Source organism: Notothenia coriiceps, unplaced genomic scaffold (assembly GCF_000735185.1).
Source record: "Notothenia coriiceps isolate Sejong01 unplaced genomic scaffold, NC01 NC01_scaffold00037250, whole genome shotgun sequence".
Taxonomy (NCBI): Eukaryota; Metazoa; Chordata; class Actinopteri; order Perciformes; family Nototheniidae; genus Notothenia; species Notothenia coriiceps.
In genome coordinates, this window is record NW_011369951.1 from 13,483,331 (window position 1) to 13,545,883 (window position 62,553).

The 62,553-nt window shown below is 41.5% G+C and overlaps 4 protein-coding genes, 1 long non-coding RNA gene and 1 other non-coding gene across 6 annotated transcripts in view; 1 reads left to right on the forward strand and 5 right to left on the reverse strand.

Annotated features, from left to right (window-relative positions):
• Nucleotides 1-16,520: 16,520 nt before the first annotated feature.
• On the reverse strand, nucleotides 16,521-27,603 carry abcb10 (ATP-binding cassette, sub-family B (MDR/TAP), member 10). The gene is made up of 12 exons (XM_010796749.1): nucleotides 26,724-27,603; nucleotides 25,623-25,829; nucleotides 24,748-24,950; nucleotides 22,868-23,002; nucleotides 22,299-22,445; nucleotides 21,508-21,643; nucleotides 21,307-21,402; nucleotides 20,520-20,729; nucleotides 20,314-20,393; nucleotides 19,441-19,621; nucleotides 18,641-18,682; nucleotides 16,521-16,630 (listed from the first exon to the last, which is right to left on the reverse strand). Exons 1-12 carry the CDS (start codon nucleotides 27,145-27,147, stop codon nucleotides 16,521-16,523), a joined length of 1,971 nt encoding a protein of 656 aa, XP_010795051.1. The 5' UTR covers nucleotides 27,148-27,603.
• Nucleotides 27,604-28,446: 843 nt separating this feature from the next.
• Nucleotides 28,447-44,305, forward strand: urb2 (URB2 ribosome biogenesis homolog). Its single transcript, XM_010796750.1, has 11 exons — nucleotides 28,447-28,519; nucleotides 29,280-29,435; nucleotides 30,334-30,510; nucleotides 30,713-31,875; nucleotides 32,203-32,341; nucleotides 32,465-34,928; nucleotides 35,875-36,035; nucleotides 36,263-36,373; nucleotides 38,712-38,954; nucleotides 41,264-41,365; nucleotides 44,126-44,305. The coding sequence occupies exons 2-11, from the start codon at nucleotides 29,310-29,312 to the stop codon at nucleotides 44,303-44,305; spliced, it is 4,866 nt and encodes a 1,621-aa protein (XP_010795052.1). The 5' UTR covers nucleotides 28,447-28,519; nucleotides 29,280-29,309.
• Nucleotides 44,306-45,557: 1,252 nt separating this feature from the next.
• LOC104967015 (uncharacterized) lies at nucleotides 45,558-46,220 on the reverse strand. The gene is made up of 2 exons (XR_800717.1): nucleotides 46,061-46,220; nucleotides 45,558-45,808 (listed from the first exon to the last, which is right to left on the reverse strand). It is a non-coding gene; the product is annotated as an uncharacterized lncRNA (long non-coding RNA).
• A 4,308-nt stretch (nucleotides 46,221-50,528) lies between these two features.
• nabp1a (nucleic acid binding protein 1a) lies at nucleotides 50,529-55,842 on the reverse strand. Its single transcript, XM_010796385.1, has 6 exons — nucleotides 54,756-55,842; nucleotides 54,437-54,575; nucleotides 54,176-54,247; nucleotides 53,664-53,748; nucleotides 52,356-52,407; nucleotides 50,529-51,698 (listed from the first exon to the last, which is right to left on the reverse strand). Exons 1-6 carry the CDS (start codon nucleotides 54,847-54,849, stop codon nucleotides 51,502-51,504), a joined length of 639 nt encoding a protein of 212 aa, XP_010794687.1. The 5' UTR covers nucleotides 54,850-55,842; the 3' UTR covers nucleotides 50,529-51,501.
• A 514-nt stretch (nucleotides 55,843-56,356) lies between these two features.
• trnas-cga (transfer RNA serine (anticodon CGA)) lies at nucleotides 56,357-56,438 on the reverse strand. Its single transcript has one exon. It is a non-coding gene; the product is annotated as a tRNA-Ser (tRNA).
• Nucleotides 56,439-59,281: 2,843 nt separating this feature from the next.
• LOC104967342 (serum deprivation-response protein-like) overlaps nucleotides 59,282-62,553 on the reverse strand; it is a 21,017-nt gene continuing 17,745 nt past the window's right edge. Inside the window, exon 2 of the mRNA XM_010796751.1 lies at nucleotides 59,282-61,152. Within this exon, the coding sequence (XP_010795053.1) occupies nucleotides 60,295-61,152 (858 nt within the window). The 3' untranslated portion in view covers nucleotides 59,282-60,294. The remainder of the gene's footprint in view (nucleotides 61,153-62,553) is intronic.

Here is a 62,553-nt window from a genome sequence, read left to right on the forward strand (position 1 = left end):
GGCCCCGTTGTGCAGGAATATCATTCTGGAGGGGAGAACCGATCCGATGAAACCCCCCGGGGTCTAGACCCTGGTGCTGGTGAATGGGTAGTTGGGTTCGGTCTGAAAAGGAGCGGCTTAGCTTGACCCTGGATTCAGAGGGACAGGAGGTGAAAAGGGGTGGAGGAGGGTTGCGTCAAGTCACCTGAAATGACAGCTGTCAGAGGGGGGAGAGCAGATTTGAAAGGTTTAGCAGAGCGCTATGATAGGCTTGTGGGAATAGAGCGAAGTGATTGGTTAAACTGGGGAGTGACGCCCCCGATCACTTATTGAGAGGAGAGAGAGTAGTAACATAGAAATAATAAATCAATGAGTAAAGACGGTCTTTCTGGTTGAACTTGCACTGAGCTTCATAAGTCACAGCCATTAAATAACATTAGCAAATTGTGACCGTTTGTGCAGTCAGTTTTTTGCACGTGATGGTCTAAAAGTCATTCCAGGTGTTGCTGTCCATTCATTTCTATAAAAAAACATTTGCTTCTTGCTGCAATTGACATGGCAATGTTCAATTTGTATTCAACTTTCCAATGTCAACCAGTTTGGGAAAGGGGTGAGATTTACTTCTGTTTCAGGAAATACTGAGTATGGACCACTGCCATTCGCCTGTTTGCCATAATCCCTCCTGAAACCTTTTGCTACAACCTTTCCAAAGACATTTCCTGTCATGTTCAGAAAATGTTATGGGTTGAAATGCAGTGTGACATCTCTTTTGGACTGATTTCTTTCAATGGATCAATCAAGAAATCATGAATCAGCATGCCAGTTTACATAACAAATTACAGATGTGGAAAAGAAACGGACTGTAATATAAAATATATAAAACTCCTAAAAGTCTGGAGACTAAAGAGGCAGAAAACAAGGAGGATGTCAAAGATGATGATGACTATTGGGTGTTGAAATCAACAGAAACAATGCTGCTGCTGCTGCTGCCGATATCACTGACGTTGAGAGGACTGCAATAGATTATGGTGGATGTGAAAATGATGGTATCTATCCGGGTCTAGGTATCAGTTTTCAGAATAAGACAAACATCCATCTTTCCAGCAACATCTTTAAGCTTCCCCTGAGGGTTTCAAAGACATCCCTCGGCCTGATGGGATGTGTAATCCCTCCTGAAACTTTTAGGTCTGCCCTGGGGGCTACTCAGTGCCCTACTCAGTTAAACTCTTCTATTTCTGAGTGAAATATTCTAATACTGTATGATATATAAGATAAAATGAGATTAAATGTCATTTAGCTGACATACACTTCAATGCCGTAAATATTCCAAAAAGAGCAATTTTTGGGATCTTGCCTAAGACACTTCAACATGTTGACTGCAGGGGCTGTGGGTTGGACCACCAACATGTGAAGCAAAAGCCACCCAAATGTCTATGAATATATAATGAAAATGAAATATGTATTGCATTAATTATCCGAAATTGACACTATACTGACACAAGCCAATATATTTGACTGGATTCATCTTTGTCCTCATTTTTATCAACATATTCCTGAGAGTCAGTCTTTGAAAATTGATGACAATGTACATTTCATATTCAACTTTCTTTCATATTCAAATGCAGTGCTTTTAGACGCACTGTGACAATTGCACACTCTCTGGCGGTGTCCCAGCATAAACAAGACAACGTCAACAGATACGACATATTTTAATACTTATATTTGATTTTTGTCTTACCTCATCAACATTTTTGCTCCATTTCCCATCTTTTTCATAATTAATCTGTTTGCATGCCGTCCGACACTAAGACACAAAATAAACTTGTAAATTTAGTTTTTTTTTGTTTTGCATCTGCAGTGCGACTACATCTTAGCGCACCGTCAACACCAGACCCCGCACGAATCTCAATGTGTGTTGTGTGATTTTAAGCTTAGGCAGCGGTTTGTACTGTAAAGAGTGTGAACTAGGAGTGAACTCTTTAGTGCGCGATGAGAGCCCTCCATGCCTATGGGGAAGGGAAGGAGAAAGGCAGAGAGGCTCCTCTGGAGATAAGGTTTGCAGAATTAATCCTCTTGATGAAGCCTCAGCCTTAGCCCCACTCTGTTTATCTGCCATTCAAAGGCTCCAACAGGACCGAATGGGAACATGGAAAATAGATTAGGCTTCTCCTGTCTAGACACAGCGCACATACACACACAAGAATCCACACACCCAAGGTGACAAACGTTGACAAGGCAGATGACAAAGTGCAGTATCATTGAAAATAAGTAATTTAGAGGGAGCAAAGTGTCCCAGAGATTCGCCTCCTGCTGAGGAAGTAGGCTTGTCACACCGCCTTGAATAGACGTCTGGATATTTGAATTGTGGTCACATTGCTCAACATGATAATAATTCCAAAGAAATAGGTGTTTGTCAATGAATTCTAATTTTAGATATTGATGATACTGATTGTCTTTGAATCTGCCGATCAAGGGCGGTTCTAGGGGGGGCCAAGAGGGGCCAGTGCCCCTCTAACACGGAGCTCGGAACCCCCTGTGGGCCCCCTCCAAAAGAATATATCTCCGATAATGCAATTCATATAAATTCTAAGTCACTGTGCTGTAACCTGTGCCAAAATTAACACTGTTTTCTTTTTCAGTAATGGGCCAAAGCAACTAAAACAAAGTTTTAAACAAAGTTATTGACAGAAACTCTGTTACTAAATCAAACACTAATAATGGTAATTCTTTTTTTTTTTTTTTTACTTTATACTAAACTTAAAATGTTAAAATCTCCTTAATCCAGCATTAAATGTGCCCCTTTCATTAATGATGGGACCCATTACGGCCCCCCAATAAAACGTGTCTAGAACCGCCACTGCTGCTGATACTATAGATCAGGGGTACTCAAACTTTTTTGTTAAAGGTCCACTTGTGAATTTTATACAAGGTCAATGGTCCGGATCAATGCCAGTAAAGNCTCATCACACAGTGCTCTACGGAGAGTAATTTGCATATATAGCAATACCAGAGAATGAACATTTTTGATATGTAACACATGGGGTGCCATGTTAGAAGAAATACATTTAAAAAGTGATTTAAGAAAACATCTAAAAATCAAGAAAATACCCTTAGACTCCAGTGGGTTAAGTACCGCACCTTTAAGAACACTCTCTATCCGGCATCATGTTTTTATTTAAATGCAATAAAACACCTTTATTTCCTGACGCTCTGAACCCGCAGGATTTGATGAACGAGTGAATATTAGTTGTTATTGTTTGTGTGAATACGAAGCAGCTTGGTATCCAAAGCTTTATCTCCTTATACATTCAGCAGGTCAATAAAATGAGACGTTTCCACCGGACCATTCAACGGTTGCCAAAACAAACATTTCTCTTTATTTAAATGTAAAAATAATAAATCACAAGTATCTCTGCTTCTTGTATATTTCACCAGAAAACCCCTGAATTATGAATTATCCACGAGATCACGTGTTTTAATGCCAATAGATCTTGCATTTTGACACTCTTATAACACACGTACTGGTTTATATTGATCAGATATAATGTGATTATTATCCTGTGTGAAATAGGAATAAAGCAGAAATATGTCTTCCTTATATTTCTTATATTTCCTGCTGAAAAACAACTATTATTATTTATTATAGTTATTTTAGCGTTTCTTACACTGGTTAAATATTTGGTGAAATTTGAGAGGAGAAACATGGAGATTAAATATAAATAATATTATGAGAATAAAGCTTTATTGGGAGTAATAAATAGATATAATTCAACAGAAAAATGTGAATTAAGTTGTGATTTTCTTATTAATTTAACCTGCTAAGCCCAAGAGACCCCGGTACCGGGGCACTGCCGCAACATCTTGCAGGAAACAGTGTCTGAGGGCATGTTCATTTAATAAACTACGAATGTTTTATATCCAAGTAACGGGAAGAAACTCATCTAACTGATGTGACGACCCCTCCACACCACGTGGGGTGCCGTCTGGATGTGTGTGTGTTTGTGTTTGATTGCAGGTTCCAGCTGCAGCTGTTGATGAGCTACACCTGGCCGGAAGCCTTCAAGAGGAGCCCAGCCGGTTACGTCTGTCTCACTCCTCTGGGCATTCACGCCGGGCCAGCTTCGGGGATCTGTTGCTGGTGCTGCTGGATCATTATGTGACATTTAAAATAAACGGCTTCTTTATTTACAACCCTCGTCTCGCCTCCCTGCTTTTTGTTACAGCCCAGGAGCCGGGTTGTAACAGATGGGGGCTCGTTGCTTTGGACCTGGGAAACAGTCTATGGTGCAAACTGGATGTCCATTGTGGGGACGGATTTCGCGCAGCTGCTGTTGTCATTGAGTGCAGCTGATTGTTTGGGAGTAGCGTTACGGGGGTGAGTGTTTTGCAGTGTTAATGCACAGGGATTGTATGGCAGCGAGTACTAACACAGTATCAGTATTAGTTACCGTGGTATCTGTCCCTGTTAGGTATAGTACGGTCTCCCTTGGAGGTCGTAGGGGGGGCTGTTAGTGCGGTGTGAAAGTGGTTAGAGCTATTAGCTCGGGAGCACGCCGAGGCTGCAGGTGGAGTTGCCGGTTTTCTGGTCGCTTCGCCGACTGCAGGGTTTCTCACGTGAGCATCTGGTCAGTGTTGCTGAACATTTTCATTTGGATGTTGGGGATAAAAGGATGAAGGAAAACATAAGAGGGATTGTTAGAGAAAATCAGTTCGAGCAAGGTGTTTTCAAAGGGGGGAAAGATAGTGTTGATCCTGGCAGAGACAGTGTCAACATGTCTGGCTGCCGTGATAGGGACCTAACTTTTGAGCAGAGAGAGAGACTGTTGGTGTTGCAGCTGGAAATTAAGAGGCTTGAGTTAGAGGAGCGGAGGTTGGGTTTTCCTGTTGGTGGTGCAAGTCAGGCCTCTAATTTCCCTGGTGGAGTTGCTCCTTTTGACGTTGCCGGTAATCTGCGGGTTGTGCCTCAACTCAATGAGCGGGATCCAGATACATTTTTCTCCTTATTTGAGCGGGTGGCTGAGAGCAGAGAATGGTCAGAGGCTAATAGCACCTTATTGCTGCAGTGTGTGCTAACAGGTAAAGCTTATTCTGCTTTAACGGTGGCAGACAGCAAAGTGTATCTGATGGTTAAAACTGCTGTGTTGAAGGCTTACGAGTTGGTCCCTGAGGCTTATCTACAGGGGTTTCGGTCCTGGGAGATGTCTGACAGGCAGACACATGTTGAGTTTGCCAGGGACCTAGTTACCTCTTTCGGTAGGTGGTGTAACTCCTTGAAAGTGGATACTTATGTCGCGTTATGTGAGTTGATGGTGTTGAGACCAATTTAAAAATTCTGTGCCCAGCCACATTTGCTGGTTTACATCAGCGAGCCGTAAGGTGAAAACTGCTGCAGAGGCGCTGCTCTGGCAGATGATCAATGTGCTAAGCGCACAGGGGCGGTCGGCGACTTCAGGCGTCCAAGGATGGAAGCTGATATGTATCTGTGCACAGGGAGATGGGAAGAGAACGCTAATCGCACTGGGGTGAGCGTAGGAGATACGAGGTCAGCCACAGGGTGATTCGGTAATTCTGTCATTTCTGCAGGGAGAGAGGGGCACTCGGAAGGCTGACTGTCCCAAAGCTAAGGCTACGCCGGTCTTAAACATTCCAAAGATGCCTCTGTCTCCGCTTTGTGCTGGGATGAAAGTCACGGCGACGAGTAAACCCGCAAAAGGGAGGATCCCAATATGCGCAGAAGTGGAGGCATTTTCCCTAGTTGTTACTCAGCTTCTGTCCTGAGTCTCGGGTGGTGCGCTGTGTCTGTGCGAAGTCCGCCCGTCGTACCATCACTCCGCCAGCTCTGGGCTAGCTCTGAGGAGCGGGAAAACGGGATGCCTCATCTCCTGGCCCTCTGCCTCGGTCCAGGGCTCAGAGCCATTTAATATCAACGAATCGCACCTTCCCTGGGTCAAAACGCCGTGGTGCAGGTAGATTTAGAAGGAACTCACTGGAACCGGGTGTATCGCGTGATTGTGCGATCTGTCAATCAGATGGTCTGTGCAAGTCCCGGTATCGGAAAATCAGAACCGGGGCGTTGCTGAACAACCTGGTATACCGTAGGATTAGGCCGTCATTATCCAAGTGAGACTCACAATCGCCAATGAGCCTGACCTCCCGACTCGCTGCCGGTCTAACATTGATTTGAGAGACACTGCATCTTATACTCAATACATATCTGAGCTCTTGTGTTACCGAGTTTTCGGACAAATCTGGAAACGGGGATTTTGTCCGGTATGCGAGGTAGTGGGGAATGAATTTTGGCCCCTGCCTGTTCTCCTGCATTCTGTTGTGCTTAAACTCTGGTCTGGTGCGGTGAGGGTCGCCACGTCGGGGTCCGTCCTGTAAATGCCCCGATTGGTGGTGTGGATGTTATCCTTGGTACGGCCTGGCTGGCAGCTTGTGTGGGTCTGAGGGTCCACCGCCTACCATTGAATGTCATACTTCACCTACTGTGATTGTTAGGCAGAGGAGAATACCAAGTGCTCTCCTGCAGGTTTGTGGCTTGTTCTGTGACACAGGCTTGTGCGCCGGTGCACAGGAGGAAATCTGAGCAGGGTGGAAGAGGTCAGTGCGAGAGATTTGTGGTTATCCCTGACTTGTTGCTGTCGGTAATCCCGCATGAGTTGCGATGGAGCGAAAGTGGATGTCTCCCTCAGTCCGTTTTTTGAGGCGGTTTCTCTCAACCGAGGATAGAAATGTGTACCCCCCACCAGGGGTTTGCAGCTGGCATGGGGTTGGCTGGTCAGAAAGTGGTGGTCACTGTGGGAAAGGCTTACATTGGTGGGACGGTGTATCAGATGGTGGTTCCTGTCAGTTTGCGAGGAGGTCCTCAGAAAAGCCGCAATGGGCATCGGGGACATCACTGGGTTCCGTAAACATGTGGCTACCTGTTGCAGTATTTATTTTAGGCCTGGGTTGAGGAGAGATGTGTCTCGGCATGTTGGATCATGTCACTCCGTGTTCGGAACGAGTGGGCCAGCTTCTGCAGCGACCTGGGGGTTCAGTGCCTTGGGTTTGTTGCTGGGAGCCCTGAGTTGCGGTTTTCTGGAGGGACATTCCGGGTTCATTTCAAGGGGCCTTGGTCACGGGACTGACCAGAGTGAGTTTATCTGTCCGCGGCTGGAATCAATCGACGAAGAGGCCCCTAGCCCATGTTGGTTGACCATCTAGCCGGTAGTTCTTAGGGGAAGCGTCGCTATCCCGCTGGAAAGGTTTGTGGTGGGTAACACAAGTCTGATGTTAGTGACGAGAACCCCCCGCCTATCCTACACTGAGACCTCCCTCAGTCATGATAACCGGGGGGTGGCTCCATGGATTCAAATTGAGATTGTTTTGTGTGTTTGCTGTGTGATTGCACGGTCCCCCAGCTGCAAGCTGTGCGATGAGGCGACTACCATGACCTTTTGTAGGTGACATACGTGAAACATGTGCAAGTTTTGGTGGCTTATTGGTCTGGTTGACTTGAGCGCGATGGGCAGCAAGAGAATATAAATAGGACCAGTTTCAAAATAAGTGTGTGAGGCGTACAGAAACACCGCAGTTCAGACAAAATTGGAATTTCAGCATGGTTATGCATGGTCGTGGCACTTTGACCTTGACCATTATACACCCATAATGGGGCCTCAAACTTGGTGGGCAGCATGGGGCAACACATCGATATACACTGATATACGCAGAAATAGATTGTAACAAATAATTGATCGTCAAGCATGTTGGTTACTAATGGTGGAAGAGAGACCTTCACGGAAGTGGCATATCGTTGAGTCCCCATACTTCCTGCTAATCATCAATGGCTTGTGCCACAGTTGCTGGGATCAATATGGTCATGGGCAGTGAACTAATACAATAGGAAAGCCATTACGCTGTCGTGACAATTAAAGCAGTGTTGTATTTTAGAAGAGCCGAATCCGCACGAGGCACAGCTCACGGCAAACATGACTGCGAATTGTGGTGATTCCCAGGTTGAGTTAAAAGCGGGTGTTGATTGTGCTCCTCAAGCCGTAAGGGTTTCCCCATTCCATACGCCTCACAGGTCCCATCTCAGGAGTTAAGACCGTAATTTAGCACAGAGAATCTCACCTTTGAACTCCTGACTCTGACCAACGCAACCAATGACGCTCTTTTTGATGATCACCACCTGCAGCAGCATAGTTGCTACACGCAGAGTTTTAAATGTTTAATAGGGCCAACATAAACGGGAAGGCAGCATAGGATAATTCAAGACGTTGGTACGCGCAAAGAGATTACTCATTGTACAACTATAGTGAAGAGAACCAGAGCACAGCCCTAAGGCACCATGTCGGCAATAATCATGCTTGGGCTGCACCAGGAAGAAAGCAACAGCATCACGCGTTGATAGTCATACCCATTTTAACCAGTGACATGAGGGACTGGGGATGGATTATCTCATTTTTGGTAAAAGAATTTAGTTGGAACACATTGTCAACATGATAGATCAAGGGTCAAAGGGGAGACAGTGCTTCACCATCCCACGATCCGAATCAGCGATTATCTATTAGGGAATTTCTTTCAAAGGATCATTGGCTCGCACAACTCAAGGTTTTAATTGGACACGGATGAGAGAGAATACTGATAGGAGTTCTAGGATTTGAATGATGATAATAGTATATGAAAAATGTTTGGTAGGATGCGGTGTGTGGATCTAGTTTGCGGGAATTCATCTCTACTCTGAGACACTTATAAGCAAACAAAGTCAATAAAGTGTGGGATGGCGATTTGGCATGAGTGACTCTATGATGTAACAGCAGCGTGTATAACCATGCTTGCATAAGAAGAGATCTGATTCTAATATTAATTTGACTTGGAAAGTCATGAGGCCTCTGGCCTCCTAGTTGGTTTGCAAATACGGTCAAGGGTCAATAAGTGTGGTGACAGCCCCTGTTTGCAATAGCTTGTTGTTTAAAATGGTCGCAAGGCCTGGTTTATTAGTGTTTTTGTGTAGACACGTATATGGTTAAGTTAAGTGCGGCTAATAGGCATACATTATAGAGCATGTAGAAATAAGACCGACTGCATATATCACAGGAATTGCTTTGCCCTGTTCGCAGTTTGGAGTGACAGAGCTGNNNCGTTGACATTCGTGGTACAGAGGGCTTCATGGGAACTTTGAGGGGAGCCAGAAGTTGGAGTACCAAACACCGCTGCCAAAATCTCACTCTGAACTCTGTTCAAAACTTGAGAGCCCTGATACTAAGAAAAAATAAACCATAACATCATCTTAGTTGACAACAAAATGCACACAAATTACAGTAAAAATTGTTGCACATCATGTTTCAAAATGCCATACTTTTATTAGGTGCATTGTATAACATAATTTAGCCTGTTAAGCCTGAGAGACCCCGGTACTGCCGCAACATCTTGCAGGAAACAGTGTCTGAGGGCATGTTCATTTAATAAACTATGAATGTTTTATATCCATGTAACGGGAAGAAACTCATCTAACTGATCATTATTTTATTTTTTTCAAAATAAAACCCACAATGCTAACGCTGAGCCTCTGAATTAGCAACGAGCGAAAAATGCTAACAGATGCACCAAAATTCACTCACAAAACCTTATTATTTATCTTTGCTGCACATCCAACACATCGTTTCACATCGTGAGGTGACACAGAATCGAAGGGTACCCTCATTATCACTCAATTATACGAAATTGCGACTTTATAAACAAAAACAGACATCAAAACATGTGGCGCTAGGTAGCTAAAAATGCTAACATGGCTCACCTGTGTCGTAGTCTGGTCAAACGTGGTCTTCAATGGCATTAAAACGATAAAAACGCTGCTGAAGTTAATCAATAGGTTAATCCAATGTGTCTGTGTCCCTTTGAATGATTTCTGATCATCCATGAGCAATAAACCTGCTTTTCGGTTTCCAGATGTCAGAGCTAGAGACAGCTTCACTCTCATGCAAAACTGTGTACGCGAAGCCCACACCTTTTTTTTTTACCATGTGTGTGAGTGGGGAGATTCCCCTTCGATTCTATTGGCTCTAACGGTCGGAAAGAGATGTCAATCACCAAAATCGACCAATGGGTTCCAGAGAAACGTTAAAACCCCCATTTCCACCCAAATCACCTCAGAGGTGGAGTTTTTTTGGCTAAACCTCTCTAAAAAGGTCAAATGTCACTTGTTTTGCATCAATCTTGATACAGGGTACTTATTATATGTTGTACTTTGGATTCCTAAAGCTTTTAGTCTACCTTACCATCATCCAAGGGTAGTTTTCACTATAAGTAAAAAATTATATTTGGACGGACACTATAATTTACAGTTTTTTACTATGTTCAATCTGAATTTTCTTTAAAATAAAAAACATCTATATTGTTCTGACTCCTTTACATCCCACTCACAGGTTTATCATTACTTTGAGGAAAAATATTATTAATTTAACCCTTTTAGAAGGGAAGATATGGTCATTTGTTCTGGGAATGTCATTTTCGAGCCTGAGACCTGAAAAACAGGCTCAGGGCTAAACTGCAGGGACGTGTGGTAATACTCAGATGAAAATGACTATTAACATAAAAAAACAAATATGATATAAGAAATATCAAGTTTTTTTCAACTGACCCGTGTTAAAATGTCATGTTTGTGATATGTGCTATACCAATTTGATGTTTGTAGAACCCTTCATTACATGTGATTTCCTTCCATAGTGTAGTTTATTTCGCATAATGTATAAAAGATATATAGCCTGGCTGGCTCGTCATAAAATCGCAATGAAAGAGGTTCATGGCCTCACTGAGGTGTGTGGTGGGCCCACGTAAATTACCCAAACACCTCCTTCACCTTAGCTAGCACTAGCAAACAAATTCAAGTATCTGCAAAAATGGAAAACATTACATGTATCCCTAAATAAAGTCTCAAAATTGTACTTTCAAACAAATAACGTAAATGTGCAACCTAACATTTGAATGGTGAATTTAAGCTAACTCTATAGGGTATATATGATTTAAATCATGATACTAGCCAGTGCCTCCCCATCCATTATCCTTTCTGCATGTCACTACTGGTCACACCCTAAAACGTACAAGTATCTGTGCATGCGTGACACGCGCCTGGCTGAGGCATTGCTTCGTCCTCCTGCTTTGTTGACAGAAGATAATTTAGTTTTGACAGCAGATGCTGCCTGTCCTCTCCTGTGCCCCTATTAGAGGCAGAGAGGTATCAGGTCTGACAAGCAGTGGAATGTACTAAAGCTCCCTGAACAGAAACCATTCTCCAGCCTCTTCTCTCCATTCACCAGCCCAGCAGGCAGCATCGCGTCTATGGCGGTAAAATGAGTTCGCTCGCTTTGCATTTCAACCTCCTGTTTTTTAAAACTCTGCATGAGAAGTTTTTGTCACAGCAACAAAAGGAAATAGGTAGCGATGCGATAACAAGCCGAGATGTCTCCCATTTGTGCTATCTGCAGCCGTTTAGGAGGCGCCTGTGACAAGATAGCGGGAGGAAGATGCATCATCTCAATCCAGCTGCCCGAGACTCATTCAGTGTGAGCGACTGCACCAAAACAGAACACAGCGGTCACATTTATAGTGTCTGACTGCATATGAAAGCACTGAATGTTCCATAGAGCCACTACAACTGAAATGTTTCCTACTTTTTTATGCGTGTGTGCTTTATTCAACACTTTAGCTAGCTAATCCACTCTCTTACGTACTTACTTTTAACCCTTACCATCACTTTTCCATCTGGTCTGACATTATATAACAGTGTTTGGTTTCTGTCTGGACAAGTGTATTACAAATGCTCACAGACACAAGTAGGCACAAGCATACACGCACACGCACACTATTTCCTAGCCAATCCCCTGAGACAAGCTGTTCCTATATCCTTTTCTGCCTCCTGTTAATATTTCATCCCCTGACTGAAGGCCTCATGTTTTATTGAGTCAGTTACTGCCATCGGAGAGGATGCACTACATTATGCACCATCATTTATAAATGACCGCCAATCAATGTCTACCCATACACATAACACTCACTAAACAGGCTCAGCTTGTCTCTCTGCCAACGCTGATTGCTCTTGGAAATTGATATAAACACCTTCATCGTCCCAAAACAAACTCTTCGTTCCCAACTTAGCTGGAGGAGATGAGTTACATGTGGCTTGATGAAAGTTAAAGTTAGCAGGAGCAGCTCTCACACGCTCATAATTCACACGTAGGGGGAATTCTCTTCCCACTGCTTTACTTTGCTCCTCTTAATGTGAACCTCTGACATAAATATTTTACTTTGTTCTGTTTTTCTACCCTGCTTGGCTTGTGAAAGGCACACACTTGCTTATGCACGCACACACCAAATCACAGACAAACTGAAAATGAAACCCACATGAGGTGTGAACGATGGGCAACACCGCCAGATAGTGAAAACCTACAGAAGCATTTGGACACGTCTTGTTATCGACAGAGCAATTTATCTCTTGGCAATTGTGTTTGCTTCAGTTAATGCGAACTCCTGACAAAAGTCTCTTGCCTCACCCTGCTTCTCCAAACACACACGCACGCACGCACGCACACACGCACACACGCACACACGCACACACACACACACACACACACACACACACACACACACACACTCACAAACGCTTACACTTGGTGATGGCACTTTTAGTCTCCATAACTTGGACCTTGATCACTGTAATCAAACATAGGCAGCATCAGCCTGAAGCTGCCGTAATTATGGGCTGCTGGAGCCCCTGCACGAGGAGCGCACCCGCCTGCACGCCGGTAGACAAACGCACTTTCAAACACACACACACACCCCCACACACACACACACACACACACACACACACACACACACACACACACACACACACACACACACACACACACACACACACACACACACACACAAAGACACACCGGGCTGTGTGTGCGCAGTCAGCACAGACGGAGCCTCGGTAAAGGACACTAATGAGTCCAATGAGATTGAGGGGAAAACAGCTCCCGAAATCTACACCACAGTAAAACACCTCAGAGAGACGGAGTAGAGGGAGGAGGGGGTGAGGGAGGGAGGATGAAGGGTGAGGGAGGGAGGGGCTTTTGAAGTAAACCGCAGAAAAAGAGAGAGAAAAGGAAGAAAAGGGGAGATAAAGATAGAGAGAAGGAGGGAAATAACTGACGTTAGCGATGGTGGTGGTGGGTGGTGTGTTGCCAGGGCCCTAGTGGAGATGTTGCCAGCTGTAACCATGGTAACAGGTTCCCATGGTGCATGTGTGGTGCAGCCGGTGAGTGTCAGCTGGGGGTGTGGGGTGTTAAGTGTGTGGAGGGGGGAGCAGTGTAAGTTTTTTTTTGTTTCTGTTTAGCAAACGTCCCACCTTTATCAGCTGCCCAGCAGAGGAGGGCCTTATGTAAGCTCTGTTTTAACGACGCCGCCTATAAAAATATATGGTCTGGTTACATAAAATATAATATCTTTACTAACATGGGATTGGCAACAGGAGGCGCACTGATTGGAACGCTGTACCAATGAGCTTGCAGTCATTTAGTGGCCTCGATGAATGAAAGCCCGGGGCCAGTGTTGGTCCGGATCTGCAGAGGCCCGCAGCCAATGACTTGATGTTTGCATGTTTCAAGCCAATAGAGAGCCGAGATTATTTCAACTCTCTGAGGTCCTGCAGTGATGTCACCATCTAGTTCAAAGTCAATGAAAAAAAATTGCTAATTAATTATTGTGTTGAATCAGTTACTAAAATGGGTAAACTTTCCATTATTTTAAGATTACAGAAATGCAATGAATGTATTCTATTTTCAGTTTAATTTTCTAATTTCATGAGCAGGCTGTTTCTTGACCTAGTATACACATTCCTTTCTTGGTCACATTTAAATATAAATCCTGGATCCATGTGAACTCTTAGGTTTACCAATTACTAAATTGTAATCCCTAAGTTTTTCATGTTACAACATCTTATTGTCCATATTATGATCAGCAAATAAATATATATTACATTTAATTGTGACTGGTGGAGTGCAGCCACATTGAGCTTGTTTTCTTCTTCTTGTGATGCTGAAGCCATAACCATGGATCTCTTTTTGGTTGTTTTCTTCACCTAGGATTGCAAATATAAAACAATATGTAAGGGAAACTTTGAATTGGTTTCATTTTGGGAGTTCTTTTCAACGTTTTATACATCAAGTCTGCAGTATCAGTCATAATAGTGTTGAGCTAATTTAAGACATTTACATAATATTGTTTTATGTTTCTATATCACAGCTGATTACCAGGTGAGTATAGTGTTATCATACCTAATAGACATGGTGGAAATGGACCCAGATTGAATAAAAATGAAAGAAAATAAGGCGGTTTCTTTTCTGTCCTCCATTAGTGTGGATGTAAGAAGCTGTTATCAACTGTGACCTCCATAGTGTTGATTTCATGATAGTGTCAGTGTTTGCACATGAGTATGTATGACGATATGGCAGTTGGAGTTTGTTTGTTCAGTGGTCATTAAAGCAAAGCCAGGATATGCAGGAGTACTTGCCCACACTCCGCCACATGGAGAACAGCCAGCATGTCTGCTTCCACTTGCATGCATGACTGTTCATGGACCCAGTCCAGTTTGCTCTGTGAAGCATACAAAAAAAGCTGGTGGCACCGACCACCACTGGGGAAGCCAGGGGAGGAAAAACTATTTATTAGCTTCAAAATAGAGTGTCCATCATGAAGGCGTTGGGGGAGCGCTTCCTTTGTGCCAGGCAGTAAGGGATTTGTCAACAAACGAGGGCAAAGGAAAGAAGGTAGAATGTTGCTTTCAATTAATTTTCCATTTAAAATGATGGCTTCAAAAGGGAAGACTTTTGATTGAATGTATTAGAGCAGGAAAAAGAAGCTCCCTGTACCAAAAAACGCTTATTCTCAATGTATTACTTGATATTTAACAGTAAGAAATGAGAGCTGCTGCTATTGAAATAAAGTCATACTGTTGATATTATGGGAGTGGATTGGAGATATGTATTTATTTTCTTTAAATCAAAGACAATGGGTTCAATACAACTTCAACAATATTGCATTTTTAGTATGCTAGATAAATCCAATGACAACATTTCCTTAACATAAACAAATAGTCAACGTTATAAAAAGATATAGCCTACTAGGCTAGTTGTGATTAATGAACTAGCAAATGTACATTTTAATGAATGAAGAGAGCAAATTGCACAACTTTTAGGACATAATGATTTAAATAAGGGCTATTTAAGTGCTCATACTGTTGATCATGTTATTTGCAGATGTCTCTTTCCCACTGTACGTCCATTGGAAAACGTATTTTGTGTCCCCAATGATGTGACTGACACGGAAGTTGCAGTATCACCGTTAATTTGAATATGAAATAAAAAGCCTGGTTTAAATAAAAGCCTGGTTTCAGCCCTTTACCGGCCCATTGTAACATCAGTCTAACCGCGGTCCTTTATGCCTCAACTACCAGCACCTCCTGCAGCCCTGCAGAGCCTCTGATGCAGGGCCTGATCCCTCTAAGTCTGCTGTTTACTGGGGGTCAGAACAATAGGCCGCCAACTGTAGGATAACACACAGGCAAAAGTCAGTGCAGGGGAATAGGAAGGACCCATTATGTCCAAGCTACGGGGCGCACCGCAAACACACACTGAGAACATTACACATATTCAGCCGCAGCACAATTGGAGATGTGAAGAACTAATTATTCCTGCCCATATATGAAATCTGGGATGTATGTGGGCGTTTGCAGCATGCCGCAGGCGTGTTTGGAAGTGTTAAAATGTGTATTTATGAACAGATGAACCACAATGTGAGAAAGAATGAGAAAGAACTGCATTTATGGCATGTAAAGGTACTGAAAAGAGCTTTCTATATTTACAGTAAAATGACATTTATTGAGTTTAATGAAAGATTATGTACACAACAATATATTGCAGGGATTAGCAATACATCCTATACCCTCTCTATAGCATCCAAGGTTTTATTTCTAAGATTTTGTGAGACGACAAAACAAGAAACTCCAATTTGGAACAAATTATAGTAGGAAGCAAATCGGTCCTCACTGTTTTCAATGGCTTAAATACATTTATTTATAAGCTAGCAGTAGAATGAGGCATCACACTTAATTTCACAGTGAAATATTCATGAGGAGCTCCTGCATGTGGCATGTTTAATGTCAGCGGTGTGTCTTCCTACTGTAAAAGAGAGATAAAAGACCATCATACTGTACCGAAGGGAAGGGGGGGTGAAAATGATGTTTCCGTGAAAAAAAAGAAAAAAGAGAGACAATTTGATATTATGCTTTATAATGATGTTTGCCAGGGAAAGTGGATATACTTATTCAAGCTCCTCCATAAACACATTGTTTACTCTATAATGGCTTTAAATGTCTGCATTTCGAACAACACACAGGTGGACAAATGGTGAAAGAGATCTTCAGTTGCTATTGTCCTCGTCGGCAGATGCGCTTTTTGCCAGGATGTCATTTGGGCCGATCCATCAGAGAGCAGTAATGAGGTCTAATGTTAGAGCCCACTGTGTCCTAATGACACCTCGGCTGTCCCATCGCCCAAACCCACTCGTTCCAGCCGCAGACCCTCGCTGGGCTTCGGGCAGCTGGGACTTGACACCTGACCTTTAGAGAGACAGCCCCCTTCATCACACCCCCAACCACAGCAGGGCCGAGCCTGGTGTACGAACTGGAATGTGGCATGCAAGATATCTCAATTTGGTCAATGGTGGAAAAGTGCTTCTGTTATTTAGATAGAGATGTAAAAGGACCATGATCATTGTATATTTCTGAATGAGATGACTACATCAATCATCGTATCCAATACTATGATGGATGGCGCTATTCCCATTGTCTACAGCATCATTAAAGGTATCACAACAACAAGTGAAAATACCTGGCATTTGTTATAGAACACAGCTTTTAATGAGGGTCATTTGGAGGGGACAATATGGCAACAATAAGAAGGGCTCTCTTTCAGAGGCTGTTTTAAAAAATATGTGGCGTTCAAGGCAAGGTTCAAGGCTTTTATTAGTCATACGTACATAGCTAGTGTAGTTATGACGATGAAAATATTAGGTCACAGGCTCCACCAACAGTGCAACACAATACAAACAGAAAAACTGGAAAAATAGTGCAAGTAAATACAAAAAGAAAAATAGTAAAATATTCAGATATAATCCCAAGTGGAATGGATTCATTATTACCCTTTCACAAAGTCTCGTGAAAATCCGGCAAAATATTTTTCTTTGTTCCTGCTGACAACCATCAAATCAAAAACATCAACAACAGAACTACAAATAATGTTGGAATTAATCTTAGGCTGCGTTTATTATGAGGAAAAATCATGTCCTGGTTGTAATGAATATCTAAGAATGTGCATGGATGGACGTTGTTTCTATGCATGATTCTCTCATTGAGGATGAATACTACACAAGGACTCCAGCATTCCAGAATAAAGCGATGGAGAGATGAAAATGATACAAATATAAAACAATGGAAGGAACAGCATTTTCCCCACTGTTTGGGAACACAGACATAAGAAAGGAGAGCGGTGGAAATGTGCCGGTCTGAGGTTTAACCCAAAGAGTCGTTTGGTGAATTTGTGCATTTGAGCCGAGCAAAGCAGCAGCTAGCCGAGACCTGGCACCCTGCTAAATGCAAGGCTGAGCTCATTAGGACTGGCCCAACATCACACACAATCACACCCACGCTCACACACACACACACACACACACACACACACACACACACACACACACACACACACACACACACACACACACACACACACACACACACACACTGGTGTGTGTGTGTGTGTGTGTGTGTGTGTGTGTGTGTGTGTGTGTGTGTGTGTGTGTGTGTGTGTGTGTGTGTGTGTGTGTGTGTGTGTGTGTGAGCGTGGGTNACCTTTGAAAATGCCGTTTAATCTTTTTAATAACCTTCATTTTCGCAATTGGATTTGCAACTGGTAATACTTTTTTAAGACCCCCGCGGCACCCTGGATTGTAACTTTAATCTGAAAATGAAACAATTGAACAGGAGATAGATCTACCTGTCATCAGAGCTCCCAACGGCTCCTGGACCAGGACCCATTCTAGCATCCAAGCACTAAAGAAAGATGGTCGTTTAGGGTTGTCTTCACTATACAACTAAGATGTATTTGTAACAAGTAAAATAAAAAAGCAGTTTCTAAAGGCAGGAACATATCATATAAAAGGTAAACTAATGCAAGGTTAAACGATAGTGGAAAGTATTTTTGGTTTATGGTCTTTCTCCTGGTAGCCTCATCCACAGCAGGACTTAGATCCGTAAAAAGAGAAACAAATGGGAGAGATGGTAGGATGCACACACAACAAGGAAGGTGCGTTCTGGTCCACTTGATATTTTAAAAGGTGACGCCACTCAAATTAACAACACACATTTTCCTTACTCTGCTGCATTCTCATTTAGATAGTTTTAGATCTAAAAATAGACCACGGGTCCTTGTGGATGATTACAGTCCGTGAGCACTGACGGTAACATCAGGCCGGGTTAAAGGTAAGGAAAGTTAAGTGCATGTGATGGTTGATGACGGTAGTAGTGTCTCTTCTTCAGATGTGTTACAGTAAAACAGCCATGTTGTTGTCTCACCTGAGCAGGAGCCCTGCATGGCTATCCTCTGCTTCTGACCACCTGAGAAACAAACACAAGTTACCTTGTAACACACACAAAGGCTGTAGATGTTTATGTGCTCTGTGTCAATTATGCGAAAAAGACTCGACTAACATGTTTCAGTTGAGACAACAACTTTTATGACCAAAAAAATGATTGAGTAGGGTAGGTGAGAATGGAGAACCAGCTCGAGTACGATGACGAAAAAAATCGCCCCTTCCTTCAGACTTCCTTACAGAGCCCCTCCTCCAACACACACGAACGCGCACATGACCAATGAGAGCACGAGATAAGTTTGTGCACAGATGGAAGGCAGATGACATTTTTTAATGTATTTATTGTCAAAGCACTTCAGATATTCATTGCTATCGGGATGTTAAGAGCAGTCCATGGAATATAACAAAAAGTGTATCTGAAGTAAATGACCTACGACACCTTTAACTTGGGGTTAAAAAAACTTGCTAAATACTTTTTAGACTTGGAAACATTAAATGGACCAGTCTTTCTAAAATGTAAAACAACTAAAAATATTGCAAATTAAATTACAGTTAATATAAAGCAGTATTGAATTGAAATAACCCTTTGAAAAAAAGGAATAAAGAACCCTTACCATAACCTGAACATGTACTGATTTGCAATTGTATGTACAATGGCAGCCAGGCCGGGTTGCCTCTTTAGGGAAGGTGGTATGTCATCTTTGGTATCATTAACCCAGCCGCCTGCTTTCAACATCTTCAGTTGTGTAGTTGTTGTGATCACACCTCTGTGTTGTTTCTCACCTGACAGCAGCACCCCCTTCTCCCCCACCACAGTGTTGAAGCCGTTGGGGAAATCCTGGATGAAGTTGAAGGCGTTGGCGGCTCTTGCTGCCCCGTAGATTTCCTCTGTGGTCACAGCTTCTGGATCCACTGCACCGTAAGCTATATTATCTCTTATAGAGTAGGAAAACAGCACGGGCTCCTGGGAGACAAGCAGGGAGACAAACTTCACTCAATATTTGATTGACTTGAAGTTAATAGAAATGCACATTATGCTCAGATTATGCGTGAGCTGTCAGATCTGTTGTATAGGAACTGGCTAGTTAAATGCACAATAAGTGATTTCCTGTTGATAGGGGACTCTTAATCATAACAATAACAAAAGAGGAAGCTCGTAAAGTCATGAAGTAGCGTGGGATCATTTACTGGGAGCTGCTTTCACCTCTCTAAAACATTTGGTGAATAAAACAGGTAAAAAAAAAAAAATAAAGTTATTAAATTGAAAATATCTCAGTTTCTCTCACCCGGTTGGACTCCAGCTAAAGCCTTCTTTTCTGATATTTTAAGATCTAGATAGTTTGATGACTAAAGTATTTGATTAAGTAAACACATAATTAGCTAAATCCCAGATCTAATAACTGTATTGCAAAAATATGACTTAAAACTGGACAAAAAGTCAACGGCCGCTTCTACCAGACAACCACAACGCTGCCATACACAAAAGGGATACAATACGAGCATTACAAAAATTATCTAAGTTTGGAAATTGTTGTAGACATTTAGGATAATGTAAGTTCGCTGCTCTAATAAATATATAACATTTTAGTTTAGTCATTTTTAGACTTTTTAATGAAGAAACGTTACATTTGATACCTTTAAAGTTTAGCTTATTACCTGGCTGACAGTTCCAATGTGACTCCTGAGCCAATAGGGATTCAGGTCTCTGATGTCGTGACCATCGATTGTTATAGTACCTGGAGAAAATGGGTTATTTTATAAAAGTTTAAACATCTATCTGACAGAGGTTTGTACTTTAAGTTTGTCATCAACAGATTTTTCAAGACGTCCGATTACATATTAGACAGACCAATAATTCTCACCAGAGTTGCAGTCGTACAGCCGGAGCAGCAGGGACACCAGGGTGGATTTCCCCGAGCCGCTGGGTCCCACCACGGCCATGACGGTGCCCGCGGGGACCAGCAGGCTGAGGTCCTGGAAGATAGGGGCCTCAGTGCGGGTCGGGTAGGCAAAGGAGACCTCAGAGAACTCCAATCGCCCTTTCAGCTGGTCTGCAGAGAGCATGAGACCCTCTGAGGAGGAGCACAGACACAAAGAGAGAACCAATATGTATCTTACTCCAATGGTTTAATACAGGCATACAACACAAAGGGGGAAATGAGGAGAAAATAAATCAATTCAAACGGGAAGAAAAGTAGATTATTTGATGTTAATATTTAACTAAATGTAGATATTATCGTGATTCAAAGAACAACGGAAATAGACATTAGTTAGATTTATCACACTATATGGATCATAACCTATTTTCTTTTTTATTCTATACATTTATTTTTCTTGAAACTGAATTGCAAAACAATCTTTCTAATTCGTTTTTTCTTTCTAAAAGGTAAAGGATGGTTATTGATGTTAAGGTCCTTTTGCTTCTTACTTCTTCTGCACAATGTTTAAACTACAATTCTAACGCTCGTCATTCATCTACGTGTGCAATGTGGGAACAAACTAAACCAAAACCCTCCAGTCTGTGTGCGTGTGCGTGTGCGTGTGTGTGTGTGTGTGTGTGTGTGTGTGTGTGTGTGTGTGTGTGTGTGTGTGTGTGTGTGTGTGTGTGTGTGTGTGTGTGTGTGTGTGTGTGTGTGTGTGCGCGCTAACCATTAAGAGGAAACTCTGGTTTTCGGTCCAGCAGCTCCCACAGTCTGGATCCTGCTCCGAATCCTTTCATCAGCTCAGAGTAGAAGGAACTCAGACCTGTAGATGAAGCAGAAGAACAAGCCGTCACACACACACATTTCACACAGATGTTAACATTACAGATGAGGATAAACAAGTGCTAATGCTGTATGTGTGTATTACCTGCAATGCTGATGCCCACCCAGAAGGTGTACATGAGGAAGGCTGACAGCTCCCCCACAGTCATGTGCTGGCTGGCCATCAGCAGGCCTCCCTTGTAGAGCACTGACAGGATCATGATGTTCCCACTGAGCCCGGTCTGAAACACACATGCACACGCACACCCTCTGGTTATTTGATTACTCCAACATCTGGCATCACTACTACTTCCTGACACAGCGCTGATTAAACGGATTGCTGCCCATTAGGGAAACTGCTGTTGAACTATAGTTCACTGAGCCTGGAGATTAGTATGTATCTGATAACATCTGAACTAGAGAAACAGGAAATGTAGGTAGAATTATATCATTCACAAAGAGCTTATTTCTTTATCAGATTGAATTGCCAGTTTATTAGAGATGCCTAACTAAACCTTGTCCAATACAAAAGCCAACAATTGGTACCTAGCTTATCATACTGTAGGTTATTGTTCTCAGTGTTTAGATGATTTAGTGATTATTACATTCATTGGACATTTTGATTTGTAGTGGAGTGCGGAGGATGATTTGCACAGCATGAGGAAAGAAGCTGCTCTGTAGTCAGGCGGTGCGACAGCAGACACTCTGACCGTGTACGGAGGATTGGATAATGCTTCTTTGTGGTTTAACATCTGTCATTAACATAAGTGTCAGGTACTGTGGTGTCGTGACGAAACAGGTGCAAAAAAGCAGAAGCCCCTGTGCAATATTTCACATCCTAACTGTGGATTTGGTTTGCTTCACTGACAGGAAACACACAGATGCACACACACTTACCACTCCAAAGAAGCCAGCCCGTAGTACAGCTTCCTTCCTGGCCAGCTTGAGGACCTGGTCTGTCTTCTCTGTGTATGTGTTGACCTCAGACAGCTCTTTGCCAAAAGCCCTGACTGTCCGCATGTTGCTGATACGCTCCTCTGCCAACTACACACACGGGCAAAACATTTATTACAACTTGATCTGTTCGAACTCAGATCAGTTTCAGAGAATCTGCACATTTAATTAAGATGCCCCAGGCAGTGCAACATTAATCAGATGGACATAAAAGTCAAGAATAGAAAAACAGTATAGCTTCACTAACCAATAATATGAAGCCATGTTTACAGAATAGAACTTCACTGAACTTATACAAAAGGTAGATGAACTTGGTTTATTGACACAACAAATTTGCAATCACATTTTGTCACAGCTTCCTTGTTTTTATTTACCACATCCTCAAATAATGTCTTATTTGTTAGCGCTGTAGAACATCTGACAACAACGAACACCAAAAATGTCATTATGAAACTATTAAATACAAAGAAAGAAATAAGAAATGTGCTCTGCTGTGTTTCTGTGCACTGTACCTCTGTGGCTTGTGCGAGTGCGTCCTGTGTGCTTTTGGAGATGGAGCGAAGGTGTCTGCCATAAACCACAGCAAGACCAGCCAGAGGAGGAACAATCAGCAACACGAAACTTGCAAGACTGGGAGAGACATAAAACTATAGGAGGAGAAAGAAGAAAAAACAGAAGTTACTGTAACGGACGGGTAAGGTAAGACAGAAGTGGGAGGGAGGAGGGGAGGAGGGAAGCAGAGGAGGAAGACAGAAGGAAAATGTTGCACCAAACTATCCTAATCAGTAATTACAGCAAATACTTTCATTCATTTCCTTGAACGTTCGTTATACCAGCAAATCATTTTACTTCCTTGTGATTGACTGGTAGTCGTGAGCTTGCATTGTTATATGGTTTTCTGTTCGGGAAAGTACAGATAGAAGGAAGGTAACGGACCTGTTGAACAACAAATCTCACATCACTGTTAAAGAAGAGATAATGAAACTGGTGACAGAACGTCGTCACATGAGCGTCATTTAGATGAAAGCCCAGGAAATATCATCAGTTGAACTTTGTGAGTTTACAGGTAAGTGACCTTTTACACAATGCTTTGTGTCTCTGGGTGTGGCCGTCAGTCAATAGACTGTATCCTTTTCTTTGAAAATAAGTAAATCTGTAAAGATGTTTCCCAACAGCTCAGAACAGAAAGGAAGACATGGAAAAAGAAACCAAAGACATAACTATAACTATTTCTTTGTACTGAACAACATAACTCTACATTCAGACACCTTACTCTGCAGTAGAGTTGAGACTAAGGGTTATTTTGATGATGGATTAGTCTGCCGGTTGTGTTTCAATGAATGGTTATATCTATAAACTGTCAGTGAATAGTGAAAAATGGCCATCACATATTCCAGAAGTCCAGATTTCAGTCAAAACCCCAAAGAAATGCATTTGAAGTCCCTTATGTCCCTGTACTGAAAAACAACTACTGTATATACCATTCACACTAATCAGATAATTTAATTGTGCCCTCCTCAGCAAAACGTATTGTTAAATAAATGTAACCTTTGTTTTATGTTGTTTTTTAATGTAATATTTATGGCATTATAACTGTATTATACTCAACTCAAGGCATATTTGAATTATTCCTAATTGTAGCCATAATTGTGATGTTTCCTTAGGTGTCACCAACTCCTTAAAGGTCTCCTATCATACTGTTTTTCATAAATATAATTGTAGGTCTCCGATATATACAAAACATGTCTCTGAAGTGTTTGGCTCCAAACACCAAACAGATCATTGCAGCATTACCCATAATCCCCTCTGTTTCAGCCCTGTTTCAAAAGGGCTGATTCTCTGTCTGTTACTTTAGATGAAAATAAGGAGCCACTCCCCACGCCCCTCTGAGAGATATCTGGTTAAAAAGAACACAATGGTGCTAGAAGGAGATTCAGGTGATAAGGTGTGTGGGGGGGGGGTTACCTTGGTTGCTGATTGGCTAATGGTTACACAAGCCAAAACATCGTTATGACATCATAAAGTGGCCAAACTCTGATCAGCTCATTTTCAGACAGGTTTTTATATAAATGGATCAGGACAAAAAGTGAGAGAATCTTTTTTCCTGAAACGTTCAGAATCTCTTTACACAGAGAGGACACATGGTTTTTTATAAGAGACATGAAAAAGTGGATTTGGCACAATAGGTGAACTTTAAAACGGCTTGGGCTTCAGAGGGTCAACAGCAAGAAAGACAGTTGGTGCTTGCAACTAAAGTTTTTTAGACCCTCTAGTTACACAATATCTCAAACATTTATTTCAAACGATCAATGTATCATAAAGGAAACATATTCCTTCCTTATTCAAATCTGTCCTGCCCGCCCACAGCAGACCCCCGGAGGGTTACACTCACCATCATACTGACTCCAGCAGCGGCCTGGGCGACGGCTCTCAGCCCGTCGGACAGGTTGTCGGTGATGGAGCGGCCCACCACGGCCGTGTCAGCAGAGAGGCGGTTGATAAGCTCTCCGGTCCTATTCCTGTCAAAAAAAGCCACTTCCTGTCTGAGGATGGAGGAGAAGAGGGAGGCACGGAGATTACGAACTATCTGTTGGCCTGAAAAGAGAAGACAATAGACATTAGTGAGGAAGATAAAGATAGGAGACTGTTGCAAAGAGAAACCTCACTTTCACTTGATTCATTAATACTCCAGGCAGTCATTCAGTCAAAATAATAATTGTGTTGCTCACAGCTTAATACATGTGGATAGTTGCACATATTAAATAACATTTGTGAAAAAATAACAACAGGCTCTTTTAACATGTGAAGTGGCATTTGTCATTGCCAGAACAACTATAGGAACTGGGACATGTTCATAAAAACTGATGACACAAGGACCTGACAAATTGTTTGTGATGTTTTAGACCCTATACTATACTATATAGCCCCTGAAGCAAAATACACATTTATTAGATTCATTCATACCAAATGCAATAGCTGCTACATTTGTAAACAGCATTCACATTGAAACCATGTCCATGTTATTGTCGTCTGTACATGTTGTGTTATTTATTGTATGTGTTCTGATTCACTATGATGTGTTCAACCAACCATTGAAGCAGAAGGCATATTTCCACATTTGAGGACCATAAATATTCTTCTTATTCCTGACATCAGCTCATTGATGCGGACATCAGTGAGTTTTAATTTAGTGCTGGCTGGATGAACCCTGTAGTGATCTTGTGAGTCAACATTTGTCTCTGTAGATTATTTGGCTCTCTTTCTCACCTGATGTCTGCATGAGGTAGACTCTGGCAGCGTTGGCAGCCCCTCCACAGAGGAACACCCCCGTCATCATGATACATAATGATGTGAGGGAGGCGGTCATTGTCTCTGTGTCTGCTCCAGCAGTATAAATGGTGTCAATCACTTTACCCAGGAGGAATGGGGCTGACATGGTAACTCCACTGGATACAGTCAGGAAGCCAAGAGCAGCTGAGGTGGGAACAGGAAAAGACAGTATGACAGATCAATGAAATTAAAAGAAATGATTGTAGAAAGCAAAACCAGGGGCTACAATGTATAATAGGAAGGTTTATCTTCATGTTTTAAAAAGGTTACCATGTAAAACCCGATGAAAGATACTTGAAGGGGTTTTTCCAACCTTGGGAGTACTTTAATAGATGAGACTAGCAGCCTGTGCCAGGTGATGAATACAGTTTGACTCAATGTAGACATTTCTTATCTGGGAAAACCTATTTCTTAAGGTCAGAGCAGGTTTTCTGAAGTGACTGCCATTTTTGTTTTTGTTTAATATTGCTGTACCTCGGGTGTCAAAAAAACAAAGTGTATATTTCTCATATGGTTATACTTTGATCTTGTACTGCTTTGGTTTTTACATTTCCTTAAAAATATGAAAACAACAACAATATTTGTATACAAAACCAGGTGGAACAAGAAGAGATATTTAGTTATTCCTGTGCGGATTAAAAACAAATCTTTCTCCTGCATGGTCAGATAAAATGATGTTTTAAAAAATGTAGCCTTGCACACATTCCCTCCTATATTTAGGCGAGGCACATCCAGATAACAAATACAAGAATGGAAACACTGAAGAGTTTCACTGTGTAAACTCCAAAATCTGTGTTGGACTGACGACAGTGAATAGATTTTTTAGTAAAATACTAAAAGTTTAGTTTTAACCAAATGTGCAGACACTCTCCACTTATTCTTAACCATTGTTAACATTTTAAAACTGTTAACATTAAGTACAGTACTTGAGTAAATGTACTTTATGACATTCCAGCACTGCTTGTAAATGAGTATTTCTACAGTGTGGTAGTGCTAGTTTTACAGGTAAGTATAAGTGGATTCTCAGTGTATACCGACCTGCCAGTTTCCATCTCTCCGGGTGAGCTAGTTTCAAAATCCTTTTCACATCCTCCAGAGGGACCGTGGTGGAGGTCTGTTCGCCCTCTGTGTCCGCCTGGGTCTTCACTTGTCCGGCTGGTGTCGGTGTGGAGGCGGCCGAAGAGCTGGCAAAGGCAACATGTGTGTTTGTGACTGTCCGTGCTTGTGGACTGAGAATGGAGAGGCCTCTGAGGGGACTGCAGGGCAGGACGGACACGAAGAGCCCCGGGGAGCAGAGCGGGAAGGCCGGGTGGGCTGAGGACTTGACCCCGGTAAACTGCCTCTTCCTCCGGGGGGCGGCTGAGAGAGTTAGCCGGTGATCCAGCCACAACATCCTCGGCTGTGTTAGCTTGAATTTGGATACTCCATGAGAGCACCTTGACATGCGGTTTAAAAGCCTCATCGTCCGAGTTTAACTGTTAATACAAGCTCAAAAAAAATAAAGACAAGTATTTTCCTAGTTAGTAAATCAGTGATAAATGGAGGCCAGGTGTCTGTTGTTGAGTAAGTCCACTTGCATGGTTAGTCCCCAAGTCGGTAGGTCAACGAACCGTATCCATAGTGATCAGTTGTAGCGCCTCTCCCCGCTACATCCTCGAGTTTTAACCGTTATTGTGTGTTTTATCTGCGCCTGACAGCCCCGGGTTATCTCTTATTATCACCGAGCAGCTAACAACACCCTGCTGTCACTCTCATATGTCGCTCAATATGTAGCTTGACAGGCGGGCCAAGTGGAAACAGAAGCTACCGAAGAACGACTAGCACCACATCCACTCTGAGAAATACAGCTTGTTTTCATAGAAAGAGTCTAAATGGGTAAGAACCAGAAAGGTGACCCTGGTTTGGTTGTCATGTATTCACAATTCCTCCTCCTCGACCGACGGTTGAATTCAATGGCTGACGATACAAGCAAACTTTCCCAGGCACAACCAAGCGAGCACAGATCACCAATGAATAGTGTTTAGGGAACTTCTCTTTTTTTTTTTCACTTGGTTGAGCAAATTCCACCTACTCACTCATTTTTACAATAGAAAAATACAGCAAAACATGCATTCAATCATGCCAGAGGGAAAACTACAGACACACTTGTTTATAGTAAATATTCGGTGGTTATTTTTCTATAATTTAGAAGCAGTTTAACTCCATGTTGTACGAGTGTGTAAGTAGCTACATTAATATTAATCTAATATAATAAATTAGATTAGATATTGATATTTATAGTTATTGATCCCAATTTGGGAATTTATTTTGTCACAGCACCATGTAGATAAAAATATATCAACAGTAGAAAATAAACAAAACAGAAAATATATAGATATATATAGTGAATTATACTTATAAAGTGTATCTATTGAATACACAATATAAATATACAGAATTAATAATGATATATTGACATTTATGTAGTGAAATTACTATTTTAAACCTTTTTTATATGTCTTTTTCGTTGTTTGGATTACTTTTTCTAAGTTGCTTTAGTTGATCAAACTACACATCTCTCTCGGGCCTTGGGTTACTTTTCTGTAGTTCATCTTCTTCCAGTGTGAAGTAAATGGTACTGTATCTGGAAAACAATAAGAAAGAAAGAAATAAAAGACGTCACTTAATTAATTATAAAAAGAAAAGGGAGTCACATTTAATCTACTTTTCATTCTTAAATAATTACTTTTTAACACTGCCTCTTTAAATCGTCTATCGATTGCTCGTGCCTTCAGGGTGAAAGTTGAAAGTTCGTCTACATCTGAAAACAGGAGACACGTGCGGGTTGAAAAGTCGTAAGTCTGATAAACTCAGTCACCACAAATGCATTTAACTATCCTTAAACAATGTTTAATTAAAGCTCATTGATTGTTTGCGTGCGTGTTGACGAGAAGCAGCTCCAGTAGTTTACTTTGACTTTAGCAGGAAGATGCTAACGTCAGATGTCTTAGCTATAACCACGCATGTCGGTGTTAAAGCTTGTTTTCATTATGCTATCTGATGAAATGACACATATTTGCCTTTGCGTTTAACTTTTAACGATATATTGTTGAAAATGTGTGTCTGTGTATGCTTACCTGGCTGAAGTTAAGTGCCATCAGTTAAAGGTGTTTTTTTATTTTATGTTTAAAACACCGGTTTCCATGGTCTTTTTATTATAGATGTCATACACTCTTCTCTTGTCTCTCACCCAAGTTGTGTATCACTGCTAGAGAGTGGTGGAGGAAGTACTTCGACCTTTTACTTAAATAAAAGTAATTAAAAACGCTGCAATGTTTACTTAAAGAAAAGTACAAACGTATTGACACCCACATATACTTCTTAATAAATACCAAATAAATACATTAAAAGCAGAACTTATACAGAATGGCCCATTTCAGAATTAGGTTTATTATGTTATTGAATTGTAATGATTGATGCATACATTTCACTTAGTTATGCATATTGTAAAGGTAGGGCTCATATTAACTATTTACTTTGTATCCTGGGTAGCTTGTGAATTTCCCCAAAGGAATAACACTTCTAAAACTCGTCTTCTCCCTCCCCTCTCTTCAGACCTGTGCAGCAGTAGCACCATCTGCAGAGATGGCGGCCATCTACTCAGGTATCCATCTGAAACTGAAGAGTCCTCATACTCAATGGGAGGACAAGCTAAAGCTGGCCCGTTTTGCCTGGATCTCCACTCAGTGCCTGCTCCCCAACAAGGAACAGGTAACCACTGTTATGTTACAGGTGTTTGTGTCTTCACAGAATGACAGTGGTTGCTGTTGTTTTTAGATGTTCTGTGTTTACTGTGAGAAGTGCCTACTGTAGTTTATTATCTGACAAAACCCATAATGTACAGTATAATCAATCATAATCAAAGACCGGTACCAATTGTCTACACCAGGCCTATTCAACTGGCGGCCCGCGGGCCAGATGCGGTCCAGAACCAACTCCCGAGTGGCCCAGCCTCCCGTAGCCAAATTCCTACACTAGTACAGACCATGAACGCAACACTCCGCGTTGCATAGAAACCACCAAACCACAACGCAGCACGTTTTTTGAAAGTGCATCTAGTGGTGCTAGTAACGGTGGTCCTATGATAGCAACTCTAAAACATGTCTCTCTCAACTCTGAAGCGTAAACAGAGACAAATGAATGTCTGGCCCAGCTGAATTTTGTAGTTATAAAATCTGGCTCAACTGAATGTGTAATTGAATAGCCCTGGTCTACACTTAAAGAGCAGCAAATCGTTTTGTTAATTATGTTATTTACATTATCTGCAGATTATATGTGTCCTACAGTACACCTTTATTCCAATAAAGCCTTTTTTGAAATGTATTAATTTTAGCAGTGCTGTAGTCTTTTTTTCTTTTGGATTGCTTTTGGAGGTACTTTTAAGACTTTGGCATGAATCTTAGTGCATGTTTTTCGACCAAATGTACCCTTAAGGTAATGTACAGTGCTATATTTTCTATTTCCATTCATTAATTGGACAAGTTTATGATAAATAATCTCTGTGTCATTTCAGATGTACATGAGTAATTCATATTGTCTGTTTTGAATTATTTGAAAGCAGCTTATACATGTCCACCATGTACTCTGTCTCGGCCCTCTTCACATGTAGGTGCTGTTGGACTGGTGCACCCACGCTCTGACGGGCCGGTACAACCAGAAGGTGGAGTTTTCTGAGGATGTTCTTGAAGGACTGTGGTGTTACCTTGACGATCTTCTTCACAGCAAGAAGCTCCACTCTCTTCTGAAGCAGGGCAAGACCGTCAGCCTGAGGCTCAACATGGCACAGGTGTGCTGCAGATACTTTCATAAGAACACCAGCACACATGTACACCCTTTTTGCCTCACCTTAAAAATAAATGACTCTGGTGTGTTTCTCGCACATACGATTAGATGCTTTGGCTGCAGAGCATTCCTACTCTACAAACATGGTGTGTTGAGATTGAAATATGAGGATTTTACTGACAAACCTTTTTTCTTTTTATCTCTAGCTGCTGCTTGACCGTCTCCAGGAATGTGCACGTGTTGGCTCTAAGTCTCCGGTGTGTGTGTCCACCATCCTCAGTGTGTGTCAGGGCCTCTTCTCTTCCCCTGCGCTCTCGTCTGTCTTCACCACAAAGTATGATCTCATAGTTGATCTCCTGGCTAAGCTCTGCTCTCTGGCCTGCTGTGAGCTTCAACAGCCATTGCTCACAGAGCCCTTAGTGACAGAATCTGTCACATGTGGGGATGAAGTGATGACTGAGAGTCATCAAATCGATTTGGACCATTCCCAAATTGATCCGATAACTGAAAATCCTCCAGTTGAGCCTGAGTTAGACGCTAATAAACCCCCTGCCAAGCCAAAGGAAAATGTCCGCTCAGCTAATTTGTTTGATGTCTTGCTTCAAGTGCTGTCATGTTATTTGTCTGTCCAGCGACAACAAGCCAATCCCAACAGAGTCTCTACCATGGTAACCAACCAACTGATCCAACCTTTAGTATTACTTCGACACCTGCTTACCTCTGGGGAATTTGCTGCTGCTCACACACACCTGCGCCTCCGTCAGCAGCTGTCCAGAGACGTCCGCATCAAGATTGACTCCATTCTCCAGTTAGCTCTGTTCCCCTCGGAGCACCTGACCGCCTACAAGGACGAGCTTCTTCCATCTAAAGAAGAGTCTGGGAAACGCGGTCCTGGAGGCGCAAAAGGCCCCTTAAAGCCAGTCAGTGCAATACTCTCCAAACTGAGTGCTCCAGGATACTGTGAGCCGGCCCTCCACTACACTGTGAAGTCCAACACAATGTCTCTGCTGTTTAAGTTCTTTGTGGAAAGCTACGGAAAAGGGAGAGGAGAAAGTGATGAAACACACAGGATGCTGTGTTTTTATTTCCTCACCAGATTGGTCCCAACCTTGGATATGCATCTCGATGAAAACTCCCCTGCCAAAGCAGACCAGCCAGTTCCTGTTACCCCGGGGCAGAAGTCTCCCCCATCCTCCCCCGGTCCCCCAGAGAGCTGGAGCCTGGCTCTGCTGGCGGTGGAGTCCCTGCTGAACCAGACTCTGTCAGCTGATATTTACAATGTAGCAGCAGACCGGATCAGACATGCAGAGGTCCAACTCAAGTTTTACGGAGCTCTGGGACAAATGCTCTTCAACCACGCCCAGCCAAGGTAAACCAAAACTCCTTGATGTATTCAGTTAAAGGTGGAGTCTGTGATTCTGGAGAAAGTCTGTAGCTATTTGAACAACAGTTTGCTCTCCTTTTGGCCGGCAAGCAAATCAAGGCACACTCCTGTATTGGCTGGAGCCTTTAAAAAAACAGCAATTTAACCGCACCATCACTTATATTTAAAAAACCTCATTTATTTACGACATTAAGCCAAGCTTTATTCAAAAAGTCATAAAAAAGCTTTGAGTGTAAAATAAAAAGTGTAAACCTTTGAAGTGTGACCTTTTTCTTTGTTAAATTGTTGTTATCTTTTCCTTTTATCCTTCAGCATCCCGGCATGGTACCGCTGTTTAAAAGCGCTGTTGAGTCTCAACCATCTGATTATTGAACCAGACCTGGACCAGCTGTTATCTTCAGCCTGGGTTGACTCTGAATGCATGGAAGCACGAGTGCAACGGGCCAGACAGGTTTTTACATTTAATCCTAAAGGACCTGTGTATTTCAGAAAAGAAAACTCAACTTGCGAATGCAGGATTACAAATGTGTGAGACATTAGTTTTGACTGAGACCAAATGTTTGTTTCCCAACAGCTCCTGGTGTGCAGTCTCCTCCAGACGTACACTAAGCTCCGTCAGCTGCCTCGCTTCTTCTCCGAGCTCTTGACTGTGATCTGTCAGCCAGCATCAGACAACCTCCGACCTCCTCTGCTCTCTGAGGGCGCCTCCGCCTCGCTCAGGACTTGTCTGCTGGACACTCCTTCTTCCCAGGGGCTGGAGATCTGCTCATTAGTGTTGGAGAGCATCAGGACACATATACTACCTGACATGGTGCAGGAGGAAAGAGAGGCAGAGAAGATGGAGATTGATGGTGAAGTAGATGACAATGGAGCGAAAAAAGATCAGAGTAGAAAAGATGCATCAAAGAAGCTGTTCTCCCTCAGTCAGCTGCTACATGTTGTTTTGTTTAGTCTGAAGACTCTAGACAATGCCTCTCCTCTTCCCATAGTCAGGCAGAGTCAGGCTTTGATTGTGGAGATGCAACAGGTTGTCAAGGAGCTACTGAATCTCTTGTCAACAGAAAAAAAAGCTGTAAAAACAAGTTCAGTTCAAAGTACCCCACGGAAACGCAAAAATCATTTGGAGCAGAAAAAGTCGGAGCAGATGTCGGAGTATAACATGTGGGAACAAAAGACCCTTGATGCCACTCTGCTTCTCCGATACACCTTGGTGGAGGTCGGCACGCTGTTTGATATCCACTGCAGCAAATACACAGCGCTGACAGCCGCTGCAAGCGAGACTGAAGACCGTGCTCCAGTCCTAACACAGATAGAAAGCCTCCTCTCTAGTGAGATTGTTCCGTCACATCTGCAGCCGTCCTGCAGCCCCTTGAGCCGCCTGCTGCTCAAACTCCTCACTTTGCAACAGATGAAAAAAGTTCTCTTAGATACCCCCTTACTCTCTGAACCCAACACAGCAGCTCTTCTAATCAGCGCGGCACAGTTTATTTTAGCTAAATCAGAATTAGAGTTGAGTCTGGATGGAGAGCAGGTATGGGATGGGCAGATAGCGAGTGTGACCTCCAGCTCTTACCTCGCAGCTCACTGGTATCTCATCACATCCAACTTGCCTCTGATTGCTCCTTACCTGACCGGAGAAGATGTGGGCTGTGTGGCTGATATGCTTGTTGGTTCACTCCTCAGCAGACAAACCAACGGAGGAAAAGGCTGTCCCCCCGGCTCTCTCAGCGTGTCTCTTGTATCATCACAACTTGTCCAAAGCCCCATTCTTGCCGAGTTGCCTTCCCTGTTCTCTGCTACCGTTTGTTCCCTTTCAGACAGGATTGTTAGTGTTCTCAAGGCAGCTCATATACCCAAGGTTTGTCCTACACTGTTGAAGATTCAGGAGAAAGGAACTGGAGCTTGTGAGAGACTGCCTCTGTCCACACTTGTGAATAAAGAGACTATAGTTGAGGATATATTGGCATCCTCAAAGGCTGGAGAGGTGTCTGTTTTGCTGACTGACACACAAAGCAAGGAGCTGGTAGACTTACTCCAAATCTTAACCAGTCTAAACCCAGACGGGATGAACTCTGAGGATATCTCCTCTGTTTTTCTCCTGCTCTTCTTCATGCTCACCTCCACCTCCAATCAGAAAGCCGTGGAGCCTCCTGAATCTGGAGGTGAAGCTCTCTTCCTGGTGAAGCTGCTCAGGATTCTCACCTGTTTCCTGGAGGGTAGAAACTTCCAAAGTGTTTTGAAGCTCATCCACGGTGGGACCCTGCTGCAGGCCTCTGTTTCCTCTCTCCTCTGGCGCAGCAACAATGGAGCATTCGGAGTCACAAGCAGCTCCGATTGGTTGGATTTAATCAAAGAAGCGCAGGGCTTCATCAGGGCCTTAGTCCAGTTGATTATAATCAGAAACAGCAGCGTTCGACTCAACCTGGACCAGTTTGTCTCATATCTTACCACTGAGGAGATGTCAAACATGAAAATAGTGGCCCCCAGTTCAACAGCTGTGTCAGGTAAACCAGGAGCGCCCATTTTGTCTGTTCATCTCCTGCTGGCATCGCTGACCTCCTTCTCCCAGGCAATGACCTCTAACTTGGGGAAGAGTAAACAAATGGATCAAACTCTGACTCAGATGCTCACAAGAACGACCGCTTCATTAGGACCGGCTGTTGAGTCCATCCTTAAACCCCAAACTGTCAGCGAGTCACCCATCCAACCGGGCAGCGTCCTCGGCCAGGCCTTTGTAGTAGAAGTCGTGACGGTCATGCTGCACTGCGAGCTGTCCTCACTGTCAGTGGAGGACGAGAACAAGCAGAAACAAATGAGACACATGGCTCTCTATCGGGGCTGCTGCCAGCAGATCCTCAAAGAAATCAGTTGTGCCCACAGGCCGTTGGACTTCCTTGTTTCTTCTCTCCATTTCCTGTCCACTTTCTACAAAGCAGTGGAGAAGACCAGAGGAGAGAGGGAGGAGGAGGAGAAGGAAGGGAAGGAGTTGGACGAGCTGTACATGCAGATACTGCAGAATGTGCACAGACTGCTGACAGGTACGTGAAGCAAACAATATCCTTCACATGTGCAATCAGCCAGTGTTTGTCTTTCATTATCCTCCTCTGCATATTGTACATATTGACACAAGTTTACAACTGATTTAATTTAGATAATTCTATGTATCATGTCTTAAAAAAGCAGCAATTTAACAGCGCCATAAATTACATTTATATAACCTCATGTTCCAGATGTCCATTTTGATACATTTGTAGTTTCTAGGAGACATAATATAAAATTAAAAAAAGCAGGAAAAGGAAAGTCATTGTTATAAAAAGCAATATATCTAAAAATGTGGCATCATTAATCAAAATGCTTAATTATATAGACCAGCGGTTCCCAACCTTTTTTGAACTTAGGGCCCACTTTAGAATCAAAAAACTTTTCGTGGCCCTCATTCAACCATAAACAATACGGAGGCTAAATAAAGTTCTCGGAGCACTTTTGATTTTAATTAGAAAAGGAGCTGGCTATCAGTAATAAACAGACATTTGTATTACACGGTTTATTTGAATACTCGATTCTGATTGGTCAATTCAGAACATGTGACACGTTGTTAATCCAGTAGTACAGACCGCTTTCAAGGACTGTAATAACCGTTGCTAAGGAGGATCAAGAAAGAAAAAGGAAAAGAGGTTAAAATAAAAACAAATCTTAATAATGAAATGTTTCCACACAAATCATGTTTTGCAAATTATTTGGCGGCCCACTTGCAATGCATTTGCGGACCACTAGGGGGCCGCGGCACACAGGTTGGGAACCGCTGATATAGACGGTAAACATTAGAAACACTTATATTGCCGTTTTTAGTGCACCATCACTGCTCATTTCACTCATTGGTAAATTAACTCTGACAGTGTCAATCAAAACTTTATATAACACTTATTTAAGTTTTGTTTTTCAGTAACGCATCAATATCCTGATTGTGACACTTCTGCTATTCAGCTTCTTGGCTCTCTGCGAGTGATGTGTGTGAGCTGGAGCCGGCTGTGCAGGAGCTGCTGCGCCACCTGCTGGAGAAAAGCACAACGGGTCGGTTTAACCTGCTGCTGCTGCTGATCAAAGAGGGGCTGGACACAGGCAAACTGAGGGCAGGAAACTACAGGGTGAGGGTCAACCCTGATCACTTTCATACATTTAGATATCCCTTTAACTGTTTGAATAGAGTCTATTTATTTTTTATGTGCAGTTTTTACAATGTGTCATATGAACAGCTCTCTTAATTGATGGGAGGGAGATTCTGCTTTGTTTTTTCCCCACAATGAATCATATAGGCTGTCGCATTGAATGACAATCAAATGATCAGATTTCTCCCTCTGTCTCTGTTCTCCAGGAGGTGCTATCTGCAGTGATCATCATTAAGCTGCTTTCCTGCTGTCAGTTACCTGAGCCCTGCTCTAAAGCTCTGTGGCTCATTGCACCACAGATTATATCTGCCATGGTGGTGAGAAACACACACACACACACACACACACACACACACACACACACACACACACACACACACACACACACACACACAGTCCCATGCTGCAAACACATCAAATAATTTGTCTCAGTGGGCCTGTTTGTTACTCATAGAAAGAAAACACAGTTTGTGTATTTAGTTGTTAGTATCAGGAGTTGTTTTGGGCTAATCCATTTATTTTTTAATTGGCATTACGCTCGTCGTATCAGCAGGGGAGAGACCAAGTAATTGCTTTGCAAGTTACACAAGTAATTTTCAAATCAAGTCTCAAGTACCAAACTTTGATTTGCAATTATAACAACAGAGTAAAAGTATAATTAAATTATCAATGCATATTCAAATGTGTTTTTGTTTGTTAAAGAAAAAGTGTGTTAAAAATGCGACTAAGCCTAGTTATATAAAAAGTTATGCTGCACTTTCTAAGCATTTAATTAGGTTTCTTAAAAACACAAGTTCTAATCTTTTGGCTTAGTGGACTGGATCAAGTATTTGTAAAGTCAAAGGGCTCAGGTCCAAGTTTAGTCATATGTCATTGGTTTTAATGTCCAAGTTGAAATGTATGTTTTTGGCCATTCGGTTGAGTCTAAAGTCATTAAATGTCTGAACTAAATGTCAGACCTTGTACTGAATAATTAACATTTTGTTAAATGTCGTTGAAAATGACCTTCAGGAGTGGTGAACAGTATTTCAGGATGAAAAGACAATTGTACTTGAGGATTGCAGTTTTCTGAAAGCCTGACATGAGGCCTTAACATTATGTTAACGGTATATAAGTACATGTTTGTGAATCAGAGAAAATGGGTTGAATTGATATCATAGTGCACATGCTGGATAGAGGTATACATTTCTAACATTCGTAGAGGAAAATCATAAAGAAGGAACTCTCAGTGTAACATGCCCAGATACAGAAACACAAGCAGGGCACAGTGACACAGAGCATTTTGCAGTATGTTTTCCTTCGACCTTACATCAGTAATCATTGTAGGGACTGGAAGCACATGTGACAGACGTCGTGAGTGACTCAGCAGCCAAAATGACAATCACAGTCTGCTGGTTTCCGTCAGAGAGCCTGTTATCTGTATTTTCCTCTAAGGCTCTTTTAGGTCAATGTGGTTTCCATCAGAGCTGCTGGGAGGAGCAGACAGACAACACAACAATCTGCTTAAAACATACTGTACACACACAGTTACACACACAGCACTTTCTTAGTATGCTAACCATGCTGCTGTGTCATCTGTCTGATCTATTAGATATTTAATAGCAGTAGAATAGGGGCGGTTTTGGCGCAGTGGTTAGAGCGTTGGTTATCAGATCAAGGGGCGTTGGTGAACTCCAGTTATCCCACCTTGGCCGCCACTGCGTCAGGCCGTTGTGTCCTTGGGCAAGACACTTTGCCCGCATTTGCTCCTGTGGGTAATGTCCACAGTAATGACTCTTACATCTTACATACATATGTGTAATAGTAAAGCGCTTTGAGCACCTGTAAAAAAAAGCGCTCTAATAAAAAATGTAATGCATTATTATTATTATTATTACTATTATTAATAGATATAAAAAGTCCTATTTTTTGGGGAGCAACACACAGATCTTGAACAGCATGCAATTTGGCAAAAAAGAGTAACATCCGAAATAGGTTTTATGGTAACATAATAGGCATTTTTCACGGAGGACATGTTGACTTGTCACAGCAGAAACGGCACAGGTGGAGATAATCAAATAAATGATGGCTGAATTTGAGCTGCTTCGGTTTAAGCTCCCTAAAATGAACAGAGCCATTGTTTGTTATTAATAACACCTGTGCTCTTCCTGCTATGATGAAGCAAGATTTCCTGCTGTCGAAAAGGCCTGCAGCTGTTGCCAGGATCTTGATTTTCATATTGAATTCTCTAACAAATACTTTTAGAGAGCCGTAAAAGGTCATTTAAAACTTGTCCCTGAAATGTATGAGCCTTTGTTCATTTGCAACTAGGGATGGGTTGATATAGAACTTCAATAACTGGATGGTACATTTCCACTAATATGCACTCGAGACTTGACAATTCTTTCTAGTTTACTATCATGGCAGATATGTCAAAAGAGACCCTGATTTAAAATAAAACTGAAAGTGTCATGATTCACGCTGTGTTGCTGTTTTTAAAATGCCATTTTAATCATCCCTTACCATATTTTGAGGACTATATCAATTATATCATGAACTGCAATTTTATTGAACAGGTTAATCTTCACATAAAAGTATTCATGACCTGTTTGCACCTACCTGCTTGCATATTCTTCCTCTAACTCTTCTTCTGTGTGCTTATCCCTGTTGTTACAGTTTTTGGTAAAATCCTCCACGCAGGACGTCTCTCTGACCGTTCCTTTCACGGTTCCCACGGTGACGTCCATGACATCACTGCTGCGTCAGGGCGAGGGGCTCCTCACCAACCCTCATCATGTCCTCCTCATCCTCGGGGCGCTGCAGTCGGTGCCCCTCGACCACCTGACCCCGCCCGTCTACCACTCGGTGTTTCTGGTCGTTCATGAGGCGTTGTTTGCCATCATCCAGCGTCATCCACAGGTAAGAAGAGGGTTCATGGAAGGAGGAAGCTAACTTTAAGATGATTGTATGGAAACACTGTCAAAGGTTTATAGGCGTAGATTTAATAGGGGATTACATTGGAATCTAGGGTTTGACTTTGCCTCTGCAACAAGATGTGATAATATTAAAAATACAGTTATTAATGCATGTGGTCTAACCTTACACACAGCCACCAACAAGTGCAGCAGAAATGTGTGAGTGAGACAAAAACATAAAATATGCCAATAAGTGTATTAGATTTTTCCAGAAGATTTGAATTATGGTTCATATAAACTGAATCGCTGGTTAAATAAATCAATCCTACCAGCTAGAAGGTTATATTGTTGAGTGTTTCTTGAAACGGTTTTACAAATGTGTTGATTTAACTTGATGGTTTTTCTAGGTGGTCCTAGTGTTATATCCTACCCCTTTCCATTTGTATCATTGAAGGTTGGCTCAATCAATCACAGAACATGCAGGATAAGACTTTCCTCTGCTCTTTGTGATGTTAAAAATAAAACATTATTTATCAGGCACTTACCCTATTGTGGCCTTTACAGAAACCAAACCTAACCTTTATGTGATAAGGTCATTACAGCTCAAGGCTGCTGGTATAAGGTATTAAAGAATACCTTATTTAAAGAATATGCGGTGTGTGTGTTTTAAACCCTGCAACCCAGGATGCCCCAGAGGAATGTGTCTTTTTAAAGAAAGGATATTGCAGCTACCAGAGTCATGCTGCAGCCGCACCAAACCACAAACATCCCAATTCCCAGTTTTTACTGGAACTGCTTGCAATGCACCCTAAGAATACAAAAAATACATTTTCCCAAGAGAGAGAAATTTTTACTGCAAATATAAAACATTCAAATGATAGTCCACATTTCAGCCCACGGAAACTGTTTGCATTTTTGTTGTGGTGGTGTTAATGTGATAATTTCTTTGTTGTACACTTCCTGAAATGTTGACTATTTTTTTTGTTGAGAAAAAGTGACATGGTGCAGCTGCTTTGAATAAAACAAGGAAAGAACCAGCTAACTGATATCAGATGTTAGGGTAAAATACAGCGGGGAAGGAGGGGTAGGAGGGAGGTAAAGTGGGGGGGAATAAAACTGAGAGACGAGTGGAGGCAAGAACAAAACAACAGGGTAGAAATGAAATAAGAATGACAGACAGAGAACAAAGGACTTGCGATTTGAATGCGATGCACGAGGGAAGTTTCAGGAAAAAGTATAAAAGAAGGGAGCGAGCTGGAGAAAGGAGGTGTGATAGGGGAGGAAGGGGGGAGGTAGGGGAGCTGGCATGCAGTGGTGGTTGGCATGGAGCAGGTATAAGTTGATGGAAACCATTACTAAGCCCCAATTAGAGCTGCTGACATCATCTGCTCCTCGTTTATATTCTCTCTTTTCATCCCTCCTCGGTCCACTTCAGGCCGTGAAAAGGGAACAAAGAGAGAGGTGTGGACGGGAAATGCAAACGTAGCTTTAATGGAAATCCATTTTACTTCAGTAATTTTTGGAGTGTAGCTTTATAGCTGCTCTGTTACGACTTAATTAGTGAAAACGATGTGATGGACAGATATTGCAGGACAGTTTTCTCAAAGTAAAGAAGATGTTTCTCTGGTAAACTTCTAACATCCTAATTTCCCCCTTTTTAATCTTCCCATAAATCTTCTTAGAATGTACACAAAAAAGAAAGATTTTATCAAACTGGCAATATCACTTGTGTTTGATCTATTCTTCTTTGTTGGGGGGCTTTTTCTAATACATGAAGTGAAAAAATGTTCTTCATTGTTTGTGGATAATTGTTTACATATTTCCGTGTCATCTGGCCTACATATTTGGTGTTCATGTTGAACAACCAAACTCCACTAGAATTTTGAAAGTGTGTCAAGCACTCGGGAGCTACAGTATTTAAAATATGGATTCAAGTTCAAGTCTGTGTCATAAACTGTTAAGTCAGTTGGATAAACATCAAGAATATATGTACCATCCCACCGCATCATTGAAAATGGAGGTTTTCCCAACATAAACAATGGTTAGATTATTTGGGGGGAGGGAGTAGAGGGATACGTCATGAATCACAGGTCCTGAAACTGAACCAAGATGATATGGCATGCACTGTAAACATTCAGCAACCAAAGTGCTTCGGTGGTTTGCTTGTCCTCCACTCTTTGTGGCTGTGGAAAAACCAGCATAGCAGATTTAAACAACACTTTGAGTGTCCACACCTATAATATAGGTTAAGTCTACACAATTCTGCTGCAAAACAAATGACGTTTTATGACTGTGAATGTCTCGTGTGTCCAGGTGATGCTGAACGCCGCTCCGTCCTTCTTGAATATCTTCTATCGTCTGGTGGCATCCATCATGCAGGAGGGACGGCAGCGAGGGGACAGTGACACAGGTAACGTGCAACCACTCTAACCAAAGGACTTGTTATATTACCATACATAATGTGGAGGTAAATACTGGCTTTGGGAAAAAGGACTCCACTTTCTGTGCAAATACCTGTTTCATTTACCTACTTTGAAAAGTATAGGAGTTGAGTTTTCTCTTACGGCCCGTCCACACAGCAGCTTTAAAAAAATCTTGAAAATCTTGGAGCTGGGCGTGCCTGAAAGCTTGGGGATTTTTTGCGAGCAACGCGACCAACAACCAATCACATAAATCTCCCGCCCCGACATACAAAGCAATAGCAATGTTAAAACGAAGTAAACTGGATATAAACTCCGCAAACAGGCGAAAACCTACCAGTTTCACCCACTGTCTCTGCCACCTCCCTCCATGCCTGGTTCCTCCAGTTTGTATCCTGGTAAATAGTTCTGGTCGTAAAGAACCGAGTGATTTGCTACCGTAATTTCTCGTTTGGAATATGAGGAAATGAACTGCGGTCTGGCTCTCCCAGCTTGCACGCGGTTTGATTGGCTACTATGGCTAGCGCTTGTACTGTCAGATTTGCATAAACGGGATTTGATTGGCTGACGCTTCCAGCTCAGCTTCAAAAGTTGAACATTGCTCAACTTTTGAATCCTGAAAATCCTGAAAATCCTGGAAATTTTCGCTTTGCTTCCCCACAATGCAGTTCGGCGAAAAGCGAGGCAAAGTGACATCACCCCTATTCAAAGTCAATGGGCAGAGAAGCGTTGGAAGATTTTTTTAAAGCTGCTGTGTAGACGTACCGTTAGAGAGAGTAATAAGAGAAGTTTATAACAGTCCTGAAACCCTGATGTTCCACACATGCAAAAATAATTGTTAAAGACGACATAATCTGCTCATTTTCAGGTTCATATTTGTATTTTGTGCCTCTATTGTGACATGCTTTAATGTAACATAAGTAAACAAAAGAGTCCAATGGATGTGTTCCAGGCGGGGAGTGTGTGGGAGAGAAACTCCCTCTGTATGGAATTTGGGGATTTTAGCCTTTTCAGACCATTTACATGCATTAAAACCTATGTAACACACTACAGGAAAGGGAAACCCCTCACCCTACTTGCGACCAAAACCATAACTCCTTAGCACAACTGAGACATACTATGATACTGAAGACTCATACCACACACAATCATACGAGCACGCAACGCACGCACGCACGCACGGCACGCACGCAGCACGCCACGCAACGCAAACGGCACGCACGCACGCGCGTCGCGCACACACACACAAACACACACAACACACACACACCATGGAAGACGTCGAGACACTGCATGAACTCGGTGGTACTCCTGGCTGTCACACCACTTCGGAGAGCCGACATCGTCGTTACACTCTCATTGTAGGAGGAGAGATAATTAGACCTCGTGACCTCTATGTGCAGTGCAGACCTTGAATTCTTTTTGTTGTTTCTTAGTTCAAATTTAATATTATTCCCTCAAATGTACCCTCTATTTTTTTTCAGGAGACTCTAGTAGGGTTTCATATGTGACGCGTTATACAAACCTGAATAACGACTCTTCACCCTTTAACCGTGTGAAGATGACATGGAAAACTCGAATTTAACTAGATGGCAATTTGTTACCAACGATTATGTTGACAAAATTTTTGTGTAATTCCTACTTTACAAAACAGTAAAGAATTGTTAACTTAAAGCGTTACAACCAATCTCGTCGTGTCCTTAGTTTGTTGTCTTTTGAGAGAGGATGAACCATTTTCTCGTGTGACTAACCGACCCAGTGGTTAGTAAGTACGTAACCCTCCACCTCTAAATACGTTGTCTACCAGACGTCGAATGTTACGCCTAATATATTTTTCACATAGTTGAAACAGAAAAGACCTCCGATGACTAGCAACTCCACCTTCCCTTTAGTTTTGACGGTTCACAAACCACAGTACTGTTTATGGTCTAGGCATTGCCTTTCTCGATCCTTTCATAATAAAGACAGAAACGAATATTACATAATTTACACCGGGATATNTAAGGCTTTATGAAATCCTTCACAGTAGACATTTGAACATATACAATAGCTGATCACCACTTTCATTGAATTTTGGATGATTTAGTCAACTTTGTAACACCCATGGTGTTCCCGGTCAAAAATGACCGCCATAAAGAAAAGGAATTAGTAATCATCCGGATCAGATAAAACACATACACACACACACACACACACACACACACACACACACACACACACACACACACACACACACACACTAACAATTTGACACATTTCCCGCTCTTATGTGCCCATCACCCCACATGGATCACACCTGGCACACGCAATACATGTTCAGTGTCTGTTCTTTGTATATTTACTGCAGTTCTTCATGGATACCAGTAGTCTGATACATTATTTACAGTTTGAAAGGGTGTTAAATGAAATGTGGTGATGATTAATGGTCTTTGTGTTTCTGTAATAGCAGTTAAAACAGGACCGGTCAAATTTGACCGCGAACACCAAAGTAAGGGGGGGGGAAACGAAGACGATAGGAGGGTTAATACTTGAAACCTATTCAGGATTGTATTGATACAACTGGAAAAACTGAAAATGTGACTGAAAGATATATTGTACTGTATTATCGTTTGAAACAAAAAAAAATAAAGCTCTACAAAAAACAATGCCACAAGAACAAATAAATGCTTGAGTTCAGACACCTAAATACATATATGTATATATTTTATTTATAAAATAATAAAACCTATAATTGGTGTTGTCTCCTCCCCCTCAGCTGCACAGAGTGTTGCTGCCCCCCCCTGGAGACCTCAGCACCCGACAGTCTCTGGCTTTCTTCGTGCAGCCGGACGACGAGGCGCTGATCTGCTGCTGCGACGGATCCAACAAATACCCTCCAGTGACGGGAGGAGGATACATCGCCGAGCGCTTCAAAGCCTCATACGGACAAAACTAAACCTCTGCACATCACTGAAGTCCTACACAAACCTAGGAAGTCTTTTATCATGTTTTATCAGCATACAAATGTTTTTACATTCTGGATATAATTGTATTTTCATTGAAGTAAAGAGACACAAACTCAAAACGTGCAACCTCATTCATTTTATTGTCCACATTCAAACCTTGTACTACAGTTTCATGAATCCTTCACACATGGCGTCGGACAGATTTAACAGCTTTCTGTAAAAGGCATAATAACTCAATTGCTTCATCATAATTACTCTGAGTTGTTATTCTATCGCTGACCTTTACTAAACTCAGTTTTCACCCTGTAACGAGCTCTGTATGCTTTAATATTTCCCATCTATTAGGACAAAATGTAACCTGTAACGAAAGTGTAGAGAATAAATTAAAACATTCTATCAGGAGAAAGATTCACGGACACAACTCAGTGTAAACAGACAGCCACTTTAGAATCCATACAACTCTTAACACCAACAAAAAATAATCTTCAATTAAAAGATTTAAATATATGTAACTTCATCTGTAAACTAAAGACACTTCAATCATCCGGTTCGTAGGATATATGGTATGGTAAAATTAAAACTTTAAGAAGGATTTTTTAGCTTCGTGTGCAACATTTTCACAGGAGGATTGTGGGTAATTGTAGCAGTCTGGAGTCCTCTTACGGCTTATATAAAAAAATAAAAGGTAAATAAGAAAATCAACAGTGATCCGACTAACTGAGAGCCTACGGTTTAAACCAAAGTTCCTATCCATGATCACATTTTGAAGCAGAAAACAAATATGGAAATTAAGGAAAGTATTTAAAGAAATAACGATATTTCCCGATTCCAAAAATGAAAAAAAAAGAGTATAAACTCTTTCGGCAGCAGCGCTACATAAACTTTGAAGTTACGTTTTTGACATTCATTTTTTAAGCATCAATCTGCTCTCTTTTATGGGATAAATAAATCATTTCCCAAATATTTCCTCCAAGAGACAGAATCAGTGACAATGAATTACAGTGTGCACAAAACAAAACATTCACTTTCGGCTCAAGCACCCCGCCCCCTTTCAGCCCAAAGCACTTCCCATGGAGAACAGACTCATGCTGTGATTAAAATGACAAAAACAAGAGGGTGGATTGTCCCCAGGGAAATCTGGACCAGCTCCACACTTCAGATGTATGCAGCTACAGCAGGCAGAGTGGACAGTGGCACCAAATCTGAAGCCTAGAAATCAGATCCTCTTATGTGCGCTTATTATTTAGACATATTTCCGTCAAGTGGTGTAAAAAAAAAAAAAGACAAAAGGAACATTTGAACGAAAATGGGGAATAATAACAAGGCGAACACACACTCACACACTCACACACATACACGCTCACTGGCAGCACACAGAGCCTGCTAAGAGTGTCCTGGCACTGGGACATCGGGGGGAAGAGGGCGAGAGTTTCCTGGAACAACTGGAGCTCCACCTGCAGCACCGGCTCCACCTGCAGCTACAGCGCCCGGATCTGCAACAGAGTCACATAATCACACGTTAATGAACAGCGAGATAATGATGAAACTTAAAAAAGTTAAAAGTTCTCATTTTAGCTGATGACAGTTTTGTTATCACGCAGAGTTGTGATTGATTGATTGATTTTTCTTTATTTTTTGTGTCATGCGCACAAAAGGCCAACCCTCATTTCCTGTGTCTGTCGTGGCATCACAGAATAACAAGATAGCTAACCAATCGGCCCTAATCATTACATTAGGATACTTACGTTTCACATTACCTTTTATCCTTTCCATTTCTTCTACTGCCTGAGAAGAGAAAACCGAGAAAGAGAATGTTAGACAATCACAAAATAGGTAAGGTTTGCTCACTTTAGCAAAGGAACCAATCAGTACAATAACTGCACATTGAGTTACAGTTTGAAGCGTCCTTATATCGCTTGATTTATGATAAGAAATGGGGCGAAGCCTGCGAGCTAGTTCAGGCAGTCAACTCGAGCACCTCGAACACGTGACGCACCTCGTCCCTCTTACAACCAACCAAACACATTCTCCTAAACATGCCGCTCTATTGAAGCTGCCAGGTCTTCCTGCCTCTGCCTCGCTATGCTGCTGCTGCTGCTGTGTTCACTGCTATTGCTACGTTCATGTTCCTGCTGCTGTGTTTCATGTTGCTGCTGCTCGCCTGCCCCACCACCAACAGCAGCAGGAACATGAACGTAGCAATAGCAGTGAACACAGCAGCAGCAGCAGCATAGCGAGGNCCCATTAAAATAATGGTTCCTGGTAATGTATTAGCGACCCCCACAGAGGTATGATTTCACTGCGTCCGTGGAAGCTCAGACCCCTCCTCAGCTCCCGTTGGCTCCCACATAACTCGAACCCTGCATGTCTATAACCCACTGGTTTCCAAACGTTTTCACTGAGGGCAACATACAGAGACATAGGAAGGGCTGGGCCACTCAGTAGAGGTGAGGTATATTGCCTCATAAGTTAAGTGAGCAAAATCAATCAAATGTGGGTAAATCATGCTTGATACTTGAATATGCATTAATAAAGAAAACAGCCTATCACAGCTCTCCATAGGGTTTCATTTATTTTGCTTCAAAAAGTGTTAGCAGCTCATTCCTTAAAACAGAAATATAAAGGGTATATTTCTGGTTTGTTATGCAATTAAGTTATTGGGCTTCTTTTGATCAACTTGTTAGAAAGTGTTTTCAAATGAAATGTCTTACACATTACACCTTTAACATAAACACGATAACATGAATGTATTATTGAACAGATCTGACAGGCTGCATGCAGTAGGCTGAACACACAAAGTCACTGTGAGACAGCAGAGCACAAAGCCAGCGGTGGAAGAAGTACTTTGAGAAATACCACAGTGTACAACTACACTGATAGATGGGAAAGTCCTGTATTTAAATTCCTACTTAAGTAAATGAACTAAAGTAGCATCATTAACATATACATTACCAGAAGTTAAAGTACTCATTATGCAGAGTAGTATTATTTTATTGGATTATTACTATTTATGCATTTAATAATACAGCCACTATGGGTGAAGCTTTTTTTCATGACTTCATATTGGCAGCTTTATCTATACAAATAAAGTATAATGTATGAATTAATTTGATTTCAATGTAACTAATGAGTGGTACAAAGCTGTAAACACTAAAATACTCAAGTAAAGAACACATACCTACATTTTTCACTGAAGTACAGTATTTGAGTAAATGTATTTAGTTACATTTCAACATTGGCAAAGACGATATTAATGTTTAAACATTAGTTTGTTACAGTGTTGTTAACATATCCTGTAACTAGCATGAAACAATATAACTATGTTATAACTATTCTACAGTTTTGAAAGGAATGATAAATCAGTAATTTCTTTAAATCTTTTCAGAATTTCAATCAGGATAATAAATTGTACATTTTTATTTTAAGGATGACTACTCACCACCCATTGTGGAGTGTTCTGTGTAGAGGCTCTGAGTATGTCATAAAGGCACCGGGAACACACACTTTAGCCAGCTTCTTCTCTACACCCCTCCCATCACACACTCTCACACACTTATTTTCCTGTTCACACACACACACACACACACACACACACACACACACACACACACACACACACACACACACACACACACACACACACACAGATTTAGCTAAATATTTCTAAAAGGAAGATATCATTTCACAGGACGAAGATCACAAATTTCAAAATGTAAGTTGAAGTTTGTGTTTAAGGTTTTATATTCTGTAGATTTAGCCCACTCCAAAGGCATTTTATATATTAAAATATTATTTGGTTAAATGAATAAATGTTGTCAAGGCCTAGCTATTGTTTTGTTAGGTGTTTTGCAGTTAAATCTCACAATTTTCAATAATCATAGTTTGGTTATTCCTCCAACACGATACTTCCCCGTAAACAAACCGGAGCTCAGTCATCTGATTCATGTCAGTCATGAGATGTGCTGTCACTGTGTGTGCCAAATCACAAGAGAAACCATACGTTCATGACAGCTTCATGAATTCATTATAAACACTGGCTGTATATATAAAAGATATACAGTATTTTAAAAAGGTATCTTGTTTATTCAAATTGTGCTAGGTTCCCTGCTTTTCCACACCCTGTTTAATCAGTCCAGGTAAACAGGGCTTTATTCTTGTCTAGATTGTAAATAAATGTATTCAAAAAGACACATAGATAAATACTTGCATACATATTGTAAAAAACAAGTTAGTTGTTAGTTAAGATAAAATTACCTTTACTATATTGATCCCAATTTGGGAATTTCTTTTGTAACAACATGTAAACAAAGCATTGTACTTGAGTATAAAATAAAGAAAATAGAAAATAATTTTAACAGTAAAAATATACATATGGACAGTTAATATTTTCATCTAAGTTTACTTTTTGTAAAATGTTATTATTTTTCTCCATCCGTCATATTCTTAACTCATATTTTTCACAAGTCTTATTCTTGTATTGTTCCCTGCCTAGGAGTTGAATGCAGCAACATTTCAATATACCTACTGAAATGTATGTAACGGACAAATTATTAAAACTCTTGGAAGAAAACTCGTAACAGGTTAAATACTTTTCCTCTGTCTATTATCACTAAGTGAAATATGAAAAATACCACATGATGCATCTCTGAGTGACCCTGCTGAGAGGAAGTTCCCCGGTTCATGACATGCATCTGTCGACACATGAGGCAAGCATCACATTTCCTGCCACCACTTCTCATGTGTTTCAACTTCCAGTGTCACAAGTACTGCAATTTAGTCATAAGTGGAATAAACATGTTGAGAACGTATGGGCAGGACAAATGATTGGGTTTCCAAACAATAACACTGTTTCTAGTAACTTCTACTAGATAGAAAGTTCCCTACTTCCCTATCCCATGTGATGGTGACACAGCAGCACACAAGCTAATGCGTATCTCAACAACTCAATACATGTGGTTCAAATGTTCTTTAGTTTGATGTAGTTTAAGTGTTGAGAGATTAGTTTTGGTGTGAGGTATAGGCATACAATTACCTAGATACCCTAAGTTGTTTCATGAAAAGTTTGTCCATCTTATCTTAACGTACAATAAATACGATAGCCTTAATTAGCAAGTGCTTCCTCCATGCTAAGCAGCTAATAGCTTTATCTGAGAAATATGTAAGGAAACCACTATTTAGACAGTGTCAGGGATATATCATTCCGTATTTAAATGGAGATAATCATTTATATGGTTATAGGAAAGCCTTCAAATGTATTTGGGAGACTTTCATTGACTTTATAGTAAATACTGAGATGTGTGAAGCATGACAGGAGGTGGTGAGAGGGAGTGTGAGGGATTGATGGCTGGCTATAAGCAGGTAGAAAAAGTGACTTTTTGCTCAATGTATGTATTTGTTTTAGATATTTTTTGCTCAATATCCTTCCTCACAAGAGTATTACATATAATGTACTGTATTGTAGGTAATGTCTTGTCAGATATTGTTGGTCTTCAACCTGAAAAAAAAACAGTCATAAGAAAAAAGTGAAATGGGGTAACATCGACACCAGGAGTCCTTAACGTTGATGTGCTTGGTGCAACAAAGGATATGAGGAAACAGGGTTTGGTATAGGCAATGACTTGCTTCAAAATGAAACACAAAGGCTTTTGGTTTGCACAAGTACAAATCTTAAACTTAATGTTTGATTAATTGTGTGATTTTTGCCACAACCTGATAAAAAAAAAGAGGCACACATCAGGTACCACTGAGATACACATACATGTTCGTCCATCTCAGATCCCAATTCAAAGTATTGGTCTTCACATATAGAGCTGTCCATGGCCCAGCCCCAGCCTACATTAATGACCTGATCCACCCTCACATCGCAACCCGGGCCCTGAGGTCCTCTGAGCAAGACCTCCTAAGGGTGCCCCGAACCAGGCTAAAGCCCCAGGGTGACCGTGCCTTTGAGGCGGTGGCCCCAAGGCTTTGGAACAAACTCTCCCAGGAAATAAAAGCCTCTGCCTCAATAGATTCTTAAGAGGCAGTTAAAGACCCACCTTTTCCGACAGGCCTTTGGGGCGCCGGAGGAGGTGAGTTAGTAGCTGTCTTTCATTGGTGTTTTATCCTATGTATTACCTGCTGTTATTTTATGCCTTTTATAGTTGTAATGTGAATTGTGTCCTGTACAGCACTTTGTACATCCGTGTTGAGAAGGGAGCTATATAAATAAAGTTTTACTTATAAATGCAGTTTATTTTAATAGGCACTAGATGGTGCCATAGTCAAAACATCACATGGAATTGAATGGTAGGCTTATTTTAAAATGTGTTAGCGATAGCATGGAGGTCTAAAAGATGGTGAGGTGTGTAGAGCTCACTCAGAGGGCTATATACTGTGTGTGTGGGTGGGGCACAAGTTAATACTTGTGGCTAAATGTACCTGCGGATTAAGTTTGAAAAAAAAAAAAAAGATCCCCCCCAAAAATGTACTCTTGCAGTCACAATGTGTTTGTTAGCCATGTTTCATTAGGGGCAGTATAATCAACTCGACATGCATTTCACAGACTACATGTGGTGGCTGAATTATAATAAAATGTATTCCGAAACATATTTAAATGATCCCACTTTGATTACGGTACAATTAAATGGCAAAAAAAAAATGTATCTATGAAAAACTGTTTAATATCGGTCTACCTACTTATCATTAAAAATTCTAAACCAACACCTTTCCTTTGAGAGTCACTTCAGATACAGTTCTGTTGAGAGGGAGGAGACCCTTTTCAAGAAGTTTGCTCGTGCATTCAGTCCATTTTCACCAACTTAAGGCCTTTTCCACCAAAAAGCAGAAATGGGGTTTCCTGATTTAAATGACAGCCAAGTTTGCCCCGACATAAATTAGGAGAAGAAAGTGCATCAAGTGTTCAAGTAGGGTGTGTAGTTTGAAAGAACATAAATGGGTTTTGGACAGTGTATAGGGTGTGGGGGGCACTGGCAAAAAACTGGCAATTTGCAGTGAGATGACAAGTAAAGAAGGCTGAGTACCACTCGACCACTAAGGCTTCACGACATGTCCATAATTCATAGTTTTGCAAGCCAACATGGGCTGTGATGGGAAGGGGCAGAAATGTTTATATATAAAAAAAAAAAAAAGCAGGGGGAAATGGGCATGTCCATATTTTTCCCACATGACCCCCCCGACCGCGATCTCATCTCTTGGCACGCCGTGGGTCCCTGCCGTTGCTAATGGTAACTGAAGACTTTGTGGGGGGTCCTGCTGCAGTGGCTGGAGGTGCTCCGTTGCCAGGTGACCGACCGTTGGGTCGCCCCATGCCCCCGTACGTAGGGTCACGGGGGGGACCGGGTGATGGGTTGTTGTTGTTAAACGACGACAAAGATCCATTACCTGTCGGTAGAGAAACATAGGTAAGTACTCACAGAAAAATCCTTAATGGGTCTTTGGAGATCTCACAGTAAGACACGCACAGGTGTGATCAATGAAAAGCTGCATTTCATTGGCTGCTTTGGATTCATGGTCCAGTTATTGTTAAAGCTGACTCACTGTCAAACTATCATGGCTTACTGGGACACTTAAAATGTTTTAATGTTGTCTATTAAAGCATATTTTAATTAATTCAGTATTTTTTATACATTTTCTTCCAGGTGCATTGATTGGCATTTTAAACTCATGTGTAATATCTGTTACCTTTCAGCTGCTGTGGCAATTTCCCAATTATGGATGATTTAGTATATCTAACCTAAATAATGCATGTCACAATGTGTGCTGTAAAAAACTTTTGTAATCCTATCACTATACTGACATGCTCCAGTCATTTTGATATTGAACACTTTATTTGAAGTGGAACCATTTGAGAATTAAAAAAAAAACTTATACAAGCTAAATTGAAGTTAAATAGTGCAATAAAAGTCCTTTTAGATGAACGGATACCATTGATGTTTACCACTCCACAGGACATGCACGACTGATGTTTCCTATGAATGAGTAACAGGTAGAGCTGTGGTCATTTGCATGAATAGCTATACTGTACTGGGGCAAGTGTACCTGAATTCTGATTGGGTGGAGAGTTTCCCCTCTGATTCTGGTCTGGTTTACCCTGTAAGTGGAAGAGAATGTCAACATTAACACTGCGTATGGAACAGTATAGGACTTTTAAGTGCAGACTTCCTTCATCAGGAAAATTAGGTGTATCTGCAGAAGGTGACTTATTAGCTTTCTTACTCTAATGGCGCATTTCTACTAAAGCGCAGAGCACGGTTTAAGGGTGCCGTGCACGGCCCGTTTTAGGTTGCTTCAAAATCCTCCTGATTACTCACAAAGCCCTCAACAATCAGGCCCTCCCCCTACCTCACAGACCTGCTACACCAGCACACCCCTTCTCGCTGCCTCCGATCATCAGAAGCCAATCTATCCATCCCCACCCGCATCAATCACCGGACCTGGGGGACAGAGCCTTCTCCGTCGCTGCCCCCTCCCTCTGGAACTCACTCCCCCAACCCATCAGAGACTGCACTGACCTCACCACCTTCAAGAAACTCACAACAACTCACCTCTTCAATCTGGCTTTTAATGTGTGACTTTAACTATATATATATATATTTATTATTTGTTCTTTTCACTATATCTGTAAAGCGTATTTGAGCACCTGTAAAAGCGCTAACAAAATAAATCTATTATTATTATAAATAAACCAGCGACTGTATTCGCCATGACACAGACAGTCTGTGGTTTGTACTTGTTTCACTTTTGTCTAGCTTCTGAACAGATATGAGGAGCTGTGAGCTCTGAGTGTTAACAGCTAACGGCTGATGTTAGTTTTGTGGTTCGTATTGAAGATGACGTTAAGGCTCCGCCTACAGTGTGTTACTATAGTTACTACCCCAGTTGCTAAACTGTAATGGAAACGCAGCATAAAGGGAGCCTGGCCTACCATGGCCTAACTATACCGTACTAAGCCGTGCGAGGCCCCGCAGTGGAAATGCGCCATAACATAGTGGAGAAAAAGACTCTAATTTAAAAATAACAAAAACAGTAACTATTGTGAAAGAAAGAATATTTATGCAAAAAAGAATGTTTCCCCCAAAAAAAATTATATGTGCCTTCTGTAATGCAATAAAATCTGTGTCTTGCCATGAAAGATAACAAGATTCCAGTATACATATTTTAATGACAAGGATCATATGGGGAATAGCACGTATTTGCTGCAATATAATATAAGTGAAACGTTCAGTGTATTAAAGGCTGGATTAGGTGCAATTTGGACTGATTTTCTTTGTATGTATGATCACTATATTTGCTAAATACTCATATTATGTACACATTTGTTGATGAAGTGTTTGCATGGCTACTCACAGACTTGTTTTGCTGGTTTGTTTGGTTTAGCAGATCTGGGTTTGGTTCACTAAAGTTCGGCACTTCTGAATACACCATGCAGAACCTGTGGAGACAAAACCAGAGTTAGAAGAGAACATTCAGAAATGGTGTTGGTTAACATCTTCATTGTGTGACCGTTTTAAGATTTAGATCATGTGTTTCTTAAATACAACTGTACAGGAGGATGCATCTGTTCTGTAAAAACCAGAGTGCATGTTACAGAGTAATACATATGATTTCCTGAGATTAAAGGTTATATTAACAGAAAAAAGCAGATAATGGAATTATTCAACAATGTCTATTGTCTATGTTTACATGATAGAATAAATAGGTGTGTATTTATATTATTTAAACTGTGCATTAACATCCTATTCCTGATGCAGTTTGAAAATTGCTTGGGTCTTGCATGCTGCTTATGGCATTCTAACAGGCATAACAACTTTACTGGTGTATGAAGGTTAAGAAAAATGTATTGGTGGCCAGCTACTCACTCTCCAATCTTCTGTAGATCCCCTCCTCTTCCAGTGTATAATGTCAGGCAGCCTTTCCATATGGATGCATAGCTAAAAATAAAACATCTCAAATTAAACTTTGAAAAAATACATTATTCATGAAATGTGTAACATCTACATAACCACCTGAACATGAAAGTATAGTTATCTGCATTTGTCGGTCAGTTCATAGTACACACTACAGTCAACTGAGCCAATGCTGTTCATGTCACCAGTGTGAATGAATGAGATCTCTCCTACCCTCTGGTCAACTTTATGATGTCCCCCGGCTGGATGAGGCTGCCCAGCTCGTCCCACACAGAGATAGCAATGCTCCCGCTCTTGTCTGCCACCTTGCACGAGCGCACCTCATGACCATCTTTCGTTTTGGTTACTCTTCCTAAGGAGAACAAACAAAAAGAAGTTAACATAGTTCAATTAACAGAGGGATAATACATAATTAATGTCCCCATTGGTGTTACATTTTACCGACAATTCCACTGGCCCCTTTAATAAAAATACACGCGTTGATGACATGGATAGACTCCTTAAGATAAGAGTCACGGTTCAACTAACTTACCTATTTCCAACACGATGAAAACGATGCTCAAGTTTTTTGACCCGGGCTTCACATCCTTTAGCAAGAACACGGCCTCGCCTGTTGCAGTTGCCATTGTTTCTCAAGAGGAAAAATAAACACTACTCGTCCCCTTACTTTCACTTCAACTCAGTACTCACTGTTTGTAGCTACAACAGAAAAGCGTTAGCTTGAGCGTAGCTAACAAATTAGCCTTTAACCAAATGCTAACTTCACCCTACTACAAACACTAACGTTAGCGCAAATGTTTAATCACAGGGGCCGGCTTCTACGGTAGTCGTCCAAGTCAAACACAATAAATACCGACACTGGGTGATATAGCTGAAACATACCAGTGACTTTTGACTGCTTTCTTCAAAACAGCTTACACACAAGCAGGGTGGGCGAATTGCGAACAGAGTAGCTTAGCTAATCGTTAGCGCGAGAAGCTAGTTTGCTGGCTGCCTTCTTTTGATTTCACTGTACGCGTCTCTGTGCATATATCTTTTTACGATTATCGCCATAATAGCAGCTGTTCACTCAACGATAGCACGAATAAGATCTCAACGATTTAGTAAGGCAGTTGGACTAAATGTGAAATTCTGAAACAATTGTATTATCGTCTTTCAAATCTGAGATGTTTCTGTTTTAACAGAGATACATCAACTGTCTGCAAGTAACACCTGAGCTTGAGATATTGTCCGTGTTGCTGGCTGTTTGAAGGTAACAATTATCTTCCTCGACCATTAAGACAACTCAAGTTTACGATAGTGTTGTTAAAGCGAGCGCATTTCCTTTGTGTTTCCTCTTATGAACAAAACCGTATTTTAGCTTTGCTAGCACGCGGTCTGGACAAGTTATTCACAAAAAGACTAGTGTGTAAATATAAAACTGTGACCATTATATCCAAGGACCTGGTTATGTATGCCTTGACTCTAAAGCCGAAAACGCTGTCTACAATCTGTACACGTTGCTGACTAAACGACTTCTCATGCTTCAAACAATGCCCCAAAAGCTACGTCAATGTGCGTTACCGGCCTTATTTATATGTCTCGGTCAGTTCCATTATACTTTCGGAAGGGGTACACACTACATAGACCTTTCCTTTTTGTGCTCTTATACAATCGAGTCGACAAAATAAGGTACCAAAGTACCAAGCTTCTCTTTATAAATACACTACAGTCACGAATACAAGCAAACAATTCGCTGACCTGTTTGGAAAAAATAAAGAGAGTTGTTGGTTTGTACCAAATTAATCTCATTCACAAACAACGCGAGAATAAACATGTGTGAGAGTTCAGTATACATCCATGGTTCAGTATCAAATCTGCGACTAACGACTGTAAATTGTTATACAAAGCCAAATAGTCCACTTATTGTTATGTTATCACGACTAATTGCTTCTTCTATTATTAAACATCCAATAAAGGCCAGTTTGACCGACCACTTACTCAGATTGATCACATTGAGTGTTAAATGCGTCCCCATAGAAGTAATCCATGGTACATAGTGATATAAATTGCTAATGTTAAGGGTTTAGGCTGCGTGTTGTAAACATAGAACAATAAAGTTATTTTGAAGCATTTTTTCTTTAGACGCAAAATCGTCACGAACAGGATTCGAACCTGTGCGGGGAAACCCCATTGGATTTCGAGTCCAACGCCTTAACCTCTCGGCCACCGTGACTGTATAAAAGGACATTAGAGTCAGGCCGTCACTTATATATGCATATATTAGTCTGTATACATATTAATTATGATGACGTTTTACAGACATATACTTACTGTATAATGTATTCATTTTAACCGGCTAATTCTAGTGGTACGATTAATAGGGACAATAGGTAAGCTGATGGCAGAAGCACTAAGTGTTGTCGTAAGTTTGACACAAGAGGGAGCCAAACACCATCAAAACAGCTCGAGTTCCTCACGGAAGTTCAGAGAAAACCTTTTTGGAGATGACTTTACCCTATGATTAACCATAACAGTTTTGATTAGTTTGAGAAAGGCAATATGTAAATGTAGGTCACCAAAACACACCTATGCAACATGATCACTGTTTAACTATGTTGTAAAAAGCAACACCCCTTTACAGATGTGCCGAGTTCTGTAAAAATCGATCTCTTTATCGTTGTCTAATATTTCGTCCGCTTCCCGATAAACAGGCGGGGAAATTATTCGAATGTATGGTGCTCATTGTATAGAAAAACTCAGGTATTTAACCAAATAATTTAGAAAACTTTAACTCAAAAGTTTTTCAAATGGACTTCTTCTCCTGTCGTAACAAGTTCCAAGCTATTGCCTAAAGCGTGTTCAAGAGTATAGTGCCCCAGTTGTATTTTTTAAAACAATTTAAAACAACTCGGGAATAGTTATTTTGTAATTTGGGTGAAGCTATCATATATTGTAGCTCTGATCCTAACACCTGTTCTATCATGTTTTTATATAGAGCTCAAACTTTGCTATGTAAATAAAGGTTGAGCAGTTGAACCACTCCCTTCGCTGAGAATAATCTACCTTTTACCTGCAGCTAGTTTAAATACGGTTTATTGTGCACTGTAGGTCAAACATGCAAGTCACTAGGATCACATTTAAGCCACACTAAACAACTAGGATGTCATTTTTGTTTTACCTCCCTTGACATCGCAGACTGCAAAAACAAGACCAAAAACAATATTTGGATGTTACACAATCTTTATTGATGTATACATTACTATATTACTACATGAAACAAGTATCAGAAGGCGATTATTTAAACCCTCTAGGAATTACTGCTGTTAAGGAAACTTCTTTGGTTTAAGTGGTTAAAGGTGGGGTATGTAATTTATTTCAGAAACACTTTTTGTTATATTCCATGGAATGCTCTTAACATCGCGATAGCAATGAATATATTAAATGCTTTGACAATAAATACATACAAAAATTAATCTCTGGAAGCCGTAGCGCTGTAAAAAGCACGACCAATCATTTTAGCCGGCCAGGCTAAAATAACTGGATGGCCTACCTGCCTGTCAGCCTTCCATCTGTACAAAAACTTATCTCGTGCCCTCATTGGTCATGTTCGTGTGTGTTGGAGGAGGGGCTCTGTAAGGAAGTGGCAGATTTTTTCCGGTTGTGTATTTTTATTTTTTATTCTAGCACACTCGAGCTGGTTTCTCCAAAATGACCTACCCCACCTTTAACTAGATACATGTTCTATAAAGAACTCTGTATAAACACCGATGACGTTAAACATGATATCACTACTTGATAAGCAAAGATCTGTTGCTTAAAACAGCTCCCACATACATTATGATCCAGACATAAGCAGTCTGCTTTCAGGAATCAGGACACATAATAACAGACTGTTGCAGACATTAACAAATCTATATATTCATTTTTAACATTAGCAGACAAAGATATCATTAAAGATTTGCATGAATAAGCAGACAATGCCTCTTAGCCAGTCACATATTAACCTCTACAGTTCAAATCATGTTCACATAAGCCTATAGGGTTCAATCCCTTTTCAGCAAGATTATTTATACACAGAAGAAATAAAAAGAAAGTAAGGATTATCATAATATCATTTAATAAACACAAGTAACGACTTCTTTCAAATCATTCATTTATTTTACTATACAGATCCCATTAAGCTGATTTGCAGGTTAACGGCAGGTAACATTCTGTAATACATGGATACAAGGTTTATGTGAAGTCATTTTGAAGATATTTCTGCCATTTCATACTTATCCACTGTAAGACCTCAATACAGTTTTTGCATAGTTAAAATACTCACAAAAATTGGGGCACTATATTTTTTACTTATAGTTAATCATCTATTTGTAATATAGGAGGCAGCAATACTCACTACAACTTATTTCAGTTCCCAAGGTCTAATTTTTAAAATTGTACACACATATGCCTAACCCTGAGGCAATTTCATCCCCCTTTCCCAGACTTCCCAACACCCAGACTTGTCCTCTTTCCACTACATGCCCAGTAGTTTCCACAGGGGCGGAACACCTGTGGCTCCAGACTGTGTCTTCCTCTCGGCACCGTCTCAACAAGGCGGCCAGAGCATGAAAAATGGGCTGAGCAGGAGTCATCCGTCAAAGCTAGGAATGCTGTCTTCTGCCTTTATCCACTTTGCTGACCTCTCTGGATCCTTGGCACCTGGTACCACTTGCTCAATTATTTCTAGGGAGTCATGGCATTAGACATCTGTAACTATGGCTGGTAGAGCACTAATGGTGCGCAACTAGAGCAAGTTCACTTTTTGAAACTTACAAGCATTACTTACAAACAAAAACTGTATGGGGAATGATTGAAAATATAATTTACACCTTCTATGAACTTCTCAGCTTTTATGACTATGCCCCGTAAAGTGTTAGCTGCTAGTGTGCCTCACAGAAGAAAATAAATCCTATACATTAACATATAAAGTTGCCCTGCAAAAAAGCAAAGGGGCTGTACAAGGCACATTTAGTATGTCAGTATTAAACCTGCAGGGTTCTTTGTGTTACTAATGCAATATTCTAGTAGCTTCTATCCTGCAACGATGTCCTTCGTTGTACCAGTGTAATTTAGCACAATTGTGGGAGCGCTTATTAGTAAATGCGTTTGTCCTTTAGCTTTTTTAGGCTAATGATTGGCATGATTTGCATAAACATTTAGACTTTTTCAAATGCCATCTATTTTTCTTAAACCTGGAGGATACTCAATTGGCAATCGCAAATTAATCAAATACTTTAAAGCCCTACATGCACCTCCCGTGGTAAGTTAGGTAGAACATAAATGATAAAGGTGAAATTGACCAATTGGATTGCACTATGCAAGTGTTTCTACGGGCGCAAGTGAAGGACAGGATACAAGACAGCGCCAATCAACTTAATAAAGTTCAACTGTTAGTTAAATATTTTTACATAGCTCCAAAGATTTTAGTAAACAACCTCTAGTCCACAACAAAACACCCCTGAACCTTCTCACTGAAAACCCTGACATTTCTCATTCCAACGCTTCCACAACCTGGCAACACACCGCCTCAACATTCTGTGGGCATTACCGCTACAGCCGAAGATTTACTGTTTTTACAAAAACAAAAAAAGAATGAAGAGGCTGGTCGTCAGAGGCAGACAAACAGAGCAGGATGGAGATAGTTGGCCCAGTGCCCTGGAGATGTGCTGCTATTGAGGAGGTGGGCACCTTTTAAGGGGAGTGAGTTATAGTACACTGGTGCGTTGGTGCTTTCTTTGGACAACCCTCCCACAGGGTTTAGGAAGCACTTTCATTCGGACACACTGTAGGTGTATGTGTTAACCTAGTTGCTTAAACAGTCGGTTTCAAGGTATTTTAGACTAAGCTTGTAATAAGGTAGTGGTAAGGGGTTAGGGTTAGGGTTGATGGTCCAAGTATGGACTACTTTAGGATGCCAAGAGTATATTTCTAGTGTTTACAGGTGTTAATAACAAGAACATAAGACTATTTACAGTGGAGGGATGATTTGTGCCTGCTGGGTAATCATAAATGTAGAAACTTGTGCAAGAAAATATATATAATGGCAATCAAGCGACTTGCTCTACAGCAACTGTTGCTGTGGGAATCTGCGTTTCTTCTGCTTTCTCAACAGGGTTTTTTTGTTTCTCTTCTTCCTCCTCTTCTCCATCCTCGCCATCATCAACCTCTGCGACTGCCAGGCCAGCGACATGATCACCATTGATCTCGCACTCAAAGCTTGGTGCCTCTCCATTGATTGCCAGCTGTGCCTTGATGCTGGAGGTGGAGCCGAGCATCTCGTGGATCTGCTCCACCACGCCTTCCCGGATGTGCTCCTCCGACAGGACAAACTCTCCATCCATGCTTCCCAGAGCAGGAATCTCCACATGTACCTTTTCCTCAGTCGAGCCCAATTCTTGTGTGGGGACCGCCCCGTCTCGGACCTTCTTGACGTTAAAGGTCATGGGGGATACCTTGAAAGAGGACACCTTGGCAGTCGGGCTCTTGGGATGGTTAGTGGTGAAGCTCTTTTTTATTTTCTCACGCTGCTCCGGAGGCACGATTCTTGTGGTGATCTGGGTCATCTTTTTCTCGATGCTCTGACGCGAGAACACCTTCTTGAGGCTGTCCACCTTCTTCAGGCTGTTGCGCTTGAACTTGTCAGACCTTCTCTCATACGGGCTGGAAGGGCCCAGGCCCATCGCGGCGTCGCCCTCAAACATCTCGTCCTCCTCATGGTGTATTGTAAGATCATCGTCGTCTGAGGAGAGGCTGATGGTCAGAAGACCTTCATCATTGGCACGGCTGCCATCAATAGAGCCGGTAACAGACGGAGCAGGAAGGATGGAGTCTGCATCATACTGGCTTGGTTGGGGGGTCCTGAGGGAGTCCTTGACAAACACGCTGGTGGGGATCTCATGGTCTTCCTATAGGGAAACAGAAGGACAGAAACATAAGGGTTAAGTGGGTAGTTATTTTAAAAAGTCATATATAGGCATTATTGCTTGAACAAAGCTTTAGTTTGACAAGGAATTACCTTGATGGTATCTTTGTTTGAATTGGTTCTGGTCACAGTTAGAGTGTACAACTTCACTAGCTCCAATGATGAGTACTTTCAAACACATATTGCTATCAAAATGTAAATGTATGTCTTATGTCATGGTTAGCCATTGTAATACACTACACATGTTGAGTTGTTCTGCCTGCAAAGGACTGAGGAAACCAGTCTCTGCATGCTTCCCCCTTCTTCTCCTCAAGCCATCTGAGGAGTTCCACCTGTTTCTCAGCAGGAGTCTTACATTTCGCTCAATTTATTTCCTCTTGTATTGCTCTCTCTGCCTTTAACCGGCCATGCTAGAACACATCAATGGCCATAAACACAGTGAAATTGAGAGCAGTAGGTTCAGTATCCAGAGTTTCAATTTGTTTTTCCTCAGTCTCTTCTTCCTCCCCCTTGCTTGCTGCCCATTCTTCCATGCACAATCACGCAATCACACACATGCAGGCACACGCATACACAATGTTCCACTCCACTAGGGATTTATGAGTGAGTGTTCCCACCCCCATAGCCCCCATTCTTTTACACCCAGGAGTGAGTGGAGAGTGGAGAGTGGAGAGTGAAGGTGCAGCTTCAGTGGTTGACATACTCCACTACGCATTTGAAAGGCTTGTAGACAAACCCTTCCTGTGACATCAGCTTTAAGTACCACCAGTGGATACTTGGGTTTGAGTTGACTAAATACAACACAGTGTGCTGCACATTGTTGTGTTCAGGTACAAGATATGTGCATGGCCGTATCTACCATTGAGGTCACCGAGGTCCGGACCTCGGTAATATTTTTCGAGCTGTGCATACAAAACATGTGAAATAATTGCACTAAAACGGGGTTCTTTGTAGTACTTCCATTTACTGCCGATGGGGGCGCTGCATAACTACGTAGCCTTGATTAAAGCAAACAGAAGAAGACGACATGTATCAACAAACCACCGCAGCCCGGACTTGTACCGGAGCAGCGAAGGAGTGATGAAGTATCTAGAGATCTGAGTCCCGCGGGCTGCTTGTGTTTCTGTTCATCAGGACATCATATGACCTGCAGATCCTGTGTGAACGCTCTACGTTAGTCAGTGGACGTCCGACAACATGCACACTAACTTATATTGCAGCAGCTATACTTTGGTTTAAATTGCGTGAATAAACTAGCTAGAGAGCTAAAGTTAATTACGTTCATCCAATGTCAGAAGGATTACCTTTTAACAAACCTTGTGATGCTTTTCTTTCATTTCAATTTGAGTAAAACAATGGAGATATAACATTGTATTGTTTTCTT

Coding starts and splice junctions, on each gene's coding strand:
- abcb10 (XM_010796749.1), bottom strand. CDS start 27,147: ATGAGGCTTTTAAACCGCATGTCAAGGTGCTCTCATGGAGTATCCAAA. Junction 23,003..24,747: donor CTGCTGGAGTCAGTATGATG/GTGAGTGTAACC, acceptor CTCCTCCTATAG/TTTTATGTCTCTCCCAGTCT. Junction 21,644..22,298: donor GGGCTGGCTTCTTTGGAGTG/GTAAGTGTGTGT, acceptor TGTGTGTTTCAG/ACCGGGCTCAGTGGGAACAT.
- urb2 (XM_010796750.1), top strand. CDS start 29,310: ATGGCGGCCATCTACTCAGGTATCCATCTGAAACTGAAGAGTCCTCAT. Junction 30,511..30,712: donor TGAGGCTCAACATGGCACAG/GTGTGCTGCAGA, acceptor TTTTATCTCTAG/CTGCTGCTTGACCGTCTCCA. Junction 31,876..32,202: donor TTCAACCACGCCCAGCCAAG/GTAAACCAAAAC, acceptor TTTATCCTTCAG/CATCCCGGCATGGTACCGCT.
- nabp1a (XM_010796385.1), bottom strand. CDS start 54,849: ATGGCAACTGCAACAGGCGAGGCCGTGTTCTTGCTAAAGGATGTGAAG. Junction 54,576..54,755: donor TTTCATCGTGTTGGAAATAG/GTAAGTTAGTTG, acceptor TGTTCTCCTTAG/GAAGAGTAACCAAAACGAAA. Junction 53,749..54,175: donor GATCTACAGAAGATTGGAGA/GTGAGTAGCTGG, acceptor TTGTCTCCACAG/GTTCTGCATGGTGTATTCAG.